The following is a 72,089-nucleotide window of genomic DNA, read 5'->3' as shown; positions in this document are numbered from 1 at the left end:
GGGGAGGGACCGCACGACCCGATGTGCCTGGCGGGACTTGATGGCAGCCGCGACTCTCTCCAGGGCCTCACGGGCATCCGGGGTGAGATGGCGTGGGGATGCCAGGTCGCTGTCGCCTTTCAGCAGTTGGAACAGCGGCGACAGCTCCTCTGTGGTGAGTCCTAGGAGCGGTCGGATCCACGTGATGGTGCCGCAGAGCTGCTGCAAGTCCCGCAGGGTTTGAGGGTTGTCCTTGATGGTGAGGGACTGGGGCGCGACGGTTCCTCCCGTGATTAGGAAGCCCAAATATTTCCAGGGGGATGACAGCTGGATCTTTTCCTCCGCAATTTGGAATCCTGAGTCTTTGATGGTCTTTACTGTCTTTTCCAAGGCCGCTTTCAAGTAGGTCGCGTCAGCGGCGCAAATTAAAATGTCGTCCATGTAGTGCAAAAAGATTGCCTCGGGAAAGAGGCGACGAACCGGGGAAAGGACCTGAGCCACAAAAGTTTGGCAGAGCACAGGGGAATTTTTCAATCCCTGGGGCAGAGTGGTCCACTGATAGCGTTTATATGGCTCTCCTCGGTTGATGGAGGGAACCGAGAAGGCAAATCTGGGAGCATCTCCGGGATACAAAGGGATGTTAAAGAAGCAATCCTTGATATCAAGGATTGCAAGCTGCCAATCCCGGGGCAGCATGGAGGGAGAGGGAAGGCCTGGTTGCAAGGGGCCCATATCTTCGAGGACATCATTAACCCTGCGTAGGTCTTGGAGCAGGCGCCACCTGTCTTTGCCGGGTTTCTTAATCACAAAGACAGGTGTGTTCCAGGGGCTGGTGGAAGGTATTAAATGCCCCAGGCGCACCTGCTCCTCCACAAGTTCATTGAGCGCCTTTAATTTTTCAGATGGCAAGGGCCACTGGTCCACCCACACCGGTGTATCAGTTTTCCAATTGAGCGGTGGGGAGGTGCGCTCTGCAGTGGCCCAGACTAAAAATCCCACGCAGGACTAGGGATGTCAAGTCGGGCACCCCATTGGGACAAAACGTCCCTACCTAACAATTTGATATTGGAAGATACCACAAAAGGCCTAATCGTGGCAACTTGACCCTCCGGCCCCTCCACACATACCAGATGCTTGCTCCGGCGGGAATTGACAGCACCTCCCACGCCGGAGATTGTGCCACAAGGGGACACCAGTTCCCAGTCGCGAGGCCACTCTGCCTGGGGAATGATGGTGACATCCGCGCCGGTGTCTGCCATCAGGTCTAGTGAGATGGACTTTCCCTGTAAAACAAAAGAAGTCTTAATAATAGGTCTCTGTCTGCTTATGTTTTGCATGAAAAAGGCAGAAGAGTCAAGATCCGAAGGAAGGTCCATTAAAAGGTCCATGCCGGTGTCTTCTGTGTGGACATGCAAGATGTAGCAAAGGGCTAAAGGAGACCCCTTAGGCAATGAGAATGGAGGCTGGTAACATACCACGGAGACGGTGAGCTCTGTCCCCGGCTCGAAGTAGACGACCTCTGGGATGATGGTGAGGTCATCCGGCGTGTTGGCGGTGTCTCCTAACAGCAAGACAGTGGTGGGGTAGTCACAGTAGGGCGGTGGCAGGAATCCCGCCGGGACACAAACCAAGTCCTCATCTGGAAACATGACGTGAAGGCTGGTCCGGAGGACTTGGCGACGGGCGCAGTTCAGTTGCCTGGTTCTTCTGAGGAGCCGGAGCCCGTCGTCCTGGCTGCGGACGTCTGGAGAAATGTACCGTTGGGGCCGTGGTTCTCCGGGAGGGATGGCAGCCCCGGGCGCTGGGACGGGCCATTTGGTGTCATGGCGCGGCCCTTCATCGCGCTCTGCCTTCCGTTTCCCGGCCGATGGAAGCGGGGATTCCTGTATGTTGGTCTCGGGGAGGGGTTCTAAGGGTGGTAAGACCTATCTGGCGGCCAGTGTGGGCAGTTCGCTTGGATGTGGCCCAACTGGCCACAGCCGAAACAGCGAGTGTTCATCAGGTCTACCATCGCCTCCCCCACCCCTTTGCTCACCGCAAATGCCACTGTCTGCTCCATCGAAGTCGCCTTGGTGCACGCCTCTACCATCTTAGCGATGGTAGGCTCCGGATCCTGGGGAAGAGCTCTCAGGATCTTCATGGTCTCTGGGTTGGCATTGGTCAGGGCCATCTTTCGCAGGAGTTCTTCTCGGGCCTCGACGTTCTCAATCTGCCTGTCGATGGCCTCCTTTAACCTGTCCACGAACTTGATAAAAGTTTCATCAGGGCCTTGAAGAACCGATGAAAAGTTTTGGTGGGGGGTGGTACCGTCGGGGATTTTCAGCAGTGCCTCCTTCCCAGCGTCCCTTATGTCACTTAACAAATTCTCGGGAAGGAGGATTTGGTCCTCAGGTCTGCTAAATTCCCCCTCCCCTGCCAAAGCTTCAAGGCCCTCCTCGCCGTCTCCTAACACCTCCCTGAGATCATACTTTGTTAGGAGAGGCTTAATCAATTTTTTCCAATGTATCTCCCACAGAAGGAATTCTGTGGGGGACAGCAGGGCCTTCGCTATATAGCGAAGGTCATGTTGTATAAGGGAATTTCCAGAAAAGGTCAGATCTAAAACGTTTTTAAAGAAGGGAGAATTTCTCCCATAATCTTTTGCGGCTCTCCTCAACTCCTTCACTTCCATGTATGGTAACTGTTCCCACCGCGGCTCTTTTCCCCTCTTATGCACAATTGGTGCCGCAAATGGACCTAGATCCCTAGCGAGATCTAGGTCCCCATCCTTAATGGCCTCGGCCCGGATCCGGGCCCAGCCCTCCCCCGGCTTGGTTGTGGGCCGGGGGTTGTCACTGTCCTCATCGTCTTCCGATGATGAGGCAGGACGGGCTAGGGCGCGGAGCCTCTCCCTTGCCGGTGGGTCCCGGTGCCGGGAGACCCTGCAGGCCAAGATGGTCTGCTTCCGGCTGGGCCTACTTTCGGTTCCGGTAGCGTGGGAACCGAGAGCGGCAGGAGAGGGGGCGTGGCCTGACCTACCCACCGGGGCATGGCCTGACCCACCCACTCAGGCGTGGCCTTCCAGCAGTCCTGTCCCACCCACCAGGGGGCCACCCAGGGGCGTGGTCATGAGACAGGATGGGAGGGTCCCGACGTCACCGAAATCGACGCGTGATGGGGGGTGGGACCCGACGCGGGGGCGGCAACCGACGGAGGGGGCGGAGATGTTACAGTGGCGGGAACCCGAGGGGGTGAGGAGGAGGAGGAGGAGGCGCCCTTTTGTGCTGTGTGGCGACCGGCCACAAGGCTGTCGCCATTTTGAGGTATTAAAACAGCATTGGAACAGCCATGACAACTGGGGATACAACTAAGGATATAACTGGGGTCAGGGACTCGTGGAACGAGGGAGTGGGTAGGGCTCGTGCTGGGGTGGCCAGTCCCAACACAAGGAGAGGACAGGGTGGGACGGGAGGCAGCAGGGAGACGGCAGCAACCCTGTGCCTCATTCTGGCAGGATCTGTCTCCCGATCCACCCTTAGGGGAAGTGGGGTTAGGAGCGGGGGGGGCGGAATGAGGGGTAGGAGAACTGGGACCCAAACTTTCCCCTTTCGATTTAACTAAATTAAAAATGGAATCATAAATTGGAAAAAATCTCCCTGAAATGAACAGGGCTAATGCCTTTATTAATGTTCAGCTCTTTATTAAAAAGATCAGCTGGGCAGGGGGCTCGACGCAGAGCTCGCCCCCGCGGTCGTAGCTTTCCCAGGCAGCCGAAAGGAAGGCGGCGTGCAGAGTCGGTCACTGGAGTCCCGAGCAGCAGCTGTCCTTTCTCCTTTCCTTGTGGCACACCGGTGGCCCGAGGATGAGGAGGCGTGGTGTGCAGAGTCTGTTGCTGAAGTCCAGAACAACAGCTGTCCCCGCTCCTTCCATGGTGGCAGCACCAGGGCTCTCTGTCTCTATCTCCCTGCTTCTCAGAGCCTAATATAGTCTGTTCTCTCTTAGGTGATGGCGATGGTTAAAAGCCAGTCAGGGGATGTGTTTCCCTCTTCCTCAGCTAGGGCATTTATCTAGACTCCTCTATTGTGTTCAGTTTTTGATTTATATTCATTTTTATCTCCTAAAAATACTCCCATGATCCTAAGGGGTTTCTATTTGCATGTTAGTCTCAGAGTGGCAGCGTGGAGGGGTGGGGGGCCGGTTGTTCCCGGGTAGTTTAAAGAAAACAAACAGAGCAATTAGCTAATTAGCATTTCAATATCGGTCTTTTAGTGTTGCCATGGGAACTAGGAAAGCCCTGACCACGTTTCTGGGGAATACCTGGAAACTATTCATAACAAATCCCTCCTCTATTTCTTTGATCGGGCTTAAGCCCGCATCAACTTACAGTCCTTGGCTTTTGAGGGCTACCTTCTTTTGGCATTTGTATACTTTCACTCAGGACCGAGGGTAATTCTATTGTTCTTTAGGAACCAAGTTGTAACTCCTTTGGCTAAAGGACACTTAGTCTTATTAAACAATTACCAAGTACTTAAACCTTTTCTATGGTACTTTAACTCAGAAACAGTTCTTAACACCTCACTGTATATCAGTCTCTAGCAAGTCTTCCTTAAAGTTAATTTTAGGTCCTCTGGTTTCTTAATTATTGTCCATGCACAAGAGGAGGCGGGTGACACTGTTGGGTCTGGTCTGGCGTCTGGGGGTGGCACTGGTCCTTTAACTCTGGTGACGTGGGTCCAGCCTTTTTCTTGGGTCCGTACCGCAGTGTGTGTGGTGAGTAGTACCTGGAAAGGTCCTTCGAATTTGGGGTTAATGGAGTGGTAGTGTACCAGGACTTTATCAACACCCAATTCCCAGGACTGATGTGGGCATTGGCGTCCAGAGGGGAAGTTTGGGAGAGATACCCCTTCTTTCGGAGGCCTTCTAGGGATTTTCCTATGACCTCTAAATATTTCTGAGTTGCTGCCTCCCCTTCCAGATAATCTGCTGTACTGAAAGGGGTGATTAAAAAAAGGGAGTCCAAACATTATTTCATAGGGAGAGACCCCTATGTCAGACCGAGGTCTGGTTCTGCTGCACAAGAGAGCGAGAAGTAAACACCTGAGCCAATTCATCTTTGTTTCTTCAATTAATTTAGTTAACACATTTTTAAGAGTTCTATTCATCCTTTCCACTCTTCTAGAGCTTTAAGGATGCCATGGGGTGTGCAATCTCCACCTTACCCCCAGGACTTTTGTTACTTGATGTAAAGTTTGAGTGACAAAATGTGTACCTTGGGCTAAGTCAATGTTATTGACTAGCCCATATCATGGTATGATGTTTTCTAAGATTATTCATGCAACTTCCTGCGCAGTTTCCTTTTTGGTTGGGAAAGCCTCCACCCAGTGAGTGAGGTGATCCACGATCACTAGTAAATGTTTGTACTTTAATTTTCCCATGCAGGATCAACTTTTGGGCTTCTTTTATCAGGATAGCTGCTGCTGCTGCGATTACTTGCAGGCAATTTGGCCATCCTCTGGCTACTGGGTCTAGTAGTTTTGAGAGGTAGGCTATTGGCTTTTTTTTTTTTTTATCTTTCCCACTTAAATACATTCTTAGGGCTTCTTTGAGCAACTCATTCATGTTCTTTTCTTGCCAGTCCTCTATCTTTTCTAGTTTTTGTCTAATATCGGGTCAGGATTTGGTGACAAACTAGACTTTTAAGAGGACTTGGCCCTCTGGGCTATCTGGGTCTATATTTGAATATAACTGGAATTTTCGTTTTTGTTGGTTAAGCCAAATTGCCGGGGTCTCATCCTTCTCCTCAGTACCATCAAAGGCCAATTTCGTGTTGCTTCCTCTAGGGATACTCTTTGATCCCTCTTATCATGAGGGACCTATAGTCTCTTATGTTTTGCCTACCTTCTTGTTGGCTGGGACTCCAGTTGGGGTCCACCAAGGGCATCCCTTGGTTCCCTGGGGGCCCCAATCCACCCTCTCTTTCCCATATCTTCACCCCTGCCGCTCAGATCATCTGGACCTTTCTCAGAAAGAACAGAATGCTTAGAATAGCTCAGGTCTCCCCAGGTACAAATACTCAGCCCTAGAAATTGGTCCAACTGGCTAGATATTCCAACGGGGTCTTCCACTAAATTTCTTAGCTCTTTCCCAAATCCCCGGACTTTGGAAACTGCCAAAGGTGCATCCACAAACCTAACTCCCCCAGCTGCTCTACCCACAGGAACCCCTCTAAGGGGAAAGAGCCCCTCCACCCTTGGTGCTTTGGATTGGGTGCCACAATAGGGCCCTTTTTCTAAGGCACCAAGCAGGGAAATAGTAGTGGAGAGAGACACTGGAGGCCAGGGGGCATGCCAGGTGATGAACCAACCCTGGGCAAAGGTGGCCTCAGCTCCCAAGTGGGAGGAGGCAAGGAAACTCCAGCTGGAGAAGGGGAAGAGGGAGTTGGGGAGATGGTTGAGGAAACTAAGGGAAGGGATGATGAAACAGAGGTGGGAAAATGGGGGAAAGAAATCAGGGACTTAATAGGAGGGGCTGAAGGACCAACTGGGGAAACTGTTGGGGAAGTAACAGGAGCAGAAGGGGACAGGCAATCGAGGGGGTCCCATTCCTTTATTTTTCTAGTCTCCCCCTCTCTATTCCCTTTGTCTTCCTCTCTATTTCTTTGTAACTTGCATATTCTCACAGTCTCATTATTTATAGAATTCAGCCAGCAAGCTGCATGAGATAGTTGTTCTATATCAAGGCCCTCTCTTCTGATTACACATCCACTGATCTTGGGTTCCATACCACGGCCACTCTCCCCGTAATTCTAACTTCGGCCATACTTCCTATACTGTAATGTATCATTTTACTCTTGTCTAGATCCTTCATGATCTCCCGAGAATCCCATTAGTCTAACAGTTGCCCCAAGGGGCTGTTAGGGGGAATTCTCTTTGCTTTGGAAGGATTTGCTCTTTTACTATAACCTCTTCCCATTTTCAGGCCTCAAAAACAAAAAAAATATATACCTTAAATGGTGCTTCTATCTAAAATGGAATATACTGACAGGCAGCTAAAACGCATCTGACCCCTCCCAACTTCGTATTTTGAATCACTTGACTAAACTTAATCACTTTTAACTAAATTCCCCTCGTGGCACTTTACATTGTCTCTTGGCCAGGACAATCACTAGTCATACTCTTATCTATTGTCTTCTGTTCTTTTTCTCTTTGGCCTAAGTTTTGAACTCCTTGATGGACTTTCTAGCCTTGTACCCCTGCTAAGTCCTGCCCAAACTCTTACTTGGCCTTTTGCCTAACCTTCTTACTAGGCTTGGGAAGCTTGGTCTCCCTGCCGAGGTAAGGTCGAACGTCCTGCCGAGCCTTACACTCGAACTCCGGCCAAGCCCCCTTGCCTGACCCTACTAGGCTTGGGAAGCTTGGTCTCCCTGCCGAGGTAAGGTCGAACGTCCTGCCGAGCCTTACACTCGAACTCCGGCCAAGCCCCCTTGCCTGACCCTACTAGGCTTGGGAAGCTTGGTCTCCCTGCCGAGGTAAGGTCGAACGTCCTGCCGAGCCTTACACTCGAACTCCGGCCAAGCCCCCTTGCCTGACCCTACTAGGCTTGGGAAGCTTGGTCTCCCTGCCGAGGTAAGGTCGAACGTCCTGCCGAGCCTTACACTCGAACTCCGGCCAAGCCCCCTTGCCTGACCCTACTAGGCTTGGGAAGCTTGGTCTCCCTGCCGAGGTAAGGTCGAACGTCCTGCCGAACCTTACACTCGAACTCCGGCCAAGCCCCCTTGCCTGACCCTACTAGGCTTGGGAAGCTTGGTCTCCCTGCCGAGGTAAGGTCGAACGTCCTGCCGAGCCTTACACTCGAACTCCGGCCAAGCCCCCTTGCCTGACTCTCCTACTAGGTTTGGGAAGCTTGGTCTCCCTGCCGAGGTAAGGTCGAACGTCCTGCCGAGCCTTACACTCGAACTCCGGCCAAGCCCCCTTGCCTGACCCTACTAGGCTTGGGAAGCTTGGTCTCCCTGCCGAGGTAAGGTCGAACGTCCTGCCGAGCCTTACACTCGAACTCCGGCCAAGCCCCCTTGCCTGACCCTACTAGGCTTGGGAAGCTTGGTCTCCCTGCCGAGGTAAGGTCGAACGTCCTGCCGAGCCTTACACTCGAACTCCGGCCAAGCCCCCTTGCCTGACCCTACTAGGCTTGGGAAGCTTGGTCTCCCTGCCGAGGTAAGGTCGAACGTCCTGCCGAGCCTTACACTCGAACTCCGGCCAAGCCCCCTTGCCTGACTCTCCTACTAGGCTTGGGAAGCTTGGTCTCCCTGCCGAGGTAAGGTCGAACGTCCTGCCGAGCCTTACACTCGAACTCCGGCCAAGCCCCCTTGCCTGACCCTACTAGGCTTGGGAAGCTTGGTCTCCCTGCCGAGGTAAGGTCGAACGTCCTGCCGAGCCTTACACTCGAACTCCGGCCAAGCCCCCTTGCCTGACCCTACTAGGCTTGGGAAGCTTGGTCTCCCTGCCGAGGTAAGGTCGAACGTCCTGCCGAGCCTTACACTCGAACTCCGGCCAAGCCCCCTTGCCTGACCCTACTAGGCTTGGGAAGCTTGGTCTCCCTGCCGAGGTAAGGTCGAACGTCCTGCCGAGCCTTACACTCGAACTCCGGCCAAGCCCCCTTGCCTGACCCTACTAGGCTTGGGAAGCTTGGTCTCCCTGCCGAGGTAAGGTCGAACGTCCTGCCGAGCCTTACACTCGAACTCCGGCCAAGCCCCCTTGCCTGACCCTACTAGGCTTGGGAAGCTTGGTCTCCCTGCCGAGGTAAGGTCGAACGTCCTGCCGAGCCTTACACTCGAACTCCGGCCAAGCTCCCTTGCCTGACTCTCCTACTAGGCTTGGGAAGCTTGGTCTCCCTGCCGAGGTAAGGTCGAACGTCCTGCCGAGCCTTACACTCGAACCCCGGCCAAGCTCCCTTGCCTGACCCTACTAGGCTTGGGAAGCTTGGTCTCCCTGCCGAGGTAAGGTCGAACGTCCTGCCGAGCCTTACACTCGAACTCCGGCCAAGCCCCCTTGCCTTACTCTCCTACTAGACTTAGCTTCCTTGCCTTCCTGCCTTTCTCCTTACTTGGGTTATTGCCTGCTCTGACGGAGACATCCTGCCCTGCCTTCCAGGGCCATTCCCCTATCTGCTCTGACGGGTACCTCCATCCTTGCCTGCCATGGACATCCTACCTGCCCTGTTATCCTGTCCTGCCTGCTGGGGACATGCCCTCTGCCTGGCGGGACTTGCTGCTCCTGCTTGCTAGGACATCCCGCCCTACATGCCCTGTTATCCTCTCCTGCCTGGCGGGGACATGCCCTCTGCCCGGTGGGGACATGACGCTCCTTTCTGCTTGGACATCCCACCTGCCCTGTTTTCCTGTCCTGCCTGGCAGGGACATGCCTTTTGCCTGTCGGGGACATGCTTTCTGTCTGCCAGGTACATGCCCTCTACCTGCCAGGTACATGTCACTCCTGCCTGCTAGGACACCCTGCCCTACCTGCCAGGGACATCCCACCTGCCGCCCTATCCCATCCTGCCGGCGCCGGGGACATGTCCTCTAGGACCTCCACATCCCATCTGCCCTGCTGGGGATATTCCCCTTGCCCTGATTGCCAGGGACTTACTTTGCCCCTAGGGCACCTCCACACGCTCGGAGGAGGGCCTGCTTTACTTCTAAGGAGACGCCTCAGTCGCTCCTCTATTCCACTCGCTTCCCCCCGTTCCCGGCCGGCCCCTTCGCAGGAGTCCGGAAACGCGGGGTACTAGCGGGTCCCTCTCACTTCGGGGGTCCGAGCTGCCGGCCCCCGTCTCATTCACTCACTCATTCGCTCGTCTCCCGGTTTTTCTTACCCATCCGATGCTCCTCTGCGTTGCTCGTCTCACGCAGATCCTAGGGTCCGAAGGTAGCCAGCAACTCCCGAGGGTCCCTCGAAGCAGATGGTTGAGCTGTCCAGCTGTCCGGGGGTCCTCTTCGGGCGTGGCTATCCCGGACGAGCCCCCAAATTGAAATGAACAGGGCTAATGCCTTTATTAATGTTCAGCTCTTTATTAAAAAGATCAGCTGGGCAGGGGGCTCGACGCAGAGCTCGCCCCCGCGGTCGTAGCTTTCCCAGGCAGCCGAAAGGAAGGCGGCGTGCAGAGTCGGTCACTGGAGTCCCGAGCAGCAGCTGTCCTTTCTCCTTTCCTTGTGGCACACCGGTGGCCCGAGGATGAGGAGGCGTGGTGTGCAGAGTCTGTTGCTGAAGTCCAGAACAACAGCTGTCCCCGCTCCTTCCATGGTGGCAGCACCAGGGCTCTCTGTCTCTATCTCCCTGCTTCTCAGAGCCTAATATAGTCTGTTCTCTCTTAGGTGATGGCGATGGTTAAAAGCCAGTCAGGGGATGTGTTTCCCTCTTCCTCAGCTAGGGCATTTATCTAGACTCCTCTATTGTGTTCAGTTTTTGATTTATATTCATTTTTATCTCCTAAAAATACTCCCATGATCCTAAGGGGTTTCTATTTGCATGTTAGTCTCAGAGTGGCAGCGTGGAGGGGTGGGGGGCCGGTTGTTCCCGGGTAGTTTAAAGAAAACAAACAGAGCAATTAGCTAATTAGCATTTCAATATCGGTCTTTTAGTGTTGCCATGGGAACTAGGAAAGCCCTGACCACGTTTCTGGGGAATACCTGGAAACTATTCATAACACTCCCCACTTTAAAATTCCCCGTAACTTGAACATCATAAATGTAACGTCCAACTTTCCCCCAAAACGAAACAGAAAAGACATCGTCCATGGAGACGTCGGGAAAATGGTCAAAAATAAATTTAACAAAAGATTTTAAAACCCCCTTTTTAAAGGAAACATTCCCCAACACAAGGGCGGACTTAACTTGGATATAAAACTCCCGTCGTGCATGGGAAAGGCGGTTGCCCATTTTTCCCGCTGCAAGAGAGATCCCCGGCCGAAGCAAAAAAGGAGAAAAGAAAAGAAAAAGCCTGCGTCGGCTGCTCGCCTCGAGCAGCGAAACTCACCAGCACCGGGACGCGGCGAAAAGAAGAAAGCTGTGGCGGGGCGGTGGAGTGCTGCCGGTCTCGTGAAATCCGGCGCTTCCCCCGAAGCTGCAGGGTCGGATCTCCACGAGTTGTCAGCAGCGCCAGGAGGCAGAAGCTTTCTAACAATCAAAGTAGAGCTGCCTCTGGAAGCGGCGGCGAACGGCGCCTGAAATCCCGGAGCGCGGCGTCGCGGATCCGGACGCTCACGGAAGACGCTCCTCGGTGACCTGGGCAGTGGTCGCCATGTTCGGGACGCCACTTGTATTAAAATACAAGTCCTCCGGGCTTCACCCGGGTGCCCAGCCTGTCCGGGGGAAAACCCTCAGAGGACCGGTCCGCGGGGAGGGTGTGGCGGGACCCGGATAGCTCCACCGTAAGGACGAGAGGGCTCCGAAGTGGCTTTATTCCTAGAGGCTTTATTTCAGGAGCGTCGCAGGAACAGGAGGGTGAAACGAGGAACATGAACTCTCCAGAAGGGAGTGAACTCCGGAAGCCCTGAGGAAAGGCAGGGCTGGGTATTAAGGGCAAAGAAGTGGGCATGGTTAGGGTACAAAACAGCCAATAGGCAACGGGTAAAGGGGGGAGACAGAGTGGGGTGACATACAAAGAACTAATCGGGGTACAGAGGAGGAGTGGTATTCTAACAGGAGCCAATGGGGACAACAGAATAACTGAACTTTCTGGAACTGGGGAGTATGCTAAACATTGATGGACAGCTCTTCTGGGGGGGAGAGCAGCAGCTGATTGGCAACCTTTTCTAAACGGTTGCTGCCTCCCAAGGGAGAGCAGGAACCCCTCCCACAAGGACACAAAGTATTGGTTTTACAAATCCGTATTTTGAAGAGGGAATGGACAAAATATGAGTATAGTGGGGGAATAGCAAGTAAGGAATTTGTCTCTGCAATACCCTCCCTTTGACTGCTAGGAAACACTGTCTAAAGAGGTTCCTGTGGTACAAACAATAACTGGATGGGAAGAGGCACTCTTGAATTTCATAATAGGAAACAGCACCTGAGCACTGCAGTGGTGAAGCACCTTGCTTGCAAACTCACTCGAGGCAAGCGACTGCTGCCATGCTGCAGGGCTACCTGCAGCACAGAGGGAATTATGGCCAAGCCCTCCCTGCAGGCCTGGATAAACCACACAAGGGACCCACAACTTCCTCACAGCTCTCTAACTCACTTAAGAAATAAAACTACAGTAAGCAGAGATCTCCCCCCACTATCTTTTTTATTTGTGTGTCACACACCCACAGTAATGCTGAAAGTAACAAATTAACAGCTTACATTAGAAGATACTGAAACTTTTTTCTTCGTCTAGCTTTGTAGGTTCCCTTTTATATATGTAGCCACCTCCAATTCTGCGTAAAAAAATGAGCCTTATTTTTCAGAAGGGCTATGCATGCACAACTCTAGCTGCTGTTCCAGGTGCACTGCAAGTAATCAGTACTTCCAGAAAAACTAACAAACAAACAAAACAAAAACTAAAAAAGCAAAAACACCTTTGGGTACCTGAAAAAGTATGGCTGGAAGGAAAAATGTTTCTCATTGACCTACTAATTAGCTGGTGTTACTTTTAGTTTAACTTTACACACTGAGAACTACTTGATTGAATAACCTGGCCTCGACTTAAAATAAATTAAAACCAGGTTTTGCTATGTCACAGTTGTAAACTAGTTTTTTTTTCATTTTAGAGTACAGCAAGTTATGTATTTGAAGATGAAAAATCACAATGCAAATTGGAATAAATAGTTTAAACTACTTGTACACAGCAAAGGGAAAAGAATTAGCTGAATCAACAGCTCCATGAAGACATCTGCTCCATATGAAGCATCCTCCCCTATTTCCTTCTCCAGCCCAAACTTCCTTGTTAATTTTTCTTTATCTTCCTGGCTTAATATTAAAACTCTGGCTGTCATTTTCCCATCTTCTGGGATAACCCCTATTCTTAATTTTACTTGTAAATTTCGTCCTAATAAGTTTCTACCCTCCCCTGGGACTAATAAGACATCTTTTATTTAAAATTTAGTTTCTCCCTCAATTTCCACATCTTTGATGACAGGAACAGTGAAACTCTCTCCTTTTGCTCCTGTTACTTTTACAGTATCTTTACTTACACTATAACCTTTTGGAATATTTAACAAACAGGTTCTTTCTGCTCCTGTATCTACTACAAATTCGAATTCTTCTTCTTGGGGACCTATTTTTAAAGTTATCACAGGCTTTAGATGGTATTTGTCCCTTAGAAAAGAGAGCCTTTAACCCCCCTATTCTTCCTCTGTGTTCATCTCTTTGAAGATTTTCAGATCTTTTGCCTGTTTAGGGCAGTCCCTCTTATAATGTCCTTCGCCCTGACAGTAAAAATAGACATTCCTGGAATGCTCCTGAGGTTTGGTTTGTATTGGGGTTTTATTCTTTTCTGTTCCCCTGTCTCTACGACCATCATATTTAGGAGTAGTGCCTGTGTGTTTTTGATTTCTCTTGTAATTGTTTTCTCTCATGGTGACTGCCATTCTAATATCTGGCCAAGTATTTGTAACAAAGTTAATTCTTAACAAAGCTTTTCCCATATCAGTTTCAGGATCTATCCTGGAATATTGTTTTATATTTCTCTTAAGTCTGTCTAACCATTCGGTTGGGGTCTCTTCTTTCTCTTGCTGTGCCTCAAAAGCCTTTTTCTTCGAGGTGCTGCCCCTTTGGGCCGGTCGGGCAGCCGCGAGCAGCGAGGCGGGGGCCGGTACCGAAGCGGCGGGCGGCGAAAGAGAGAGCGGGGGGGGCTGCTGCGGGCAGCGGGGCGGGAACCTGCAGAGCCGCCGCCGCGGGCAGCGAACTCGCGCCTGGGACAGAAACTGGGGCATGAACACGCGGCAAGCCAGGACCTGGGGTAGGCGCTGGGACCGGGACAGGCACCGACACCGGGGCCGGCGGAGCTGAAGGGAGCAGCTCGCTGGGACCTGAAACCGGCGCTGGGGCCGCAGGTGGTGCAGGCGCGAATGGGAAAGGAGGGGGTATAACTTGTAAAGGATCCCATTCTTTTTCTTTTCTGCTTTTTTTTTTCTCTTGTTCCCCTCCCTTCTCTTTGCCTTATTTTCTTTTCTTGTTTTGTTTCGGGGATTTCTGATACCTTAAAGATTTTTATTTTCCTAAAATCCCCTGTCTAACATGTGGCATATTCTCTGTTATAAATTGAGGCGAATAATTTCTTCAGCCTTTCAAGAATCAATCAGAAATTTTTTGATTACAGCAAGCGATGGCAAGCAAACAGCGCTGGGTGCAGCCGGGGAGTCAGCTCTCCGCAAAGGACTCACGCCGTTTCCCCCTTCCCGCAGTCTTTTTATACTCTTTTTCTTCCGTGTCTGCGGCATCTCTGGGTGTACTCTGCGCTTGCGCCCTCTGTTGCTAGGGGGTCTTCTTCTACTCTCTGGTGGTCGTTTGACGAAGGCTCCTCTCTTCTTCTACGGTGAAAGTCCACTGCCTTGTAATGATCTTTTCCATATAAGGTTATATGTTATATGCACCTAAGTTCTAGTTGCACAATCAGCTTAAGTAATCAACATACTAGCTAGTTTCTGTCTGGCGGTTGTCTGTTATCTACACAAGGCTTCTCCTTTGGTTTTCTGTTATCTACACAAGGCTTCTCCTTTCTGTCTTGATGAACAAAGAGTCCTTTCTAACTTATCACATTCTCTTCCTTCTGGATCAAACGGTTCCTTTGAGTTTACAAATATATTTAGAGCCTGACAAATTTATCTTTCAAAAGAACCATATCTAGGCCAATAAACGTGGTCCGATCTTATTTCCTTTGTTGGCCATTCAAGCATACAAAATTGTATCATCTTTACTTTGTCCTTTTTTCTTGTACAAGGGTTTTTTTCTCAGTTGGCTAACATAACTCCCAGGGGACTATCCTGGGGGATCTCTGTTGATAATTTCTTACTCCTTTTTTTCTCTCCTCTATTCTCCTTACTGGATTTCTGTCCCGTTTTTCAAGATTTTATCTCTTCACCCCCTGCCTCTGTTTTTCACTTTCCTCTCACCACCTAAATACCACTTTTCTTTCGGCTATATTCTAAAAAAAAACCCTCCTTTTTCTCGCACTACTTTTCAATACAACACTTTCCTCCGAGGAACTATAATAAAGCTTAAAATAAACAATCTACATTACATATACTTTCGTCCGTCCACATTTTCTCCACTTTATTTTTCACTTACACACAACAAAGCAACCACAACAACAAGGTACCTTTTATTGTTCAACACACCTATTACACCTTTAGGTGTCCCTGGCCAGTCCAGGTGTTCTTGGATACCCCTCAATCTAGCTGTGTTGTTCCCAACCCCAGATCCTCTCAGGCTTATCCTCAAACTGGCAAAATTTTTGTCTTCCACTCATTTCCATTTACTCACCTTTATTTTCCACTCACTCTCGCACACACATTCACACCCTCAGGCCTGTTCATTCACACTTCTACATTTCCCTTTATTTTATTGCACAGAGGAAGGAAACGTTAGCAAACCTCTTAGACTTACAGGAAAGGATTTCTGTTACCAGAGAATTGCAGATCGTGTAAGCCCCACCCTGACCCCTTCCACCTCCCCGAGGTTTGGCTATCCCTCTTCCCTAGAGATAGCCTCAGAGTCAGGGGTTCGGACCTCCGTACCTTGCCCGATCTGGACTCCCCACCCCCCCTCCCCCGGGGGAATGGGTTAGACGACTACTTTACGCAGCCGCGGTGCTAAAAGGTCCTACGATACTGAGCCATCCTTGCTTTGGGGGCAGCCTCTATGGGCTTCAATACCGCCAGGCCTCTGGGAAGTGCCCTGAATTTAGTTGCCTCTGGTGCCAATTCAACTTTGAGGCTGGCTGCATGCGACTTACACTTGGTGCGAGTCACAGCTTCCCCCTCACGCCCGGGGGAACAAGGCTAGGTTTGCGGTGTTTTGCCTCAGCTCCCACCCGCGGGGACTTGTTGGTGTGGGACCCACCCTCGCATACACAACAAGAAAACAAGGTACCTTGCTCTGGCCAGTCCCAGAGCTCTTGGATATCCCTCAATCCAGCTGTGTTTTCCAACCCCAGATTCTCTTGGGCTTATCCCCAAACCGGCAAAATTTTTATTCCATCCTGAGTACTCTCGAATTTTCCCCAATACCTTTTATTTTTCCCCAATAGATTATGCCAAGAAAACCCTCTTTTAACCTTTTATTAATTTAATTTTTTTCCCCAATTAATTACCTTTTTATTTTCCTCCCCTGTGACAAATTGAGGCGAATAATTTGATTCAGCCTTTTTAAGGTCAATTAGAATTTTATTAATTACAGCAAGCAGTAGCAAGCAAAACAGCGCTGGGTGGGTAGGGGTCTCCAAGCCGCCCCTCCTGCAGTGTCCCACACTGCAGTGCCCCACACCCCACCCCCCTTATTCAGTCTCTTTTATAGTTTCTTGGAGGTTTCTTCATTCGCGTCTCTTGCGATAGCGGTGGGCGTAGCTTGAGCATCCCTCTGCATCGTGTCTGCATTGAGTCGAGGCAGGTGATCGTTGGTTTCACAATCGGCTCCGGACAGTGATGGGCGTACCCGGAGCACTCCTACGTTGTCTAGTCCGGTGGCCGTTGCCTGGTGGTCGTTGATTTCATAATCAGCTCCGGCCATCCTCCAACATCCTTAGCCTGTGTCTACAAGAAAAGCTAAAAAAAGCTCCCTATAAGGTGATTAATTATACTTGTGATCTTGCGTTTTGTAATATGTCTATAGCCTTGCAATATGCCTGTAGCCTTGCGGTTTGTACCAGTTGCTTCTTTATCGTCCTTTTTTTTTTTTTAGTAAAACCCACAAGTTGCTGTTTCCCAACTTCACAGATGCTTCCCCTATCTCCTAACAAGCAAGCTAGTCCCTCATACTTTAATTTTAGATTTCCTCCTTTAATATTCCAATTCTTTTGATGAACAAACAAGTTACCACAGTTTATCACATCCCCTACCAAGGGGTTCCACTCTTTCCCTGAGACCCAGTCCCAGTTTCCCGTGGGGGTTTCTCTCACTCTTTTCACCACTCGCTTCGTCTCTTTACTGGCCGCTTTTCTCGCGAAAAAGACGGAAACGCAGCATGGGAGACTACCGCTCTCGCTTAGCAGGTCTGGGATAACCAGCCCGCCTCTCATTCACACACATTCATCCCCCCTTTATCCACCCCGTCCCAACAAATACTTACCTATCCTTTGTCCTTGGGTCTTTGTTCTTCGTGTACACTTTAGTCTTAGGGGCTAATTACCGCGGTTTTAGGGAATCTCTTCCCTTTTCTTTGTTTTATTGCCCCCTTTTGTCCATCGGATCGTAACCTGCGTCTGTCGGCCACACCAGGGGAGTACAGTGAGGCTGCCTAACAGGGCAGGACGCGTCTCCCCCACTCTGACTCGCCTAAGGCACCGGCAGAGAGGTGTTAAGAACCATCCTCTGCTACCATAATTGTGAAAAACACCAATCACTTGGTTTTTAAAATTTTAAAACTTTAATAATAATAAAATGGTTATAAAAATAGTAATACAATAAGAGTAATAAAAATTTAGAGTTAGGACAATTACAAGACAACAAAAAGCAAAGAATTACGGACGTCTGGATGCTCTCGGGCACTTAAGCCACGACAAGCATGCCTTGTGAACAAAGGAATAACCTTAAAAGCAATAGCCTGTTGCATATACAAAACACTTCATGATGATGCACATATTTTATTTAAAACAAGAAATTCGTCTGGTACTTGTCAAAAAGTTTCTGTTAATCCCCAGGCGCGTTTGAGTCTCAGTCAGGCTTGAAGAAGTTCGTTTCTGTTGATAAGGAAAGCCATAAATTCCTCTTCTCTGGAAAATTTAGGGGTTTCTGTAATTGTTATCCTTGTGCGAAGAATTCCTTGATTATCTCATCTCTTTCTTGAGCTAGTTAAAAAGTATCTTACATAGTATAGTTTCTATTTTAACATTGTGTTATAACCTAAAAATACATTCAACACACTACTTGAGAGAATTAATACAGCATAACTTTCCAACATTACACATGTAATATTCATTGTAACTATTGCAAAAAGCCAATCATAAATTATGCATTTTTCACACTTTGTTCACAAGGCATGCTTGTTGTGGCTTAAGTGCCCGAGAGCATCCGGACGTCCGTAATTCTTTGCTTTTTATTGTCTTCTAATTGTCCTAACTCTAAATTTTTATTACTCTAATTGTATTACTATTTTTATAACCATTTTATTATTATTAAACTTTTAAAATTTTAAAAACCAAGTGATTGGCGTTTTTCACAGCGCGGTCCCACGGGAATTCCTCAGAGACCTTTTGTTTCAGCTTTGAGATTGTGCACGGGATCTCTCCTTTTCACAAAATGGCGGCATCCTGCACCCTTCTGCCGTACAGCAAAATGGTGGTGCCTTGCACACCTCTTCCGTACGGCAAAATGGCGGCGCCCTGGGTACTTCCGCAAACAATGCATACGTACTTCCGTCGACGCCATTTCGCGACCAACACGACATTCAACCTGCTGCTTCAGCGCCACCTCCGGCCGGTTCTATTATTGCACCCTCCAATTCAAATAATATACAACAAATGCAACTACCATTCCTTATACAGAAGGAGAAGGAATGAATACAGCTTCGAAGCATGAAGAAGGAGCATCTTTGCAGGACACAAACCCACAAAATGCAGAGAATTAGTCCCATTTCCTCATATTCCAGAAATCATCTCAAATAATAATACAAAAGATCCTTCAAGAAACCCATCAAATTCTACCAAGTGGGCAGAGATTAGAAGAAAAGCATTAAAGGAAGGAGATTTTGACATGGTATCAGCACAATTAATGGCCATGCTGATAAAATATGGCAGACAAAATGCAAATCCCAAATGGATGCCACTGGCACACTCTCCCCCTCCTCTTTGCACCCAAAACACCTCTTTGACAGCCCTGTTCACAGCCCGCCACATGCATTGAAAAAGGCATGGCAAAATGAGCAGAAGAATTACAAGCCCTACTAAAATATAAAAAGCTGTTTTCAAAAGTTCCCTCCACAATGGTGAGAGGTCAAAAAAATCAAACATACCATTCAACCAAGACCCAGTAACTTCTCCGAGTTTGGCTATACCTTCTTGCAATTGCTTTATGTCTTCATGAATCAATTTTGAATGATCAGACAAGTTCATGCAGCACATCCCCTCAAATTCTTCACACCCGTGCCCATGTGTCAGCAATAAATAATCAATTGCTGCTCTGTTTTGAAGAGTTGCTCGTCTTACACTGTTGATGTTTGTTAACGTGTTACTCAGTGCAAGAGAGACAGCACGAGAGTGCTTGCTCAACCCAGACCCCATTTGATCCAATTGAGTCAAGGCTACTTCTGATGCTGTTTGTGGTGAGAATATTGCAGCCACAATTCTCTGAGCCTTGTTCTATGTGTGAACATTATCATCACAACGTGGATCATATTGTTTAACTTCTCTTTTCCCTCTATGTTTTTGTTCTTTCAAAATTGTCAAATCAGGTATTAACAATGAAATTTTTCCGATGCTGCATGGACCACCTTTGGCATTTGCAGGGATAGCAGGCCAAATTCTGTCCCCACAAATGAAAAAAATTCCTCGCGGCAATTGCGCTGGAACTTGGGAGGATGGTTTGTCTGACACCTTGGTGTAATTGCACCAAGAAGATGCATGTCTGTAAATGAAATGGTTTGGGGTGGCATCAATCGTTTTGTTCTCTGTTTGTGTCACTCCTGTAAGGCCGAACTTTATACAAAAATTCATTTCCACCGAACCAAGAATTTCCAATTCCTGAGGCTCAAAAGGAGCCACTGGGAGAAATTGTGTCCAAACATGCCATCCGTCCACAGGATTCAAAATGACCTGCGAAACCTTTGGAGGGATGTCCTTTGGAATTGTCCATTCGTTCACTGGTAAGCCTACCAAACATGTTGAAAATGGTTTTTCGGCCTTGAGTGTGTCAAACAGATGGTGTCTAAACCTGCTGCATTGGCCAAAGTTTCTCAAACATTTTCTTTTGGTTGGATCATGTGCAAATCTGCCAAATTGTCCAAGGCAATTGAATTGCCTAAGGCAATTGATAATAGAATGAAACACAAAACCAACATCTGGACTTTGCAATGCAATGACATCCAAGTCCTGAAGCTCTTGATTGAAGAGATGTTCACGGTCTTGATGTTTGCTCACGTCTGCGTGCTTGCCTCTTTGTTTTCGGATTCAGTGTCTGCTTGCATCTGGGTTTGATATGGCTTCACGTATCTCGCCGAAACCCACTTCGGTCCTCGCCCTGTGGAGACACAAGCGAAACCCTTGCCTCAAGTTATTAATTTGAAAGGGCCTTTAATCTGTCCTGATTCTGGGTTTCTGATCAAAACTAAAGTATTCTCCCTTAGTTTTGCCTGTTTACTGTTTGAAAAATGCCTGAGAATTGGTGGAGTGGGCTCTGAAAAAGAGCTGTTTAGAAAATTCAGCACATACAAAGCCTTGTTCAACCGCATGTGAGGCGTTGCCTCTGCCTCCCCCCTTTTCTGTTTGTCCAAAAGGGATTTCATGGTGTGATGTGTTCTTTCAATGATTGCTTGACCTGTGGGAGAATGGGGAATACCAAAGGTGTGTCTGACACCCTACATTTTCAAAAATTTGTCAGGCACTTTCCCTATATAAGTTGGACCATTGTCTGTTTTAATTTCTTGTGGCACCCCTAATGATGCAAATGCTTGTAAAAAATGTGGACAGGCATGTTGTGAGGTTTCTCCTGTGTGCAATGATGCAAAAATCACTCCCGAAAAAGTGTCAACTGAAGCATGAATGCTTTTGAGTTTTCCAAAAGATGGATATTTTGTGACATCAGCTTGCCACAACTGGAGACTTTGCAATCCTCTTGGATTAACAACTCCTGTGGATGCAGGTGGTTGCACAAGCTGACAGTCTGGACAAGCACTAATGATTTCCCTTGCTTGGCTTCTGGAAATGTGAAAGGATTCCATCAGTGCCTGTGCATTCTGACGAAAAAATGCGTGGCTCAATCTTGCTTGTTCAAAAATGTCTGGCAATGTCTGTGAAATGGGCATGGTTAGTTCGTCTGCATGAGCATTCCCTTCTGCCAAGAATCCTGGAAGAGAGGAATGTGCTCTGATGTGGGCAACAAAGTATTTATGTTTTCTGCCCTCTAATAATGTTCTCATGCACAGTAAGTATGAATATAAAATTTCATTGTTTGTTTCTCTCAGAAGTGACCCTTCCAGTCTTTTGACCACATTTGCAATGTATGTGGAATCTGTGATCAAATTGAAGGGTTGCTGAAACAATTCAAAAGCTCTGGTCACTGCTGCTAATTCCACAATTTGTGGTGAGCCCTGCACAATTTTTATGTCTGACTCCCATTCCCCTGTATTTGAGTTTTGCCATGTGATTACCGATTTGTGAGTTTTTCTCGAACCATCGGTAAACACAGTTATCGCATCCAATGGTTCCTCACTTATTTTTGGCTTTTCCCTAAAGCTTATTTTTGCATTCAGTAATCTATGTTTTGGAAGACGAATTGAACAAACACCAGGGTATTCTAACAAGGCGATTTGTAAACCTTTTGATTTCTGTGATGCCCAATCAAAATACTGTTTCTTCAAGGGTAGATAGACTACTGAAAAATCTTTGCCTGCCATTGTCAGCAACCGTGTCCTTGCTTTTATGATAATTTGAGCTGTCATCTCCCGATCCGTGAGGATTGTTTTTGGGGATCTGTAAGATAGAAAAACCCACTCTATAACCAAGAGAGGATCTCTTTGAGATGAGTCCCACTGAAGAATCAAACCATACAACTGTATTTTTTCCCCCAACACTGCTAGATAAAAAGGCAGTGAAGTCACAAAACAATGCGCTTGTCTTTGTTGAATGATCTTTGCAATTCTCTCAAGGGTTTTCTGTGCCTCGGGTGTGAGAGTTCTGGGATATTTAATGTTGTTGTCCCCTCTCAGAAGGTTGAACAGTGATTCGAGATCGTCATCATCCAGCTGATTTCTCCTAGAAGTTGTTGCAGGTCCTGGAGGTTGTTGATCTCTGAAATGAGTTCTATTTTTTGAGGTCTGATGGTCTGCTCCGTGATCTTCCATCCCAAATATTTCTTGGTGCAATCTCTTGAATTTTTGAAGTGCTGGTTTCCAGTCCTACTTTTTGCACTTCTGCAACCACACAGTCACAAACCTTTTGAAGTTCCTGTTGTGTTGGTGTCTGTTGCAGTGTGCAGCTACGCAAACGGAGCAAAAGGGCTTTGTGAATTTGAGATGGGAGTTTCTGTTTCCTAAACCTAAAGCTGGAGTTTCTATTCTGTATTTTTACGTGTATTCATCCTTCCCCCTGGAGTTATTCCCATTGGATTTTACCTATAATGTATTCACACTGGGCATTGTTCTATTGGTTTCACCTTATCACTTATTTTCCCCTGTATAACCTGTAACTCAACCCCTGATCATGGTCACTTGTATGTGCGGCGATTGAGCAAATACAACCTACTTTGGACTGCACAACAAGTGTCCAATCTCTTGAGTCTCTTTATCCCGGTCTTGATCGCACTCTCTAAACAGCTTTGTCCATATCAAACGAACCCACAAAGGTGTTTGTTGCCTCTCTCTCTCTCCGGCTGCTCCTGGAAGCACCTGGCCAGCGCCCCGGGAAAGTGGAACGGGCGAAAACAAGGAAGTCGGAGAGAGAAGAAAAGAACGAAAAGCAACAAGTGGCGCCCGAATGCGTGGCTTTGATGCGGGAACTGTTTTCATAGCGCGGCAGATAGCGCTCTGGTTTGGGGCTTTTCCAGACGCTGATTTCCACCGCCGTCACTGCGGGAGACACGGCCCCTGGCGCCGCCACCATTGAGTCGCCAGCGCCAGAGTCCGCCCGGTGGGAAAAGCCGCTTGGACCACGTCGAGTCCGAGGGGGCTTCTGCTCCCTCCGCTCAGCCCCGCAGCGCTATCGCCGCTGAGAAACTCTTCTGGCTCCTGCTGGGTTCCGGGTTTCCAGCGGAGCGAAGACGCAGCTTCTGCACACCCCAGAAAACGACTTCAGACCGGGAACCGCTGTTGTTTTTTGTTTTCTAAGGGTCGATGGATCGGTAAGATTCAAAACTAACGCGGGAAGGCCCCGGTTAGTGGATCTGGGTGGAGGTACCCCCGTTCCCGCGGAAGGAAAGGGCACGCAAGCGCGCAGCGTGCGGGGTGCCGCCGTCGGGTTTTAGACTTTTTTAGGTTTTTTTTCTTTGTTTTTTCAGCAGCAGGCGGGTGAGGCTTGCTGGTGGGTAACATGGGTGAGAAGTTGTCCAAACAGCAAAAAGAGATTTATTACCAAGTAAAAGTAACCCTGACAGAGTCGGGAGAAAGTTTTTCTAAAAGTTTTGTGTAAAAGTTTATAAAGTGGTTGATTTTAAAGTTTCCAAACGTCTCAGCTCAGGATGTGAGGCAGAAAGTTTTTTGGAAGGGGGTTGGCACAGTTTTAACGGAAGGCACCAAGAAGGGGGATCCTTCAGTGAAAAAGGGTTTCATGAGGATCTTTTTGTTAGTTTATGACATTATTAAAGAGGGTGCAGACAGTCGGGAAACGCGGGAAACTGAAAAGAGTCCATCTGCTTTAGTTCCCCCATCTCCCCGACTCCCACAGTCTGAAAATGCTAATTGCTCTGTTGAAACTTCTGTTCCTAAACCTTCTTCTGATTCTTTTCACAGTTTTGGCTGTTCCCAAAACTTCTGTACTCCTTCTAACCCCTTCCCTCACCTCCCACGGAACGAACCCCCACAAGATGGTGGCGGCCACGTGGCGGGGGTCTTTGTCTCATCACAAGATGGACAAAGAAGCGCGGCGGGAACTCCTTCTTCCCAGGTACCCCCCCCCCACCAATCCCTGACCCTCCTTCCCTTTGTCCTGGCCCCTCCTCCTCCTCTCTTGCGGCAGACCAAACTCCTCCCAAGTGCTATTGCAGGCCTCCACCCACAGCACCGCCCCTCCAGGTGGTTCCTTCAGCTCCACCCCTCGAGGTTCCATCACCCAATCCCGCCCCGCTCGACATGGCATCACCCACCTCAGCCACTCCCACACAAACCTCCACCCCCGAGCCTCCGGACCCTGCCTCCCCTCCTCCTGTTTCCCAAGGCCCGGCCTCTGGTTCCCATGGTGATGGGAAAGTGGGGATGCTGAAGCTGGGAAACAGAAAGCAGGCAAGGATTCAAACTCCTTGTTTCTCGCGCCAGTGTTGTACAACGCGAGAGGGCAAAACCCCAGATGGGAACCACTTTCATACGAAAGCATAAAGGAACTCTGCAAAACAAAATGTGAATTCGGACAAAAAAGCGAATTTTTTAAGAGCATGTTAAAAGCAACTTTCAATTCTAACACCTTAGTTCCCACTGATTTAAAGCGCTTGTTCAGTTGCTCGCTCCCTCCATCAGAATACAGAATGTGGGAAAGAACTTGGAAAAGGTTTGCAGGAGACCTTCTTCCAGGAATTTTGCAGAGTCCCGATTATGCAACAGATATAGAGGATGATGAGATCACCCTCGAACATCTTGTAGGTGAAGGGGACTGGAATCAAGCCCAAAAGCAGGCAGCAGGGATTCCAAAACCAGTGTTAGATCTCACAAAAGACGCAGCAGAACGGGCATTTCTTAGTATGCCCTCAAAATAACCTATAATACCTTATATTGCTCTCAAGCAACCTGTTTCAGAGCCATTCATGGATTTTGTTGATCGAGTGAGAGACACGGTCGAGAAAAAGGTGGAAGGGCAAGAAGCACGAGATGAAATCACATTTGAAATTGTCACCACAAATGCAAATTATGCCTGTCAGAGAGTCATCATGGCTCTTCCAGCGTCACCTCCACCTACGCTGGATCGGCTCATCGAGGAGTGCACAAGAAAAGCCACACTGATGGCAGAGGACTTGGTGGAAAGTCCTCAGGAAAAAGTGGTTGCTCCAACATCAGCAACCCCAGAAACTCCAACATCGAGTTCTCCTCCTCCCAAACGCATGTGTTATTACTGCAATGAGGAAGGCCATTTCATCAGCCAGTGCCCCTTTCAGGGGACAGCGCCTCCTCATGGCGGGAGGGAGGGGGGGGAGAATTCTCCAACCAGCAAAAAAACTAATTGGGGACCGCAGACCTACCCTGCGTGATGATACAAATGGGGTGGGTCAAGGGGTTGTTGGAGACCCCACAGATGACGCAGTGGCGTCAAACAGGAAACGCCCCAAGGGAGGAGGAGAACCCCAATTCCTGTTTTTCCTTTATACTGGCAGAATTTTTATAGTTAGTTTACCCTGTTGTATGATTTCATTTTTCTTTCAGATTAGCAGGATGTCAATTTCTAAGTTCCTGCTCCTTGTTTGGCTCCAGAAAATGACCTTCTACCTGTCCACAGGGGACGCATGGATCATCCCTCAGCCACGGAAAAATGTGTGGGTCACCCTTGCCCAAGCCGTGAAACAAGAACACCTGTGTTTAGCCACTGCCTCAGCAGAAAATCCAATGTCCACATGCCTGGTAGGGATTCCAAGCAAGGGGCAAGAATTTCCAAATTCTTTGATTCATTTGCAAACTGAGTTGAATGAAAACAATCCCCCGAATATCTGGGCAGAGTTCTACAAGCACAAGGATGTTGTAGAACGTGTTAAAATACCTGTTCAGAATCCCCTGCTCCTGTGGCAAAAGTTTGTTCTAGACTTGCCCGCTGCTGATGGGGAGCCCCAGGAATTAGAACTACTGGGCTCCACAAAAGCTGAATTTTGCGTTCAATTTAATTTTTCACCAGATAAAGAAATAAAACTATATGTACAGGTCAGACAATACAAGATGGAATTCAGAGCGGGCCAATGGTGCACAGCTGTTGCTGTTTTAGAGGTCCCTAGCACCACGGATTTCTATCCCCGCAAGCTGGAAAAGGGAATGTTTTTCATCTGTGGGGATAGAGCATATCCAGGAATCCCTTCTCATCTGGTTGGAGGTCCATGCACTCTGGGGCGTCTTTCCCTTGCTTCCCCCAACATGACTCAAATTCCAATCGGGCAAACGAAAAGTGAAACAAAAATTACCAAACGGAGTGCAAGTCAATTTGATGAACATTGTGACGCTGAAATTTACCATTGGGCAAAATCTAAAAGGGTTGCCGTCTCTGTGTTCCTACCATGGGTAGCGGCAGCCAAAGCATTGAGTGAATTAGGCAATTTGGAATGCTGGGTGACGAAGCAGGCAAGCTTAACATCAGCAGCCTTGAGTGACCTGCTTGCAGACGAGGAAATTACCAGGAAAGCCACCCTGCAAAACAGGGCAGCTATCGATTTCCTGCTGTTGGCACATGGGCATGGATGCAAAGAATTTGAGGGATTGTGTTGCTTTAACTTGTCATCAAAAGGCCAAAGTGTTCAATCGTCCATCCAGGAGATTAGAAACCTCATTGGCAGCGTGAAGCAGGAGAATGAGGACTGGTTCAAGGGCATGTTTAAGGGCTGGGATCTTTCTGGGTGGGTGTTGTCCCTTCTAAAGGACATTTGTTATTTTGTAGTTGCAATTTTTTTAGTTTTGCTATCATTTGGGATTCTCAAGCGAATAATTTTTAGCATTGCTTCCTCCAAGTTTGCAGCCTCCACACCTGTTGTAGTTGCTGCTGCCACCACGGGAGGAGAATGGTGGGAAGACGGAAAACAAGACAACACTGCAGTTTGATAGCCGCAGTTTCTCCTTCCCCCAAAGCTCCGTTCATTTTATTAAACAAAAAAGAGGGAGATGTTGCAGTGTGCAGCTACGCAAACAGAGCAAAAGGGCTTTGTGAATTTGATATGGGAGTTTCTGTTTCCTAAACCTAAAGCTGGAGTTTCTATTCTGTATTTTTATGTGTATTCATCCTTCCCCCTGGAGTTATTCCCATTGGATTTTACCTATAATGTATTCACACTGGGCATTGTTCTATTGGTTTCACCTTATCACTTATTTTCCCCTGTATAACCTGTAACTCAACCCCTGATCATGGTCACTTGTATGTGCGGCGATTGAGCAAATGCAACCTACTTTGGACTGCACAACAAGTGTCCAATCTCTTGAGTCTCTTTATCCCGGTCTTGATCGCACTCTCTAAACAGCTTTGTCCGTATCAAACGAACCCACAATGGTGTTTGTTGCCTCTCTCCGGCTGCTCCCGGAAGCACCTGGCCAGCGCCCCGGGAAAGTGTCACCGGGCGAAAACAAGGAAGTCGGAGAGAGAAAAGAACGAAAAGCAACAGGTGTCTTCGTTTGAAAAGACAGGAGTCTGTGAAGGAAGGCAAGGGCCTCCCGTGAAATGGAAAAGGTAAATCCCCTCTCTTTAAATTACCACAATTTCAAAATAAAAAGGCTCTGAGGCAGAGATATGGGAATGGGAATAACAGTTCTTTACTAGGAAAAAAACTAAATTAAAAAAAATGTAATTAGTACAAGCAAAACTACTGATAGAGTCAGAAACCTGACACCCTGAGGAGTCAGGGTGTTGGTGATAGTCCAGTTAAATGGTGGCTGCTCCTCCTGCTCCTGGAGTGGCAGATGAAATGCTGCTGAAGCGATGATCCAGTAGAAGGGTGTAGTTTTCTCTGAATGTCTGGTGATAGAGTAGATGGGCCTGGTCTTCCTCTGGGAATCTAGTGAAGAGGCTGAGTTGCTGTCTCAAGAAATGCTGATTTTATGCCGGTAGAGATGCTTGGCTCCTCCCTCTGGGTGGAGCATCTTACAATGGGATGATGTAACTTTCTCAGTCATGCAGTGAGCCATTCAATGGCACATTAACAGAAGATATCTCCCCGGAGGGAGACATTGTTTTTGGAAGAGATAAGAAAACTGCTCAGCAGAAGATACCTGTCCCACCTCCGACAGATGGCAAATAGAATATATGCTTATCTAACAAGCCAGGATAGTTGGTGCTGCAATGAGCAAATCATCCATATAATGAATGATTTTTGTTCCCAGATATTTTTCTCGTGCTGGAGACAAAGCTCGAGCCATGTACCATTGACAGATACTTGGCGAGTTCTTGAGGCCTTGTGGAAGAACGGTCCAATGATACCTTTTGCAGAGGCTCCTGTCTGTTGATGCTTGGGATGGAGAATGCAAGTCGAGGAGCATCATCTGGATGAAGTGGAATGCTAAAAAAGCAGTCCTTGAGATCAATGACCACAAGTGGCCAATCTCTCAGAATCATTGAGAGGGAAGGAAGTCCCAGCTGAAGTGGTCCCATGTCCTCAAGGACTTCATTGATTTTCCTGAGGTCATGAAGCAACCTCCATGAACTGGAAAGTTTCTTGCGAATGACAAACACTGGAGAATTCCAGGGGCTGTTCGTCAGCTTGATGTGTCCTTTTTCCAGTTGTTCTTTGGCCAAGTTTTTCAGAGCACTCAATTTCTTTCGTTCAAGGGGCCACTGATCCACCCAGACAGGATTGTCTGTCTTCCAGATTAGTTTCAGAGTGGTGAGCGCCACAGTGGCCCCCACTAAAAATCCACTTCCAATTTCACGCCCCATTGTGCCAAAAGGTCTCTTCCCCATACTGAGATGGGCTTTTGCACAACGAAAGGACAAATGATTGCTGTTTTCCCTCCTGGTCCTGAGGCAACAATTGCATTTGCGCTTTGCAGACATATGGAGCTTCCCCCTATGCCTGAGAGAGAACCCAAGGGTGCGACTAAATCCCATTCCTGGGGCCAAAAGATGTATGATATGACTGTGACATCAACCCCTGTGTCAAGTGTCCCTTGGATGGTGATTGACTTTTTGCCACAGGCCAATTGACAGGCGACGATGGGTCGATGTCGACCTATGTGTTTCACCCAGGAAGCATGAACTTCCACATGGTCGCCAGAAGGAAAGTCCTGATAATCAAACACTGGCATGACTTGTTCCGCTGCATGAGGTGGCAAAGCAAGAGCCTTGGCTATTGGGGTATTTTCTGGAACAATCAATGGTGGTCAAAGAGGTTTAGCTAAAACTGTCAACTCTTTGTTGTGTTTTGCCGAGATGATCGAAGGATAAATGATGAGTCCAAGAATGCTGCTTCTATCTTTACCTATAATTAAAAAGCCTTGTCTTTTTGACGCTGTTCCAGTGACACCTGTGTGTATCACTGCATAATTTTCATCCATGAAACATGTCATTTTGGAAGCTGCCAGGATGCGCTGTGCTCCTGGTGGCAACAACTCTGGATCACTGGGGATCCTGCAAATTGGCCTGCTGAGGGAGTCTGCTCGACGTTCTCCGATATTTGTCCTGTTTGCAGGATTTGATCCTGAGTCATTGCCATCACTTATGTCGTCGCACGCTGGCGATTTGTGCTCTTTTTTGAGTTTCCCGGGACAGGTAGAGGTTTTCTGTCCACATCCGTTAGAGAATGGCATTCACTCGCGAGATGCTTTCCCCTTCTGCATCTTGGACAAATGTTTGTCGACTGCCCAGTCTTTGCGAGTTTTGGACAATTTTTCTTAAAATGTCCATAGGCCCGACATTTGTAGCACTGTCCCTCTGATTTGCTTTTCTTTTGAAGCGTTGAGAGAACCTCTTTGAAGTTCTCATTTTGTGCCTGGATGATTTTCTCCATCTGTTCTCCAACGATGGATGCAACATGTTGAGATGTTCCCACCTTGCTGCACGCTTCCACTATCTCCGCCAGAGAGGGTTGGCCTGGCATTGCGTTGACGACTCGCCCGCATTCTGGGTTGGCATTTGCAAATGTAAGGCTTCAGAGCAAGTGTGGTTTCACTGCCTCCTCAGTAACTTGTCTGTCCACTGCTTGTGTGAGGCGGTCAGTGAATGAAGAAAAAGGTTCAGAAGGACCTTGCTTGATATCTGTATAAATGGTTTCTTGAATTCCTGCTGGTGCAATTTGCATGATTGCTTTTCTTGCAGCCTCTTTGATGTCATTCAGCACCTCTCGTGGAAGTCGCGCTGCTTGTTGAGCTAGATTATCATTTGGAGGATCACCTGCCATCTGCGCCACAGTGATAGCTGTGTTTGGTCCGCCTTGGTATCTGGCTCTCAGCTCACCAAGAGCTCTTCTCCATCTTGAGTCCCACACGAGAGCTTATGTGTCGGTGAGAATCATTGACACAATGGACCTGATATCATATGGTGTCATATCATATATATTAAAAGTGCTTTTTAAAAGTTGTTTGAAATATGAAGATCCGAAGCCATTATCTCTTATTGCTTTGATCAGGTCTTTGACAATATCATGCTCCAATCGTTCCAGTCTTGGATTTTCTCCCTGTGCATCATAATTCACTGGCATGGCAATGTGCCTTGTACCAGTCATGTGGAAATCTTTTCCTTTCAACGCCTTTTTCCTGATTTCTGTCCAATCTGTCATTATAGGTGTCAGTGTTTTAGGTATTTGTAATTCCACGGGTATCTGCTTGTAAAATGGAGTCAATTGTTGTGCTTGCTGCCATGCAGCAGCTTGTCCTATCTTGGGATTCGCTGGCATCAGTGGTATTTCCACGCTTTGCTGAGCTGCAGGCGCTGCATTTCCAAAGAATGTTGGCAGTCCTGGTGTTTCCCTTGGTCCTGGATGAGGAACATTTGCGGCTGAAGAAAAAGCACTGCTGCTTTGCATTGAATGAAAAGTCTGCGTAAATTAAGTCACCAAATCCGGACGAGATTTCAAGGCTGTATCAATATACTGCAAAAGAAATAGTCTCACAATATCCCCTGGTATCAGAATCGATTGTCCCTGCCTATATGAACCAGCAGCTCCTGGCGTTGAAACCATCCAAGCTGGGACACCCTCTGAAGCAGTAATATGCAGCATGTAATCCTGTTGCTGCGCTTCAGTAGGAATGTCCTGAGCCCCATGACGTTCAGGAGCCAACGGTTGTTCTATTTGCTGCACAGGATACGTTTTTCCTGGAGTAGTCTTTCTTTTGTAAGAAATCGGAAAATACTATTGTAATGTTTGTTGTAATGTTGTAATCCCGCCACTGGGTGGCGCTGTTGCCCGCTCGGCTGGGCTTCACATGGTAAAGGGTTGCTGTAACGTTGCAGTCCCGCCACCAGGTGGCGCTGTTGCCCACCAAGGCACCCGTGACAGGGTGGTGCCTTGAGGAACGTCTCCGCCCTGATCACGCCCCGTCTCTGCCTATGATGCCACGGGGATGTGGGAAGGAACGCCCCCATCGTGGCCACGCCCCACCTGCTTTGGCTCTGGCATGGCTGCGCCCTCGGGAACTCCCTCTTCCTCCCCCCGGCCGGCACCCGTGCTGCCCCGATCCCGTCCTGGGTCCGCCCCGCTTCAATCCCCCCCGGGCTCGTCCCTCCGGGCTCCATGGCAACGCCTACACCCGGCGCGAGTGTCCCCCGCTCCGCTAGGGTCCTCTCCGGGGCCCCCGCCACCGCCGTTCCCGCTCCGGCTTCCGGGTTTGACATCATCAGCTTATCGGGTTCCGCCGCCGCCGGCGCTCACCCCGCGGCTGCCGCGCATGCCTCGGGCGGCTGGCCGGCGTCCGCTGCCATGGTGTCCGCCGCGCGGGCTTCCATCGCGGCCGACGAACAGGTGTTTACATTTTATACTAAAAACTACATGTACTATGTTTACAATAACGTGCCAATATCTATCATATATGTTGGACAGTGTGTCTTTATCTTAAACCAATAGAAAAGTGTCACCATCACAGCAAGACATGGAGAGCAAGAAGGAGAAGAGGGTCAGGACACACCCAAATCCCTCCATCTTGTCCCCTCGAACCCCATTTTAAAAAGCCCCAAAATTCTACTTTTTCATCCTGTGTTAATTCAACTACCACATTACTCAAACCCTTCTGGCTTGTAATTCCTCATACAAAGTTGGCAGTTTTTTCCATTGGCTGAAATCGAAGCCACAGGTGTTTTTGACTTTGTGCCAAGGTCTCCAAGCCCCCTGCCAGGGTCTCGAGACAGCCACGGCAGTCAGAGGGATGTCCTGGGTTCCCACAGCACACAACATAATTAAAGGCTTGAGACAGGCAATAAAAGAGAGTGGTTTAAGGTCTCCTTACTTCAAGCAATTATTAAAAGGCACCTTCTGTAATTAGGCTCTGGTTCCTTGTGACTGCAGATACATTGCCACCACAATTTTAACATATTCACAATGCATGCTATGGGAAGTCAAATGGAGAAGAGTTCTCACTGCATTAATAGAGTCTTATGCTGGAGGCCCAAATAGAAACCTCACATTAGCAGAATTGGCAGGAGACGCTCCTCATGGTAAACCTGAGGACCAAGCTGCAGACCTGCCTCAAGATGTGATTGCAGATATCAAGGAAGCAGCTCAGAAAGCCATTCTGCAAATCCACCCTACGGGGATCCCAGAGGACATTTATACAGAAGTAAAGCAAGGAATATCTGAGCTGTTCACCTCCTTCATAGATCACCTTACTCAAGCAGTGGAAAGGCAATGCAGTGATGAAGTGGCACATCCTCATCTACTTTGAAGCTTAGCTTTCGCAAATGCCAATGAAGAATGCAAACGCATAATTAGTGCCTTACCTGATCCACAACCAACCTTGCCTCAAATGATAGAAGCCTACAGCAAGGTAGGCACTCTTCAACATGTAGCAGTGATCCAAGCAAACGTCTTGGGGAAACAATCTGGGAAACTTCTAGAAGCAGCAGATCAAAGACTCAAAAAAACCCTCGCAGCTCTCCATGTAACTCCTCAACAAGATAATTCCATGGAAATAATGGCAGCAGAACTCCTTACACAGGACCATATGCTGCTTTCCCAGCAACCCAGATTATTATCCTCAGGTGTGCAATGCGAATTGGCAACTTCCAAATTAACATACTTAATGAATGAGAGTCATGCAGTGATATCCACAGGAGTCACTGGAACATCATGGAAAAGGCAAGAATTTTTAATTATAGGCAAAGACAGAAGCAGCATTTCAGGGCTCATCATATTTCTGTCAGTCATTTCAGCGAACCATAATGAAGAATTAACAGTTTTGGCCCAAGCCTTACAATCTCCTTTGATTGTTCCGGAAAATACTCCGATAGCCAAGGCCATCACTCTACCATCCAACGCAATAGAGCAATGAGTCATGCCAACAGTGAATCAGCAAGCATTCTCTGAAAGTGAAGGCATAAAGGACAATAGGAGACAAAGATAATAAAGTTTAATGGCCGGGTGCTTGGCATTCAGCCAAGAGCACACTTGCTATTTCACAGACACCCTTTACTATTGCATCAGCCTACTGCATATTCATAAACAATTATGCATATTTAAACTTTTCCCCAAACTAGTTTACATGTTCCAAGAACTGTTTAGCATGGCTCCTCCTCGGGTCTGCCTTTTTAGAGCATGCGCATTTCTTGGCTGTGGTTTTAGTCCGTTCTTATTATCACCTCCAGCTTGGGCTTTGGTCCATACTTTCTACAGATGGTAAGTGCTGATAGTAGCAGGGGTCTTCATCATACGTTCATTGGATGTTTATCCCAACCAAGCAGACAGTTCAATTACCACAAGCATAACTATATCAGCTATTTCATTACGTTTTAGTTAATAGCAAAAATAAAAACTATATCTTTATAGCAAAGTTACTTTAACATTATACTTATGGAATCCATTTTTAATATTTGCGAAAAGCCAATATTATAATATGTATTTATAACAACATAAAGCCTGAATGAATTTTTGTCAAAATTTGCTCATTTAAATTACCAGATACAGCTATTTTGTTATAGAAATAAGAACAATTTTTGGTATATTTTTTTTATAAGTAGTACTGAAGAATGAGTAGCAATTTCATATTATGATTGCTATCAGTTGTAAGCTGTTTAATGCCTTTTTCTTTCCTATTTAGCTAAGATAAATGACAAAGCCTGCTGATTTACAAACCTACACATATTGTTGTATAGCTATTTATAAGACATACATTATTTTTCTAACTACTATTACTAAGAGGTTTTTAAAAAATGTTAAAGAGGCTCTTCCAGTTAAAGGCTGGACCCTGGACAAGTCTTAACCTCAACTAGTGGAGAAATATACCAATAAACCCAAGTGTTTTCTCCACCAAAACTATATTCAAGTGATTCGGACTTGCCAAATTTGGACCTATAAAAACTAAACCTCCTTTTAAAGTGAACTTGGAAAACATACCCAGGAATAGTTCTCCAAGCCCTCACTTTAAAAAGAAGCTTGCCAATTACTACAGACTCTAAGTAATAGTACAATATTTAAGAAATTGATAATGCATTGTTTTAAATCATCATTCTATTTTTCATGTACTACTAATTGTATATACTATCTGATTTATTTTTATTTAGTATAAGTTTATTGTTTTTATTGTTTTGCTTTTATGTTGCCTTCATGTTCATAACGAGAAACACACATGTTATTAAAAAACAAAAAATTAGGGGGGAATATAGCTCCCCCAGAACTTTACACGAATATTTACACAAAAAATTTTCAAAGCAAATCAAATCACATCAAATTTGACCCCTTACCCTCCTGAAGCACCCTTGGAACCCCAAGAATTGGAGCTCCTGAGTTCTGTGAAATTGGATTTTTGTGTTAATTTTAAATACACGGGAAGAAATCAGTCTAAAGCTTGGGATGTTTCTCCCTATAACCCCGTGCAGAAGAATCAAACCTTTTGGTGCAATTACACTTCTGGCAGTCCTTCTAAATCTAGTAATGCTCCCCCTGTGGCTGCCATCAGGAATGTTTTTAGTTTATAAAAATCAAGTCTGACCCTTTAGTGGCTAAGGTTTTCAGCTAAAAGATTCTTTTTAAGATGGGGATGTATGTGATGATTTTGATAATAATTTTATTAATCATGATACCTTGCTTGTTTCAATGTGTGCAGAGATTTATTAATAAGGCCATTAAAGGAGTGTTTTTGGTTGAAAAGAGAAGGGGGAGATATTGGGACACACAAGACAGATTATGGACTTTGGACCTGGTTAGCATAAGAGATTTGATAATCAGGATGCCTTGGCAAGAACAAACAGCTTTGAAGATTGCAAGAAGATTAAATCAGACTGACTTACTGGAAAAGAAAATTACAACAAGACTTCTGCAAGCAAGAGATATTTAAAATACATAAGTTTGTTTATGTGACGATTAACACAATTGTTGTAGTAAAACATTACTAGCCTTCCTAGAATAGTATATAAGCATATGTAGTCCACAATAAATTTGGATTCTGACCATCTCTCAGTCTCCCCATCTCTCTCATCATCGCCGTTAGGCCTACACTCCAAAAGGGAGGGTAGTCATGCCTAGTCATTTAATATGGTCTGTAGTAAGAGAGGAGCATAGGAAGAGGCACTGGGGAGCAGAAGCCCTGTATAAGCACCTAACTCAGGACATCATAGCTCAAAATTTATACACTACAGTAAGACAGGTAACCTGACAGTGTGATCTCTGCCTCCAGACTAATCCCAAAAACACTCCAAAACTGCTAAGGCTTGAGAGGTGGTCAAGGTATTGGTTAAAGAAATAGTACCACGATTCGAGGTTCCAGCTGTTATTCCCTCAGATAGAGGGCTCTATTTTATCTCAAAGTTGGTACAGCAAGTTAGCAATACTCTGGGTATAAATTGGCAATTACATACCCCATATCGTCCCCAATTAAGTGGACAAGTGTAAAAAATGAACCACCTGATCAAACAGCAGATTGTAAAACTAGGACAAGACGTCAATTTGCCTTGGCCTCAGTCTCTTCCTTTAGCTCTCTTATGCATATAGACTAAGCCAAGGGCAAAGGAATGACTGAGTCCTGTTGCATCCCGGGTTTGGGTTCAGATTAGGGGTTCTGATCTTTGTTAGTTTGCCGGTTCTGTGTACCCTCATGCATCCCCCGTGTTCCCCCCCCCCCCCGCGCAGTGGTTAGCTCCAGGCTGCCTGCCATTGGAGCTCGCCCCTGCCACTCCTGTGGCAACTCCCTGCCCACTCCTGAGGATTCTGTGTCCGTCACCCCATTCCCGCGATCCCACTTGCCCCGAAGCCCCGTGCCTGCCCCTGCTGGGTCCCCGTTGGTCACTGTGGTACACGTCATCACCACGGCGTCTGTATTCATTGGGCGGGAGGGCTCCCGTTCTCCCTGTCCCACCCCTATATCATTCCGCAGCTCCCCAGCCCCGGGGCCACTTTCGTCCACGTGAGGTTGGGAGCGGGCTGCAGCTTCTCCATCGTGGCTCTCGCGGCCAATAAAGCATCCAGCCGCCACGCGGACAGATTTGGACATTTTCCCTGCTTCTTCATTTCCTCCCTCGTGCTGACGGCAAAGTGTGGCCAGCCCACCCCAGAGCGTGGCAGCAGAAGCGCCCGGAAATAGCAACAAGCGCCGGCCCTGATGAGAAGCTGAAACGCCCAAGCCAGATGCTCGGGAGCTGACCAGGGCTGAGAAAAGTAACACACTGTCGCTGAGTCCCTTTGAGATCCCGTATGGGCAACCCTATGAGATGCAGAAGGGAACATCAGCACATGTAAGAGAAGAAACTATAACAGAATATATCATGGCCCTAGGGAAACAACTCAATAAAATCAAGAAACATGTACTCGGAACTCGGTGTATGAGATTAGATGGGCCAGTACATGACGTACAACCTAGCAATTATGTCTATGTAAAGTGTCTTGCAGAAAAGACTTTGGAACCACAGTAGGAAGGACCATTCCAAGTGCTCCTCACTTCCTTCATGGCAATTAAGATCAGAGAGCAAGCTGGATGGATACATCACACTAAGATCAAAAAGGCTTCAGTCACCATGGAGAATCAAGCAGATGCAACCTAGAAAGCTGTGGCTGTTGCAATCATAGTCATGGCTGTCACAAATGTCAGTGCAAGACTACCTGTGTATAATGGGACTAGCATGTATGTTTGTCAAGGGAAAGCTTATGACTTTACCTCTCATGAGTCTCTGTGGCAGGTGTTACAAATTACAAATTCAACCATTTGGACAGGGAGAAATCTCCCAAGATGTAAAGCAAAGTTTGTTCAGGATGGAATACACCGAGGACCCATAAAACCCATTTGAATCAGTACTGAATGTTGTGACGAATGCTTAACCAACTGTTCTGAATTCAGTATTGTAGTATCAAGATGCAAAAATACAAATTTCAAGGTTGACTATAATATAACCCAAATTTGTATTCCATCAAATAGAGAGACTAGAACAACTCCACAAACTCTGACACCACGAGAAACCATAGTCACCCAGGCCATGTCCATTCAAACCCCAAAAGAAACAATTCAACCTTTAATCACCAAAATAAGACTTTATGCTATTAAAAAGACAGGCATCCAAAGGCTATTGCTCAATCCAGAGTGGTCCCTGAAGTGAGTAGAGATGGCAATGCAGGTAAATGCTTCTGCCATTCCATCAGAGTGTACTCCATTCCTCAAGATCTCTTTTATGGAATGGATCACTTGGTTGCAAATGCATGCATCTTATACAATCAAACGGAAAAGAGATCTTGCAGGGATATTGGGAAGAGGACTGGGGGTCTTGAACATGATGAATTCAGAGGTGTTAATGAACAAATTGACTGCTACCAGTAATAATATAGTTAAATTGCAACAACCCTTAGTATCATCTTTATTAGCATTAGGTACTAGCCAGTGGAAATTGTCCAAAATATTACCAGAATGGGAAAGCATAGAAGAACAAGATCACAAATTGATAACCAATGCTCTGGAAACAGCTAGTAAAAACATTTCTTTAGCCCTTGGTTGCATACAAGATCAGTTGTGGATGCAATCAGTGGCTGCCTCAATTATTAGGGAAGGTGGGGAAGGTACCTTCCCCACTGAGATTCGCAAAATTGTTTGGGACAATGCTTTGGACTTAGAGAAATCCTGGTAGGTTTTAGTCAATTTCACCTATGACCTTGTAACAAGGGTAGTGACTGCTTTTGTTTTAACTATACACAACACATCAGTAAGTATGATTCACCCAATAGTTGCCTTAAGATTAAACCATGAAGGAGCTGTTCTACATCCTTCTGAACATAGAACATGGGCACGAGAAATTGAAGTGGCATACTGTTAATACAGTCATGTGCTATGAGAAAACAACTAGGGTTCATATGTGAGGGAAATGTAAATGATGACCAAGATATTTGCCTGGATACAGAACAAAGCATTTATCACTTTGAAATTCATTCAATCAACCAGACAACTATGCTCGTGTATATAGGTCAGGGTTGTGTATGTCTCAGAACAGCATGCCCCACTATATTGGTGGATGAGCTCCCTGTGAATGACACACAATCTAATTTGTGCATTTATTACTTTATCAAAATTGAAGGATGTGACTTTTCCTATCGGGCACCTGTTGTATCACATCAATATGTAAAGGCAAATTTGACCACTGTGCAAGACATATCACCTGTGCCCATAAGGACGAATCTCACTTTAGTCAAACAGTTATTAAAACACAAAGACCTTAAAGAAATTCTTAAGGAAATTAAAAACATAGGAAAAAAGACCTTGATTACAATACACCATGACACAGAGACAATAAGGAGAGTCTTTAGAAGGATGAAGGAAGATACATCTCAGCATTGGTGGGATGAACTCTTTAGATGGTCCCCTACTGCAACAGGGATTCTAAACCAATTCTGTCATCATATAATAGTTTTGTTAATTCGAGTTGAATTAAGTTTTGCTTTGTCTTTGGTTATGATTTTTTGGAATTTAAAACTGTCAAGAAGGATGGCCACAATGTCTATTATGTTATCTAATCAACTAGTCAAAGATAGTCATAGAGAATATGATAGGTACCTTAAGAAGCTAAAGAATTTGCGTCACTTAGAAGAAAAGAGGGGAATTGATATGAGAAACATATGTTTATGAAAATTCAAAATTTTAGAAGCATACTGTACTTAGGTGGAGGGAATAGCTTATTTAGCAAGTTTGCAAAAGTACAGAACACAGCTTATAACAGGAATGTTAGGTAGAAACAATTTGCAACAGAACACATAGGAATTTAGTTGCAAAGTAAAAGCTATTAAAAAAAAAGTGTATTGTCTGAACTCAGTAAAGCAAGATTTAGGTATTGTTCGAATCCATAAAGCAGAACCCAAACCAGCAAGAACCAGGCTCCTGGTTTTGGCCAGGACACATTGACCTAGGAGTTAGCCAAACCTCCACAGCACATGCCCAGAGATGAAGGTCAAGCAGCAAACACCTGAGGAAGACTTCTTCATCGAAAGACCCGGGCCCACGACCCCCAGGAGGCCTGGCATCACAGAAGACTAATTATAATATGAAGCGCAAGGAGGTGGAGAGTGGGCGGGGAATGGGCGGGCAGGGAGGTATGGGCTTGTGGGATCAATGTGTACTTAAACCTGAAACCTGTCTCACCAGGTACATATGTATGGTGGAAATATCCCCCATGCATCCCAGCTGGAATAAAACATACCTGCTTTACAATTTTAATTGTAAAGTCCTTATTCACCAACTCACATCCTCAGTACAAACTGCTACTAAGATGCGTGGGGACCCCATGCCTCACACTGCTGCAGTGATTTGGGCATGGGTAGGGCTTGCAAATCTTTATAGTCTCCTGGTCTCACTCTGCCTGCAGTCACTTAGCAGGTTTATTACAAAACATGCTCCATGCTGGCAGATTCAGGGCCACAAGGAAGGAAGAGGGATGAGGAAGGAAGCAGGTGGGAATGGGCACTCCCCTCACTACTCCTTCAAAGACTTCTCCGTTCCTGCCCCCAGGTACAGCCATTGCTCCATGTCCAGATGCAAAGCAGAGACAGAGAGGGATGCCACACCATTACCACCACAGCCTGCGCATAGGCGAGAGTGCAGCAACAGCACTCCTGACTCCTGCCTTGTGTGAGATGAGCTCAGACTCATATCACATGTTGGAGGAGGCAGGGTCATGGGACTGTCTACAATCATACATCCTGCATGTGGGGATGCAGAGGGGATGGAAGGTGCGGCCAGCCCTCCCTGCTCTGTAACTGAGCGCTGCGGTCACAGGGAAGATGTTCTCCAGCCAGCCCACTCCCCGAGACCAGTGGGCAGTCACAAAAGCGGCCACCCCCGGATCTCTACTGAGTCCTCCCGGGTGGTGGTGCTTACAGGGGGCTTGCAGCTCCCTGCAGCAGATGGCTGTGGCATGGATAACAGCAGCAACCCAGTACGAGAAACCAAGGCAAAGGAATAGAGAGGGATCACTTGTTTGAGTTCCAAGGAAATTTTATTTCCCCAGAGGATTCAGGGACAAGTGACAATAACTGAGGCCAAAAAGCTGCTTTTAAGGAGAGGCGGGAATAAAGGGAGGACACAACCTTTTACCAGTAGGAAGGCATTAGGGGAGGAGTGCAGGGTAAGGGCTATGCAAGAGAAGCCACCAAGGGGAAGGAGCAAACCTTGCACCCCAATCTTGCTTCGAGGAAGGGATGAAGGACAGGGAACATTCCAGAAGGGAACAAAGGAGGTACAAGGAAACTGACAGGTGGATTCACATACACTTGGCTGGAAAATCTTGGGGTAAACAACTCAGGACTGAACCATCAGGGAAGCCAAATGGGGTATATGGAATGAACCATTACAAACTTATAACAAGGAATATTTAAAACCTACTACAGAAGAGCAAACTGTAAAATAACAGACTACCACACTGCTCTAGCAGGATCCTTGGCATAGAAGACAATTTGGGACAGGGCTGCTTTTCAGCACCCAAAAATTCCAGCCCTACAGCTGAGATGAGGCAAGGCTGCCATGAAACATTCTGAATTGCCAGCTCCATGGTAGACAGAGTAGGTTTGCACTCCTGCATCCCAAAACACCACTGTTCTGGGTAAGCCAAAATGTTATTTGTATTCCAAAATACAATTTTGTGCTCAAAATTGTAGAAGCAGCCGCCTGAAGCAGCCATCCTGGCTTTAATGAGAGTCCTGTGTAGAAGAGCAACTTGTCACACTTATCTTAATGTCCTGGTTTAGGGCAAATTTGGGAGAAAACTTCTAAAGGGTTTCTTCTAGAAAGCAGATTTAAGCGGCTCTTCCTCTAACTGGTTTAGGAAAATATTTCTTTGGAGAAAAGTGGAAAAAACCTGTTTATTTAACAGGCAAAGCATTCACTAGCATAAAAAATGAACAATATTCAATAATAAAACCTCTCGCCATTTTGAAGAGATGACAAACTTAGAAAGTTCTTTTTGTGGGCTGTAGCTTGGATTACTCCATTTTTTATTAGTGTCTCTGGTGCTGGAAATGCTGCGGCCTAGGCTAGGCCTAGGTGGGCTACAGGTGCGAGCTGCCAGTGCTCTTTTGGGTTTTTAGTCTAGAGTAGGTTTAAATAGTTTTAAGAAAAACCACAGTTTAGGGAACTTTTCTGCCTTAGCTAGCTAAAAACTAACTAAAAAGCAAAGGAGAACTCTCTCCTGCTGTCTACTGCAGAAAACACAGTTTAGGAGATGGATGCAGGAGAGTAAGTGCAGTTTCTGATAACAAACTTTGCACTTCTTCTCTCCCCTCTTTTGCTCTCAGAACTAGTTTTAAAATTGTAAAACTTATTTTTGGGCTAAATAGACAAATGGGGATATAAGCATCATAAAGGTTATCCCAGGACATTCTACTTTTTATCCTCATATTGTCAGTTTACTACTAAAATTAATATATATTCTAACTCGACAAATACATACATTATACATGTGCACATATATGGTATGTAGCTATATGTAGACATTGGCAGTAACATCAAATAGTGATATTTACACATAGTTTTTACTTAACAATTAGATTTCTCTTAGGTACATATTGTGTTGTTCTATCTTTCTGTATTATCTACTATGTGTAACTTGATCTCTGAGTAAAGATAACCTTACAAATGGGATTGTCTATATTTGAGGCAGAATTGATCTAAACAGTCTTTCTTAACAAATCTTTGACATGTGCTGCTAGGACTTTGTTTACTGTATGTAGGGGCTTAGATTGGGCAGGGTTGGCTTGGTTGGTAGAACTTCGGGTCTTAATTAACTAGGTAGCTTCTGTTAGATGTTGCTTTTAATTTTTGAAAGATCCCTTACTCAATGCTTTTAATGTGGTTTTTAACAGTCTATTGTACTTTTCTACTTTGCTTGTAGTTGGTGTATAGTATGGGATATGGTACACTTGCTCAATGCTATGTTCCGTAGCCCAGGTGCTGATAAGGATGTTTTTGAAATGAGTCCTGTTGTCTGATTTAATTTTTTAGGGGTATTATGACTTTAAAGGACTTATTTTTTAAGGGTTAGGATGGTGTTCTGGGCAGTGGCTTGAGGCTCAGGACAGGCTTTTAACCATTGTTCTGGTTTAAAAGCAAAACCAGTGAGAGACTCCAAGTCAGAAATACAATTTATTAGGAAAAGGGAAAAGAAACAAAATACATGCAATAATACAAAAGAAAAACCACTGACAGAGTCAGAATACAACCTGGCACCCCATTGGCCAGCGTGTTGGTAGCAGTCCAAATTGGAATGGCTGCAGTCCTTCTGGAGTGGCAGATGTGGTTCTGTTGGAGCAGTGATACTGTAGAAAAGGGTGTAGTCTTCCTCTGAAGGTCCAGTGGAAAACCCCAGCTGTTCCTCTTGGAAACCTGTGGGAAGGCTGACTCTGATGTCCCCAAAACTCAGATTATATCCAGTTAGGAATGCTTGGCTCCTCCCTCTGGGCGGAGCATCTCACAATGGGATATTATAGTTCTTATCAGTCACGCAGTGTCATTCAATAGCCTACTATCAGAAGATGTCTCCCCTGAGAGAGGATTGGTTGTGAAAGAGATAAGGAAAACTGCTCACTTAACAGAAGACAACTGCTACACAGATCGCAATAGAAAACATCTTGCTTCTCAATCTGGGACAACCATTTAGTGGTGGCTTTTACTGTTGTGAGCATATAGCACATATTTTAGTGTGTTTGGGGGAGCGTAATGTAATTAATTTGACAGGCCTCCTTATATTTATATTTGGACTACTGTCCATTATACTACAGGGGTTTTAACTGTTTGGCTTGCTTGATTGAAGCACACGTTTTAAAGTCATAGATAACTTGAGAAATACTGTTTATGGCTAAATCTACTCTTTGGTCTGGTGTTCACTTATAGATGGCATCTTTGCTCTGATGACCTGAGCCATCATGAGCTTATTTAGCTAGGAACAACTTTTCCTTGTGTTGTTAATCTAAGTTTATCTTTGACACTTCTATCTTTGCAGCTTGATTTACCTGCTTGTTATTTCAGTGCTCTTCATTGGCTCTACTCTTGAGGATATGGGCATTTATATGGTGGACTTGCACAGGTAGTTTCTCTACTCTGGTAGTGATGTCTTTCTACTTTTCAGCAACTCAAATTGGCTTTTTCTTATGTTGCTAATTAGCCTTTTTCTACTTCTCCAGCCATCCCCACAGAGTTTTTGTTGCTATCTATGAATTAATGTAGAGGTAGAGTGTGGATATTCTCAGGTCAGTCAGAGAGAAAGAGAAAGGTTTTCTAACCGGGCAAGAGCCTGGGAAGCAGTTGGGAAAGAATGTAAATAATTCTCTAATCTATCTTGTTGTTCACATTGTTTATAGATATGTTCTGCCAGTGTGCATCATTCACTGCACACCAATGGTGTGAGATGCTTTTACTCTAAGACCAATGAAATTAATCTGCACAATGTTCTCTATATATAGAGCGGTGCATTTGAAATAAAGGAGAGTTCATTTTCTTTGCCTTCTGATCTGGAGTTCTCTGTTCCCATCCTGCTCAACGGCATCAGTAGAGCATTGGCTACTTTTTTTCTTTTAATAATGTCTATGGATAATTAAATGGCTTTGAGTTTAGTGAGTTGGCTTGATTTAGTTTTTTTATTAGTAGCTTTTGTGACCTGTCATGTTGGGCTCTATATGGCTACTTTCTATTTTTGTTTCATTTTTATAATGTGATAGGAACTATTAGTAAAAAGAGCGTAATGTGTTTCTTCTGCTGGCAGTTGGTTGTATGGTGGAGCTTCTTTAAGCATGTATCACTTGTTTTTCCTCTTTATTAGTGAGATCAAAATTTTTACTTTTAGGCTAATTTGTAATTATCTCTAAAATCCTATGGTGATTTGCTTTTCTAATATGGGCGTGCTGTGTGATGAGGGCAATCTACTTGCTTCATGTGGCATTGGTGGGATGCTGGGTAGAGGAAACACTTGCTTTGAACATCACCCCAGCACTGGTAGTTGGGGTGCCAGGAGGAATTGTATTTTAGTGTCTATTACTTCTGAAGTGGTTTGGATTCTTTTATAATCTGCTAAAATTTTCTTTTCTGTTGGAGTGTAGTTGGCTTTTGACTCTGTGTAGCTTTGACTTTAAAATCTTAATGGTTGGCTTCAAGTTTCACTAGGCACCTTTTGCTAAAGGTTTTAGGACAGACTATGGCTCCTGGCTGTAGAGTAGAGCACGTTCTTCACATCTGGTCCTGTCCTGACTGGGCTAAGGGCTACTGCATGAGTGACCTCCTGCTTGGATTGAGTAAAGGTTTGTTGCTGTTTAGGGCCTCACTGGAAAGTGTTCTTCTTGTGGGTGACTAGGTAGAGAGAGTTCATAATCTGATTGCATTTAGGAATATGCATTTTCTAAAAGCCAATGGTACTTAAGAAAGATTGTGTTTTTTCTTGTTGGTGAGTGGAGACATTGCTGTGATTTTGTTGATGACATTGGTGGGAATCTGATGCTGTCTATCTTGCTACTTTATTTTTAGGAATGGGATTTTTTTGGTAGGTTCTTTGACTTTACTCTTCTTGAGGGCGAACCTAGCTTTCATGAGAATTTGGATAATTTTCTTTTATTTTAAAAATATTTCTGCTGCCATGTTTCCCTACACAATGATGTTATTGATGTACTGTAGATGTTTTGGAGCTTCATCCTTTTTTAGTGCAGTCTGAATTAGTCCATGGCAGATGGTAGGACTGTGCTTCCACCCCTGGGGCAATTGGTTCCAGGTGTACTGCACTCTCCTCTACCTGAAGGCAAATTGAGGCTTGCATTCTACTGCCAAAGTAATGGAGAAAAATGCATTGGCAATGTCAATAGTGGCGTATTACTTTGCTGCCTTGGACTCCAGCTTGTACTGGAGCTCCAACATGTCTGGTACAGCAGTGCTTAATGGTGGAGTCACTTTATTTAAGGCATGATAGTCTACAGTCAATTTCTATTTTCTTTCAGATTTGCACACAGGCTAAATGGGGCTGTTGAAGGATGAGTGGGTTTTGCTGACTACCCCTTGGCTCTTTAGCTCACGGATTATCTTATGGATGGGAATTATAGCATTTTGAGTTGTTTTGTACTGTTGGCGGTGTACTCTCGAGGTGGCAACTGGTACTCGTTGTTCTTCCCCATTCAGAAGTTTTATTTCAGATGGGTTCTTTGACAGTCTAGTGTTGTGGTTTGAAATGGGAGGAAATTTAGGGAAGTGATGCAAAAGCTTTTTGTGTAACTGACAGTCTGTTAAACCACTGAGAAGCTGGACACACCTCTTTGAAAGACACATATTAAAGACGAAAAAACCAGGGAACTTCCTCTTTCTTTCCTGGCCAGCAAGAAGGTGTGAAAAAAGCCAGTCACTTGGTTTTTAAATTTTAAAAGTTTAATAATAATAAAATGGTTATAAAAATAGTAATACAATTAGAGTAATAAAATTTTGAGTTAGGACAATTACAAGACAATAAAAAGCAAAGAATTACGGACGTCCGGATGCTCTCGGGCACTTAAGCCATGACAAGCATACCTTGTGAACAAAGGAATCACCCTTAAAACAATACACTGTTGCATATTCATACATGCTTCATGGTTATGCATACATTCAAGTTACCGGCAGGTCAGGTGACTATTTGAAGGGCCCAGGCGACATGTTAACCCTTTCAGTGCTTCAATTCTCCCTCGAGTGAGAGAAAGGAACAAGATGCAAGCATGTAAAGGAACAACATGAAGACATCATGGTCAGTGAGGAAGAAGTTAAGATCCAGATGGGAGGGATGAAGGAGATGCTTTGATTTTGGAGCTGAAATCCTGTTGTAAGCTATGGAGAAAGGACTCTTTTTCCTTATAATGCATGAAACTATGGGGAGATGAAAGTGTTCAAATTGATATTGATCAAAGGCCTCCATGTTAAAGTAAGCAGATGTTAAAGTAGCTGTGATCCCATGAGAAGTTTGAACAGAGAAGGAGAGAAGAATAGTCCGGTGCCCCCTGGAGAAGATCTCTGTTCCCAGGGGTGAAGATGATTTTAGAGATAGATAATAAAAACTTTTGCCTTTGAACAGCTCATCTTTAAAACAATACCCCATAAGTCGACACGGCCCATCAACATGCTGTGGGAAGGCTTGTGGAAAATGGATGGGGCTTCACCATAGCAGATTTTCCCCCAGGCGGCTGCTAGTCGTGAGAGAGCCACGAGAGAACTATTTTTTTCCCCTCTTGTGGAGAATTCTCCATAACCTTAAAAAGAGGGACTTCTCTCCCTAAGTGGAATGAAGAAAGACTTTTAGAGGTGGTAAACCAACTGGAAATTTTAGGTTTTGTTTCTTTACATTGACAGTGGGAAAGAAAAGGTTGTGGGAGGAGAAGTGTTCTGAAGGGTTTGTTTTGATTCTTACTACTTTTTGTGTGTACCTTCACTCCCTATTTGGGGGACATCTGTGTTTGGTACTAGAACTTCTGATCTGTACTGCCAAGATTTGGAGAAATCCCTCTTTCAACTCTTCTCTAACCTCCTCTCTGAGTTTCTTGTGATTCTTTTCTATCTTATCTTTTAATTTCTGCAGACATGTTTCTTCAGTTGCAATTCTTGTATGTGTTGGGCTATGTGCAGCATCTGTATATGTTCGGAGCTTCTTTGCTCCATTAAGCGCGGTGTCCAGTAAGAGCCTGAGACGAGAGATGCGGGACTTCAGGCAGCTCTTCAAAATGCAGTTTATTGTATCCAAGATGTTACAACAGTCCAGGGTTGTGGGTGACAGAGCCACACATACAGCTGTCAGCTCCAGCTGTATGTAAGCCTGAAGACCCTTTAGTTTTGGTTACATTGCATTATATACTTTTCTTTGCTGAGCATATTATACATAACAATCAATCAGCATCATATACAATACCTTTACTATTACCTATAGCCTACCATAACTACTATCATTACCATATTATGGTTAATACTATCCAATCACATGAGTTAGTATGCTACAGTTTAAGCTAGAAGTTGTTTTTCAGTTTTCTTGCAGTGGAAAATTCTGAGACCTTTTTTCTACTTGCCACATCAACATGTCTTGTTTGCCTGTGGTATCTTTCTGCTTGGTAGAAGCATCCTTTTGTTTGTGGTCAGCTTATCCTTTGCTCTAAGTCATCAAATCTCTTTCCAACTCAACGTAACCTTTGCTTTCTTAGTTGTCCAGTAAGACTGGCTCAGCAGTTGTCAATTTAGACATCTATTGTTCTTCTATATCAAAACTTGCTTCCATCTCGATTCCTTTCTCAGGTTATACATGCAAAGAGCTTTCTGCCAAGCATACATATCTGTTAAACTTTCTTGTCAAAGTTTCATCCTTCCCAACAGTCCCCTCTTTGTCATCCCGTTTCATTATTGCTAAAGTAGGAGCATATTCTTGTGGCTTGTCATATAAGTTTTTGCTACATTATCGATGTATGTGGTACTAAGTTTGGATTCTTAGCTGTTAGGTTATCTGAGAAGATAATGTCTGCCTCTGCCATTTCTCTCAAGTGTTGAATTCCTTGTTTTATGATCTTCCACTGGGTTTGCTGCATATAGCGATTGACTGCATATAGATATCTTTGTGCCACACTTCCTAAGACCCGTGCCTAGAGACTGTGAGGATCAGCCATCCTCATAATTCTTTGGTTGACAACTGGGTCATGTGACAGGGATCCTAAATACCTCGCTTTAGTATTGTCTAGAATTGTAGCCTTGCCTGCAGCGACCCAAAGATGGACTAACCATCTAATTATAGATTCATCAGGTCATAGGGTATAATCCTTTCTTAAGCTACGAAAGTCTTTTAGGGAAAAGGACTCAATAGTGACTTTCGATTTTGTGTCAGTTGCTCTGACTTTTGATTTCGTGTCAGTTGCTTTGACTTCTGATTTTGTGTCAGGAGCTTGCTTTGAGGGTCCTTCCCCTGGATTATCATTATTTACTGGCCGATTGGTTTTGTTTGTGTGCTTCTTTCCCATGGCGACTGCCAGTGGCTTAGGCTCGCTTTCTGGTTTAGCTACAACCTGAATAACTGGGGTGTTGGTTGCAGCCTGAGTAACTGGGTTAGCTGCTGATTTATCTCCCTGCCCCTCTGCCTCTATTTGCTGCCCTACAGTATCTAGCAGCGTGCGATAAGTATAGGCCAGGGCGCAGCTTATTGCAATGATCTTTTTCGCTTTAGAGTTATCATGGCACTTTTCTTTCAGGTATTTCTCCTCTTTAGCTGGCTTTTGTATTTGTTTATGTGGAAAGTCCCAGGCTATAGGGTCAGAAAATTCTTTAAGGGTTTGGCCCATATCCTCCCATTCTCCGCACTACTCAGGATTTTCCATGCCTGGGTCTACTTCTGGGTCAGGGGTCACATCAGCTCCTTTGGACATCTCAGCTCCCACTCTAGAGAAGCTGCAAACTATATAGAGGAAGCCTACTAGATTAAATACTAGGAAGGTGGTCTCTTTAACATTCAGGGGAAATTGAACATTCTCAAAAAGTGATGTAACAGACTTAAAGGAGAAGAAGGAAAGGAAAGGCTGAAAAGCCTCATCTCCTGCATTTCTTCTAACAAACTGGGTGCAATTACTAATAAACCCCCAAAACATGATACTGGAACTAGGACTCAGGGCAGGATGAAGAAACCGTAAATCAGACATATCTTGAACAGACTTCAGTACCTTTGTAAACTCCCTATAAATCATTATCACCTGTCCTAGTTGAGACAGTCATAGCTGAGACTGAGACAATACAAAACAACACACTCCATTTTCAGAAGGCTTCAAACACTGTTTTGTTTTAGCATGCATGCTTTTTATACATCCTTGCAAGACTCATAAGTTTACACTTTACTCATTGGTCAGAAGAGACAAAGTGCTTATTGGAATAGACAGTTGCAAGTTTCTCTTATTTATCCTTCTTTCTTTCTTGGTTTATATGTCAACAACCTTGGTAGAAAATTCAGGGGTAAACATGGATCCTCTTATCAAAATTCTCTCTGGCTCACAGAAGTCGCTGTAAAACCTCTTCCACAATTCCTCCTTTTTTTTGTATTTGAACCACAAACACAAGCACTAAGGACTTTTCCAGGGCCCTTGCAAAAATCCAAGCAGACAGGGGACACACAAAACAATGATGACAACCACCAGCAAAATTAAAAACACAACTTCCAACAATACCCCAAACCGTTCAACAATACCCCAACTTGCAAGGAAACCACTCAACAATTTCCATCCTACATTCACCTGCAAATTACTAACTTCTTCCTTCAAATCCAAAACTCCTGTGAACTTGGTCCACTATGATCTAGCAAGCCCATACAACACATACCCTCAAAATCCTGATGTTCATAACCATGCACCAACAATAAAGATGTACCAACAAGGCACATAGAAAATGAATTTTCAAATGCTGTTACAGACCCCGCAGTCCCTTAATGACACATTTATGGCAGGATGTCACTTTCACTTTTAGTTGAATAGATTTTTCTCCACACAGAATTAGAGACCAAGTCATCTGCCTAGTCACCACTTAGATCTAAGTAGCATCCACTTAACTTCACAACTGGTTGCTGCTATCATAATGGGCAGCTAACCTAGTTGTTCAAAGTGTGGAACCTTTGCTAATTCAACACCCCTATGCAAAGGCAACACTTCTCCGCTAGGTACATTAAATTCCCCTATTTTGGGAACGGCAGTGCCATGCAAAGGGAAATGGTACAAAGCACATTACTCAGCACTACCAACCTCTCTGTAGAAAAATAAGAAGAAAAAAAGTAAAGGTAACATCCACCAATTTAAATTCGAGTTTTCAGGGTGAGTCAATATTTCCATTTACTCTGCCTTGAATTATCATCTTCACAGCATGTTCTTTGAGGGTCCATGCTTCAATCCATCTAGTGGCCAGTGTCACCCACTCATTCTACTTCAGCTGTGGAACCACTCATCCTGTTCCTTCCTATATACTCCAGATAAGACTTAGCACAATGAGCAAAAACCCAGTGAGGGCCATTCTCTGTCAGAACACACATGTTCCTTCCTTCACATTATTAATTCCACTGAGCCAGTCCACTTTCCAGTAATCAAATCTTTAACCCATGCCTTAATATTTTTGTGAACATTTGTCTATTTAGAATTCAAAGAAGAAAAATTATAGAATATAGGAGACAGTTGTAAGTCAGGTAAAAGACGTAAAAAGTTTAACACATAAACAGCTTTATCTAATCTCACTTAAGGTAACTCCCTATATATTCCCCCTTTTTATTTTTAAACCTGGCACTTCAAAACACCATGAGTATGTTCAAAAATTGCTTGGCCTATTGAAATATGAGGAATGATCAACACCCCAGGGATGAAAAAACATCTGCAGTTTTTGTGAAACACATGCCAGGCCATTATCTGTCTTTATATGTGATGAAACACCTAAAATAGAAAAGGCATGGTAAAAACGACAAATAACAGCCCAAGCTGTTTCACCTGCTGATGCTAATGCAACCATGGCATTAGCAAAGATGTCAATTGTAGCATAAACAGACTTTAAATGGCCAAACTCAGGCATTTTTATAACATCTGTTTGCTATTCTTACAAAGGAAGTTGGTGTCTAGGATTGGTACCATAATATTATGAAATAAGAGTCATATGCCAATCAGGACAAGAAGAAATAATTGATTTTGCTTCACTTTGTGACATGTTAAATTATTGCCATAGTGCCTAAGCACCTTGGGGAAAAAAATGATGAGATAACACATTAGGTACCATTTTTACTGCCAAAGTAGTCACAAGGGAATCCACATCGACCTATTAAGGAGACCCTTGTTGAATCATAAATTCATATTCCCAAAAATCATCCCTTTTCCAGGCTACAGCTGCTTTTCCAGTTTTCCCTGATCTATGTGCAAAAATTGTTGTACCTTCCACTGGAACAGGAAAACAAATTTGTTTACCCTAAAAAGGAATGTCCCTAGTCAAAGTCAAAATAGGATGAGAAGGTAAATGATACATTACTGTTGTAGGTTTGTGATAAACTGTGGTAACTTGTTTGTTCATCAAAAGAATTAGAATATTAAAGGGGGAAATATAAAATTAAAGTATAAGGGACCAGCTTGCTTGTTAGGAGATAGGGGAAGCATCTGTGAAGTTGGGAAACAGGAAGCAACTGCTACAAACCGCAAGGCTATAGGCATATTGCAAGGCTATAGACATATTACAAAACGCAAGACCACAAGTATGATTAATCACCATTTAGGGAGCTTTTCTTAGCTTCTCTTGCAGACACAGGCTAAGGATGTTGGAGGATGGCCGGAGCTGATTATGAAATCAGCGACCACCAGGCAACGGCCACCGGACTAGACAACGTAGGAGTGCTCCGAGTACGCCCATCACTGTCCGGAGCCGATTGTGAAACCAACGATCACCTGCCTCGACACAACGCAGACACGATGCAGAGGGATGCTCAAGCTACGCCCACCGCTATCGCAAGAGACGCGAATGAAGAAACCTCCAAGAAACTATAAAAGAGACTGAATAAGGGGAGTGGGGTGTGGGGCACTGCAGTGTGGGACACTGCAGGAGGGGCGGCTTGGAGACCCCTACCCACCCAGCGCTGTTTTGCTTGCTACTGCTTGCTGTAATTAATAAAATTCTAATTGACCTTAGAAAGGCTGAATCAAATTATTCGCCTCAATTTATCACAATTTGGTGCCGTGACTCGGATAAAGGAAACCCAGGAGGGAGGCCCCACTAGGGTGAGGCGCCCCACTGCCTTTTTGCGGTGGACCTAAGGGGGGGCTTCCTCCTTGGGCCTTTACCGACGAACCTAAAACTCAGTAGCAAGCAAAGGTACCCCTGTTAATCTTTGTGCACAAAGAACCGCGGAAGAGTGAACACGCAGGAAGCGTAAGTAGCCCCCGGTGGGTGGTGGGCCTCCTTTTTCCAGGGTTGATTAAAACCTGCTGGATTGAGGGATTAATATTCCAAGAGCATCCAGGGTTGATTCAAACCTGCTGGATTGAGGGATTAATATTCCAAGAGCATCCAGGGTTGATTCAAACCTGCTGGATTGAGGGACTAATGTTCCAAGAGCATCCAGGGTTGCTTCAAACCTGCTGGATTGAGGGACTAATGTTCCAAGAGCATCCAGGGTTGGGGGACGTAGGAGGGAGGGAGCTGCACCCCCCTCGGCGTCGAGTTACCCTCGGTGGGGAGGCTCCTGGGTTAGGAGGAGAGCAAGCGGGCCTAACCCAGACGCGGAGGTGGACTGCGTCAAAGTTCCTGGGGCGGAGGATCCCTGGAGAAACTTCCCCAAGTTTCGGCTTACTAATTTAGTATAAGTGTATGTGCTCGGTGGGCCCCGTACAAGCGGGCTCCGGAATGCGTGTGCGTGTGAAAAAGACGGTGGGCCCCGTACAAGCGGGCTCCGGAGTGCATGTGAAAGGGACAAAGCCTCGACCCCGGAAACGGGGTCTTTAAGAGTCGTTTAGGGGTGTGTAGTCCCGGGGTGATTGAGGTGAATAAGAAGACACACAGGGCGAAGCCCCGGTCAAGAAACGGAGGCGCCGGAAAGACGTGAGTAGTCCGGTCCGCCCAGTCGCTCGGTCAGGGGTGGGAGTCCTGGAGTGCAGTGAATGCGAACGTGTGTGTGAGAGGGGAACTGGCAGCTCAGATTCCCCAAGTGAGTGTGGACCCCATAGTAGTGCGTTTCCCATATCCGGCGACGGAGTGGGCCACGAATTGGGGGAAGCGACTGTCGTATTGTTTGTGTTGAGTGTGAGAAGGCACTCTAGAAGATGGGTCAGAGAAAAAGTAAATCTGCTGAACCCATGGGTGGGAGAATTTCGGTAAAACTTCCACTAGGCTTAACGGTAAAGTATTGGGATGCCTTTCCTTCTAGAAAAGGAAAAGATAGAGTTAAAATGATCCATTATTGTATGAAAATTTGGGGGGAGTAAACGGATAGGGGGAGACCAGCTGTATTGGCCCGTGTTTGGGTCGTCTGAGGATTGGATCTGTCAAGCTCTAAATATATATATATATTAACTCCAAAGAGCCCTTTAACCAAGAGGAGAGTGAATATGCAGCTCTTTGGATAGTGGGAGAGATTGAAGAAAGCTTTCCAGTTGTATTCAGGGGTGGACCCCAATACTCCAGAGGGTGAGACACTTTTGAAGGTGCATTTTGTGTTCGATTCTTGGGTGGACATTCGGAAGAAGTTGGAGAGGTTGGAGGGATGGCAGGTGAGAGGATTGGATGAGTTGTTGTGAGAGGCTCAAAAGTTGTGTGTTGGGAGAGAGGATGAGAGTTTTAAAAAGCAGTCTGGAATCGTGTTAGCAGCAGTGGGGGGGGACAGCAGAGTCCCCGGTGGGGGGGAACTGGAGGTCAGTCCAGAGGTCGGACTGACGTCCAGCGAAGTTGGTTTGAAGGGAAGTCGAGAGTTGGTTTGAAGGGAAGTCGAGAGGTGGAGAGAGCATTGTCTGTTTCTATTGTGGGAAGAAGGGACACATGAGGAGAGAGTGTCGGCAGAAGATTGCTGATGAGGAACAGTTCAAAGAAGATTAAGGGGGTCGGGGGCTCTATCTGCTGGGGACAAGGGAAAGAACAGAGCCCCTGGTAAAATTAAAAATAGGTCCCCAGCAACAAGAATATGAGTTCCTTGTGGACTCAGGGGCGGAGAGATCAACCGTCCAGACCCTTCCCCAAGGGTGTAAGGTTTCACCTGAAATAATACAGGTGATTGGGGCCAAAGGGGAACCCTTTGGAGTACCTGTAATTAAGGATGTACTCTTAGAAAGTGATTCTAAATTAGGAATTGGGTCATTTTTACTAGTTCCAGAAGCAGATTATAATCTATTAGGGAGAGATTTGATGGTCGAGTTGGGGATAGGGATAGAGGCAAAAAAGGGAGAACTAACAGTAAAACTATATCCTTTCCAGGCTGAAGACGAAAAAAAAAAGATTAACCCAGAAGTTTGGTATACCCCCGACAGTGTGGGGAAATTAAATATTGAACCCTTTGAGGTAACTATCAGGAACCCAGAAATCCCTGTCAGGATTCGGCAATATCCCATACCCAAGGAGGGGAGGGAAGGACTAAAAACAGAAATAAAGAGACTTTTGAAAAAGGGACTTTTAGAACCCTGTATGTCCCCTTTCAATACCCCCATCCTGCCGGTAAAGAGTAAGGGAAGAAACTATAAAAACTCCTAAATTATTTAAGCCTTAAGGGACTCAAAGTTTCAAAGTCGAAATTACAATTTGTGGAAGAGGAAGTTAAGTACCTCAGACACTGGCTGACTCAGGGGACTAAGAAATTGGATACTGATAGAGTCCAAGGAATACTTTCCCTGGAAGCTCCAAAAACTAAAAGGCAGGTTTGACAGTTACTGGGACTTTTTGGGTATTGCAGACAATGGATTGAAAATTTTAGTGGGAAAGTTAAATTTCTGTATGAAAAATTAACAACAGACGGGCTATTAAAATGGAGCTCCGAGGATGAGACCCGGTTAAAATCATTAAAAACTGAATTGGTCAATGCCCCGGTTCTCAGCCTCCCGGATCTAAAAAGACCATTCTTTTTATTCATTAATGTCAATGAAGGGGTGGCATACGGGGTGTTAGCCCAGGAATGGGCTGGAGGAAAGAAACCAGTGGCATATCTCTCAAGGCTTCTCGATCCTGTTAGTCGAGGGTGGCCTGCCTGTCTGCAATCGATAGTGGCTGCTGCCCTTTTGGTAGAAGAAGCAGGAAAGATAACTTTTGGGAGTGAACTGAAGGTTTTATCTCCTCATAACATCCGTGGAGTACTACAACAAAAAGCGGATAAATGGATAACAGATGCCAGACTCCTAAAGTATGAAGGCATCCTAATTTCTTCTCCTAGGTTAAGTATTGAAACCACAAGCTTACAAAATCCAGCCCAGTTTCTATACGGGGAACCAGTTGTGGGACTAACTCATGATTGTCTTTTGCAAATAGAGGAACAAACAAAAATAAGACCAGATCTCGAAGAGGAGGAATTAGAGGAAGGATATCAATATTATGTAGATGGATCCTCTCGGGTCCTTGAAGGGAAAAGGAAATCTGGGTATGCTATTGTGGATGGGAAGATTTTTAAGAAAATAGAATCTGGTCCTCTTAGCCCCAGCTGGTCAGCACAAGCATGTAAATTGTATGCAGTGCTCAGAGCTTTAGAACTGCTAAGATGAAAGGTTGGGACCATTTATACTGATTCAAAATATGCTTATGGGGTGGTTCATACATTTGGTAAAATCTGGGAAGAAAGGGGACTTATCAATTCACAGGGAAAGGGGTTGATACATGGGGAATTAATTCAGAAAGTGCTCCAGGCCTTGAGAGGTCCGGAAAGAATAGCTATTGTTCATGTAAAAGGACATCAAGTGGGGATGGGAAACTCAGTACGGGGAAATAACTTAGCCGACCAGGAGGCGAAAAAGGCAGCTCTAATGAGTTTAAAACCATATAAGGGGGGGGTCACACAAAGGGAAGATTGCTCCACTTGTGGAGCTGACTTAGAGGAAGAACCATGTTGGGCTTGTTGGGATGCATACGGGATTGATTCGATACAGTGTGCCTGTGATAACCCCCAAGAAAAACATTGCCAGTTCCATGAACCCATTAACCATGTGTTAGCCTTCACGGTACAGGAAAAACAAAAATTAAACCAAATGGGGGTGAAGGAAAAAGAGGGAGGCAAGTGGATACTACCGGATGGGCGAGAGGTACTCCCAAAAGGAATGGCAATGAGGGTCCTGCAAGCAATCCATGAGAAAACCCACTGGGGAACTCAAGCCCTGGTTGACCAATTTGCAATTAAATATATGTGCATAGGGGTCTATAATCTTGCAAAACAGGTAACCCAACAATGTTTAACCTGTCAAAGAATAAATAAACAACAATTAAGAGAAAGACCAATGGGTGGAAGGGAACTGGCACAACGACCCTTTTCACATATACAAATAGATTTTACAGAATTACCAAAAGTGGGGAGGTATAAATATGTATTGGTACTGGTAGACCACTTAACCCATTACGTGGAAGCTTATCCTACGGCCCGAGCTACTTCAAACACTGTGGTAAAAGTATTATTAAAGCAAATTATCCCCCGGTATGGATTAACTGAGTGTTTAGACTCGGACCAGGGACCCCATTTCACCTCTAAAATTGCAAAAGATGTCCTGACAGCTTTGGGAACTCAATGGAAATATCACACCCCATGGCATCCACAGAGCTCGGGGAGGGTGGAAAGGATGAATGGAGAAATAAAAAAACAACTCACAAAGTTAATGCTGGAAACAGAAATGTCATGGGTTAAGTGCCTACCTCTTGCCTTATTGAACATTTGAACTCAACCCCAAACTGATGTGGGAATCTCCCCATTTGAAATGCTATTTGGAATGGCTTATGATATGGAAGCCCCCACAGATCACCCCTGCCTTAAAGATTCTCATATTAAATTTTACATCACCCAAATTATGAGCAGAAGGCAGGAATTGAGGAAGAAAGGAGTGTTGGCACAGAGACCACCTCTGGATATCACAATCCATAAGATAAAACCAGGGGATCAAGTACTTATTAAGTCTTGGAAGGAAGATTCCTTAACTCCATGCTGGGAAGGTCCTTTTCTTGTTTTGCTTACCACAGAAACGGCAGTCAGGACGGCCGAAAAGGGGTGGACTCACGCCAGCCGAGTGAAAGGCCCGGTTGCCACAAATAACCAGTGGAGAGTGACTAGCCAGCCTGGGAACTTGAAAGCGACTCTTAAGAAAAACTAATGAACTCTGTGGACATTATCCAAATCAACCATAGGGGGAAGCAAAGGGATACAATTACAAACTAGCTAAAGACTATATAGTGATTTGTAACAAGGAAGGTTGTGGAGATTGTTATCCTTTTGTGTGCTTTATATGTAAAATTTGCCAAGAACAGTGGTGGGTCCATTGCCAGAGGGGAAGACCACCAATTGGGGTTTGTACTGAGTGCTATAAAACTCAGGGAAAACTAACTGAAACTGTGCTAAGGATAGGAGAATTGGAAAATCGGTGGGTCAGTTTTGGATCTGAGTGGTGGGAAATATTTACCAAGGGAGTATACCCTGAGTATTCTTGTTTTCATACTAACGAGCCCACTCCATTTGCTGCTCAGATAATAAAAGGGTGTTGTCGAAAGGAACTGAAGGGGATTCCTTGCAACCCACCTCTGGTCAAAGATAAGAACTGGGAACAGTACAAGGCTAGGCAGGAGCGGAAAAGGGGACGCTCAGGCAAGTACTGCTGCTGCCGAGAAGATGGTTCACCTCGCGGCTCGAAGCACCCGAGTCGGCGAGCGAGGCAGAGAGGAAAAGGCCAAGCCCCCTCTAAGTGGAACAATGCCGAAATGCTCCAACTATTGCCAGCCGAGTACTAGGATCCCTCAAAGGACCAGTCTAAGTGCCTCTGAAACACCAAGGGAGCAGCAAGCCAAAAAGGGGAAAACAGGATATTACGTAACAAAAACAAGGCTAGGACTCCACCCTTATTGGCAAATTATTAGCTTTCTATTGCTCTGTCCTAGTGGTGTTTCTAGTCAGGACAATGCTGAACACTTTACTTCTAGCCTACGAAGCAGCAAAGCGATTTGATGAACAAAATGGTAAAAGAGAAAATGGGGGATTGTGATAAACTGTGGTAACTTGTTTGTTCATCAAAAGAATTAGAATATTAAAGGGGGAAATATAAAATTAAAGTATAAGGGACCAGCTTGCTTGTTAGGAGATAGGGGAAGCATCTGTGAAGTTGGGAAACAGGAAGCAACTGCTACAAACCGCAAGGCTATAGGCATATTGCAAGGCTATAGACATATTACAAAACGCAAGACCACAAGTATGATTAATCACCATTTAGGGAGCTTTTCTTAGCTTCTCTTGCAGACACAGGCTAAGGATGTTGGAGGATGGCCGGAGCTGATTATGAAATCAGTGACCACCAGGCAACGGCCACCGGACTAGACAACGTAGGAGTGCTCCGAGTACGCCCATCACTGTCCGGAGCCGATTGTGAAACCAACGATCACCTGCCTCGACACAACGCAGACACGATGCAGAGGGATGCTCAAGCTACGCCCACCGCTATCGCAAGAGACGCGAATGAAGAAACCTCCAAGAAACTATAAAAGAGACTGAATAAGGGGAGTGGGGCGTGGGGCACTGCAGTGTGGGACACTGCAGGAGGGGCGGTTAGGAGACCCCTACCCACCCAGCGCTGTTTTGCTTGCTACTGCTTGCTGTAATTAATAAAATTCTAATTGACCTTAGAAAGGCTGAATCAAATTATTCGCCTCAATTTATCACAGGTTGATAAGGAAGTGAGTTTTTTCAGGAAATTATAGTCAAACGAATCAGTGGTCAGATTGAATATTGACACCTGGTATAACTACTGAAGTTATGGATATGCTTTTGAGAACACAAGGGGTTAAAAGTAGAGAACTCCCAGAGGAACTCTCTCTTTTGTTCCGGTCAGAGAAGAGTTCAGACCTCTCCTGCCCAGCCACAGGCTGGGTGGGGAAGGGGAACCCATGCAGCTTAGGCTGAGGTAGGCTAGGAGCCCTGGAGAGAGAAAGGGGATGAAGGGAATGGAACTGAGTCAACCCCTGCAAGAGAGAAGGGTAGCGAAACACTAAGATGGTTTTTGTTCCCCCCGCCCAGAGAGAGAGCGAGAGAGAGAGCCTGTACTACTTGGAAATTTGATATCATGTGCCGGCAGTACGCCGCAGAGGAAAAAGAGAAGGGGGGGGAAAGGTGCTCAGCCGTGGGAGTCTTAAGCAGCCTGCTGTGAGATTTCAGCCATCCTTGGGGGCAGCGGAGGCTGAGACTTTAACCCCTTCTTAGACAAAGAAAGCTTTGTGAAACATTAATCTTCTTTAATATAAAAGAGAAGACAGACAGCCTGGGGCTTGAGATGTCAGAAGAAGATAGGAAAGAATCTTAAGTGGGAAGAGGTGATGGAGTGGCTTTTGGCTGAACTTTTTCTTGTATAGCCATAGACTAAACCAATTTCTCTGGCAACACAGAGACTGCATTTAGGGGGATGCAATGGTTTGAGCCAAGAGAGTGACCTGCTGCAGTGACTGCCAGGGCAGGAGTGGAGTGAACAGAGAAAGATGAGGAGGCTGTGGTGGTGCCCTCTGTCTTTAGGGAAGAGGAAGATTTCTGTTCTCAAGATCCCCAGCCTCAGGAGAGGAGAAAATAGGTGGGACTGTTGCCCCAAAATAAGAAATTGTTGTGTTTTGGTACTTGGCAAAGCATCCTTAAAGGGAACCCTATAAGCAGTTATAGTCCATAGACAGTAGTGAGAGCACTGTACATAGAAAAAAGATATCACAATGGCAGATTTTCTCTGGGCAGTGCCATGTGTGACATAGAAACATAAAAAGTTTCAACTGTGTTTCCTGTAAAAGACTATAGTACAAGAAGGACTCCTCTCTCCCCTGATAAACTGAAAATTGATTATCTGAGAAGTAGTAACTTAATCAAGAGTCCAAAGTTTTGTCTCACTGTACTTTAGTAGAAATTGAGTGAGAAGAAATGTTTTAGAAGGTTTTCATTCTGAATCTTATGTTTCTTTTATTATAGTATAAGTTAATAAAGTTTTTTCCTTTATTTCTAAGCTTAAGCCTGGTCTACTCTGACTTTAGTCACATCTCACAATAGCCATTTGAAAAAAATATATTTTCATGAGTGCCCTGACACTGTGCCAACGCCAACCCATGACAGTTACTTAACCTGTAAAATAAGATAAAGCACATTGCAATTCATTATTATTTTGAAAACACCATTCAAAATACTATTATTATACAAATATCACAATAGTTACAAGATCATGTGTTATGGTTGGACACTGGCGCAATGCCAGCGTCTCTATGAAAATGCACTTTTTCTAAATAAATGCTGTGAGATGTTATTAGGAACAGAGTAGAGCAGGCCTAAGCTTAATAATAAAGGAAAAAAAAAATTATTAAACTACTACTAATACAGAAAACATATAAACTAAATCTAGGATGAAGACTTTTTAAAACACCCTTCTTCTTCCTAATTTCTAAAAATACTTAGCTATGAAACATCACTCGGGTTTCTTGATCAAATTACTACCTTTTAGGTAATCTATACTCAAACTATTAAGGGAGAGAGAAGTCTCTCTTGCACCACAGACCCCCCAGGAAACACAGCTGCCCCCCCTGTGTTTCTCTGTCACACATGGCAACTGCCTGGAGAAAAAAAATTTGCCAGTGTGACACTCTCCTTTCTATGTCACAGTGCTCTCACTACTGTGCATGGACAGACTGCTCATAGGGCTCCTTTAAAGATGCTTTGCCACAGACCTAAAAATACAACAGTTTAGTTTCTCATCTTGAGACTACAATCCCCCTCATTTTCCCCTGAAGCTGAAAAGTCTAAAAACAAGACTCATCTTCTTCCCGAAGACAAAAAGTATCACCATTCCCTCTTCAGCTTTCTTCGTTTTTCGCTATTCTTGTGCTGTTCGAAACTAAAACAAGTCTCCCTAGGTTACCACTGCATCCCCCTAAAATACAGTCTCTATTACAAGAGATTTTAGTTCAGTCCATGGCTAACAAGAAAAGTCTAGCTAAAAGCTACTTCATCATCTCCTCCTACTTAAATATTTCTTCTTCTAACATCTCAAGTCCCAGACTATCTCTCTTCCACTACAAATCAAAGAAAAGTAATACTTTTAAAAAGCCTTCATTTCCTAGAAAAAGTTAAACGTTCAGACTCCTTAGACAGCTGATATCTCAGTCCAGTGTTCCGCTGCCTCCCACGCTAGCCATCCCCCCTCGCCTTCTCCTTCTCCTCTGCTAGCAAATTTCCAAGTGCCACCAAGCTCTCTGTCTCTTTCCCTCTTAGGGAAGAGAAGCAAAAGTATCTCCACTTCTCTCCACCCTTCCGTCCACAAGAGCTAGCTAGGTTCCAGACCCTCAGCCCCTCGGCCTACCTAAACAAGGCCGCGTGGCTTCCCCTCCCCCACCCAGGCCGTGGCTGGGCAGGGGAGAGCCTGCACTCTCTAACAACCAGAACCAAAAGAAAAAGTTCTCCTAAGAGTTCTTACTTTTAACCCCCTGTATTCTCAGAAGCATGTCCATACTTTCAGTAGTCACTCCAAGTACCAATATCCAAACCTAACCACTAATTAGTTTGACCCAACTTCCTAAAAAAATTCACTTCCATGTCAAACCACAACATCATGGCCTAAGATTTTATGACAACATCTACGACCCTTGATAATGATATCTGCAAAAAACTCAGAAAGTCCTGAAGCTGTTTTTCGGGATCTGAAAGATAAATATATCCATTCCAAAATATACAATTTATCTTCCCAATCATCATTCCATTGACACAATATTCCACATGGTATTTTTGTTCTTTAAAAATATATAATTACACACCAACAAAAGTGTTTATCCTGTTAACAAGTTTGCATGTCAAAGCTAATTCAACTTCTTCCCATTACCTTTTTTTACTACATCAATCAAATATCTCTCATCAGTAGAAGTAATCCCTGACAATAATTCAAATAAAGGTTGCATTTGATGATTAGTTATCCCTAAATATGACCTAATCCAACCTATTGCATCAACCAATTTTTATACATGAGTAACAGTTTTAACTTCAATATCTAATTTTACAGGTTGAGGCGTAATCTGTGTATTGGTTATTATCAATCCCAAATATTTCCAAGGCATCTATTTTCATGCTTTCTCTGGGGAAATAACTAAACCCAAAAGTTTTCAAATTTGTTACAGCACATAGTTCGAGATCTGACAACTGTTGTTTATTATCAGAAGCCAACAAGATATCATCCAGACAATGATAGCAATAGCAATTACTGAATTGCTCTCACACCTTTGATAAGGCCTGTGCCACAAACCATTGACAAAGAGTGGGAGAATTTCTCATTCCTTGAAGAAGAACTCTCTACTAATATCTTTTATTAGGTTCATCATGATTTAAAGACGGCACAGTAAAAGCAATTTTTTCCTTATCTTGTTCAGCCAATAGAATGGCAAAAAAAAGCAATCTTTTAAATCAATGGTAATTATCTCCCATCCCTGTGGAATCATTGTAGGTGTTGGAAGACCTGGTTGTAAAGGTCCCATTGTAGCCATTTGTCCAGATTGAGAAGCAAGATGTTTTCTATTACCATCTGTGTAGCAGTTTTCTTCTGGGCAGTTTTCCTTATCTCCTGTTAATGGGCCCATCAATGTCTTGCCACATGACTCAGAGATAACTCCCTCCAGGAGCCATTTCTGTTTAATGGGTAATCAAGGACCCACCGAATGACTCAGAATGACATCAGCCCATTGTGAGATGCTCCCCCCAGGGGGGAGGAACTAAGCATCCCCACCTAGATATATTCAGGGGTTTTGAGACAGAGCAGTCAGCCTTTCCACAGGTTTCCAAGAGGAACAGCTGGGGTTTTCCACTGGACCTTCAGAGGAAGACTACACCCTTTTCTACAGTATCACTGCTCCAACAGAACCACATCTGCCACTCCAGGAGGACTGCAGCCATTCCAATTTGGACTGCTACCAACACGCTGGCCAAAGGGGTGCCAGGTTGTATTCTGACTTTGTCAGTGGTTTTTCTTTTGTATTATTACATGGTTTTGGTTTTTTTCCCTTTTCCTAATAAATTGTATTTCTGACTTGGAGTCTCTCACTGGTTTTGCTTTCAAACCAGAACACCATTACAGCATTTATCTGCCGTAGATCATGCAAAAGCCTCCTGATTTCTTTTTATAACAAAAACAGGGGTATTCCATGAGCTAAATGACTCTTCAATATGTCCAGCTTATAGCTGTTCTGCTCCTAATGCTTGCAGGGCAGAAAGCTTTTCAATAGGAAGGAGGCACAGGTCAATCCAGACAAGTTTATCTGTCAACCATGTCTAGGTTGCAACTGGACATTTAAGGCCTTGCATCACAGTGGTCCCTACTAAAATTCCGTAGTAATTTTAACATCCCATTGGGATAAACAATCTCATCCCCATAAATTACATGGGGCATTGGCAACATAAGGCCTGATGTTAGCTTGTTGGCCATCAGCATTTTTTACATTAATCACAATAGCAGACAGACCACGTGTAGTAGAGCCACCCAACCCCATGATTCCAAAACCTGCTTGAGTGAGAGGCCATGACTGAGGCCAAAAAAGTTGTGAAGTTATAGTTACATCTGCTCCCATGTTAATCAAACCTGTTATTATTATGGTCTCTGGATGATGTCCCTTGGCTGTAATGATGCATTCCTTTACCAGGCATTGATCTGTCACTTTTTGAGTCCAAAATACTTGAGGTGGTCCTGTAGATCCAAGGCCTCCTGTACCACGACTCCGATTCACTGCAATTGGAACATAACTCACTAAAAGAACAAGTTGAACAATACAAATTCCTTTTTGAATAGTAACAGGGGGTTCACTAACAGATACCATAGCATCAATTTGTCCCACATAATCAGAATCAATAATGCCTAAATGTACATTAATACCTTAAATAATATACAAATATCAAATACTGCCACCGTGCCTGCCTGAAGCTCCCTGGCTTCGCCTGCCTGGCCGAGGCATGGTCAGCAGCAGGGGACACTCCTCTGTTTCTCGATGAGATTTGGGGAGCGGCTAAGACAAAGTGCTTCGCTGTTTGCCTTGTAAGGAGGAGGGAGTTGACTCAAGGCCAGGGAAAAAGTCTCAGGTTTAATGCAAGCTCCGGGGAGCTCCAAATGCCATTGTCCCGGTGGCCGAAAGTGCCCTTGAGGCTCTCGCAATCGTCTTAAATACCGGGGCAGTAACCAGGGACGCCCACCACCCAATGGGGGGATTCGGGGGAGTGGAAGACGGAGGGACAGACAGACACACAAACCAATGGGGGAAGTTCAAGGAAGGGATCCCTGGCCCTCGTCCACTCACTCGATGCCCAAGGTGAAAGATTCTGGGAGAGCGGGATGGGGAGCCAAGTGATGGACAGGGTACCAGGGAGGGGTCAGGGGAATGACTGAGCATTTTCAGGGAGATTGGCATTGAGGGAAAGGCAGGAAAGCTCAGGGTGGAACCATTGGGAGAAAATGGGTGCTGAAGGGGCAAACCATTGCAGAACTGTTACAGAGATATAAAAACACAATACAACAAAGTACATCACATACACTGATGATATTGGTTTTTAAACTAAGCATTTCATTGTTACAATATTTAGCAATGTTCCCTTTAGATTTTTTCTATTGTTTTTTATCAGACTCTAGAATCTAAAGATTGTTTCTTATTAAATTTCTAAAGTTTTCAACACATCAAAACTTGCTGACAGTAGACTAAGTACTGATTTTAAGCAAATATCTCTAGCTATAGGAAAGTCCTGTCTGTAATTTCAGGCTGTTTAGTTCTTTAAGTTAGGTATTACTGTTGAGGCAAGCTTACAGCTTTCATCAATTGCTCTTATTTTAACCTTTACTATGCTATTTAAAAGGTCTTCATTGCTTGTTTGTCTCACATGTTCTGTCTGCCTTTTTTCTCCTTATTCTCTTCCTTACTACTATAGCTTACATTGATTGAACACTCACAATAATAAAGCATTCTAACCCTGTCCTATGGGACCATAGGCATTGGCATCAAGAAGCACTTTACATATATATCCTGTCAAAATAATTACTATGTCAACTATATGTGAAAAACGCCATTCACTTGTGTTAAAATTTTAGACGTTTAATAGTAATAAAGTAGTAATGAAAATAGTAATAAAAATTAGGATAATAAGAGACAATAAAAAGCAAAGAATTACAGACGTCTGTGTGCCTGGCATTCTGCCAAAAGGCACATCTTGCTAACAAAGGATTACCTCTTAAAAGCAATAGCCTATTGCATATTCATATATCTCATACATAATTCAAACATTCCTTTCAAACTAGGGTGTTTCTGCTTAATTTCAGCTTCCCCCTCTCATCTTGTAAATCAATATTTTTGGTTCCTCGAAATCTGGGCCTTCCCGATAAGGAGGCAATGATTCTTTTCTTGAGATCTTGGTGTCTGTTGCTGTTTTCTCTATCCAGATAGGATAATGCGAAGAATTTCTTGACTATCTTTTCCATTCTTTGTGCTAGTTACAAGAAGTATCTTAGATCACATAGTTTCTATTTAATATTATGCTATAGCCAAAAAACTATATTTACCACACAACTTAAAAGAGATTAATACAGCATTACTTAAAAGAGATTAATACAGCATAACTTTCCAACATAACACATATAGTATTCATTTTAATATTTGCAAAGAGCTGTTAATATTAAACTCAGCACTTCTACATACTTTGGCTCATTCATTTCCAGAGTAACCTCCCCATTTTTAAATGAAATGGTTGCCTGTAATTTCTCCAGTAAGTGTCTCCTTAAGACTGACTCCGGAGAGTTGGGCATATATAGAAACTTATGGATGCCCCATTGTTTTCCATATTTATATTTCAGTGGCTTGCAAAAATATGCTATTTCAGATTGGCCAGTTTCCCTCCTCACCCTAATATAATCATTCCCCACTGGTACCAAAGCTTTATTTAAAACTGAAAATGTTGCTCTGGTGTCTACCATAAGTTCCACCTCTTTCGCCTCCTTCCCCAGTTCCATTTTTATAACCAGTGGATCTCCTGGGGTAAGATCCTCCAGTCCCTCTCAGACATTTTTCACGTTAGTGACCACCACCTCCCTTCCTCGGTTCCCTTTCCCATTTCCTCTCTGTTCAGGGCATTCATTCTTCCACTGTCCAAATTTTCTGCAAATCGCACACTGATTCTTGTCCAGTCGTGGTGGTCCCTGCCTAGATGGTTCCCGTCCATGTTTTCCTTTCCCTTCCTATTTTACAACTGCTACTAACTTTCTCATCCCTCACTTGTATCCTTCTTCTCAGTTGCTAAAACCCCTCTATGCCTCATCTAACAAGGCCTCTAAATTCCTTCCTTCTGGTCCCCAGAGCTTCTGAAGTTTTCTTCTGATGTCTCCCGTAGACTGCCCTAAAAATAAACTTACTAGCTGCTGTATCCTTATATTGGATCTGAGATCTAATGGTGTATGGTGGCGCATCACATCTCTCAGGTGATCTAAAAATGCAGGAGTTTCGGAGGGGGTCTGCTTAATTGCATACAAAGCTGACCAATTTATAGTTTTGGGGATGGCCTGTTCCATCCCCTTTGCTACCCATTCTTGGTAGTTTTGTATTTTTACCAGTTGCCCGGGTTCATTTGGATTCCAGTTTGGATCCCGGAGAGGGAAAACATCCTTAACAGTCTCTTGTGTCGTTCTACAAAAATTCTCTGCTAAGTCCCCTGCTGTTTTCAGAATTGTTTTTCTGTCTCTGTTAACGCCTCCAACAATTACTGCAGATCAGACCAGTCAGGTTTATGTTGCTTCATCATCTATCTTAACCTTTTGGCTGTTCCTATCAGATCACTTCTGTAGTTCTTGGTAATTCTTTCCCAGGCCTCTAAGTCAATTGTAGAAAAAGGAATTTTAACTAATATCCTTTGGTTCCCAGATCCTACTGCCTCTCGTAAAGGGGCTTGTATTTTTTCCCTTGTTTGCTTTCTAGTCCAGGATGCTATGGGACTGCTTCTGGAAGGTTCCTCATCATCACTATCACTATCAGGCAATAGGGGATACAATGTTTTTTGTAATTCGGAAGTAAGTGGAGGATCAGATGGCCCAACTTGTCTCCCTTCCAAGGGAGCTGAAGCTGCTCCTCCCCTTAGTCCCTCTTGCTCCTCAGGGGGTAGCCCAAACAGGTCCAGTGACCCTTGCTTTTGTGTCTCTGCTTGATAAACCTTGTCACGATGCACACAGCACTGGTCGATTGAGCATGTAGTGCAGCATCACTTAGGTGTCCCTCTATTAGCTTTGTTTTCCTTTTCAAGAGCTAATACCAGGGGATTGGCGGGGGGGGCTCTAATTCAGGATGATTTTGGAGGGAGAAGAACATGTCCGCATATGAAACCTCATTCTATTTCTCCTCACGCCTGAGTCACAGCATAAGCTTCAACAAGGTGTTATATTCTAAGGTCCCAGTCTGTGGCCATTTTGCTCCACTTTCCAGTCTGTATAAGGGCCACCACTGCATGCAGTACTTCATGAGGGTGCGTTTGGATTCTGTGCCTCCCTGGCCTGCAATTTCCTTCTAGTGGGTTAAAATACAGCCCAGAGGGCTTGCCCTAGGGATTTCTTTACCCTCTCCTGATACCATTATTATTTCCTCCTTGTCCTGTTTTGCTTCCACCCAAATCTCTTCTCACACTCTCGCAGTCTTTTCCCAATCCTCTTCCCTTACACTCCAAATCTCCGGGACTAAATGCGATCTTCCACAGAAATGCTCTAAAATTTCTGGTTCAGGTTCTCCCTGACCCTGCAGCCAACACTGTGGACATGCAATGTGTCTTCTACCAGAGGAACAGTACCAACACTTTCCTCAGGACCTGCACTTAACCAACACCCACACATGATGTTGCCCTTACCTGCAGAAACAGGTGATTCCACCTTTCCTGTTAATCTGGATATTCAGTCCTTTGGTGCTGGTTGTTCTTAGCCTAGTGCAACTAATTTCCCTGCAGATGTCCCATATAGTCCCTCTAAATAAACCCGTTTGTTTCCCTTATCACCCAATTACTCTTGGGAGTTAAGAATTCCCAGGAATCGAGTCCAACCCACTGGGAGAGAGGGACTCCTTCCACTCGTCTCGCCACAGTTGGGACAACCGCAACTCCACAACCCTCTCATACGCCTTTGCTCTTTCCTTAAAACACACCTCACGGCAAACCCAAAAAAAAATACAGCAAGCAAAGCCAAACAAACCCTATAGACAGCACTTTGCCAAAGTAAAGCGCAAAACCCTTAAAGAAATAGTAGTCTCGGCAAGCAACACCAAACAAGCCCTAAAGACAGCACACGGTAAAAGGGAATCTGCAAGGTAAAACACAAAGGGCTCAGTTGCAACCCCTACCCCTTTACCAGTGCACACGGTAAGAGACTGTCTAGACGGCAGTTTGCTGCAATTATGACTTTTGACACAAGATGGCAGTATTACATAAAAAAATACATCACAGCTCCAAAAACCACGGTCTCCCGTGGCTAACTCCACAGCTTCACGTTGCACCAAAGGTGTGTCTCAGGCACGCACACAACCAAACACAACACACATCTAAAATTTTAAAACCCACACACATCCAAAATAGCAGCAATAAAACAGGAATTCACTCGGTCCACCCCTAGAACCACTAGCGGCCTCTCCACCGGTCAGCGAACCCCTTCCCCTGCTGGCTGCACACGGTTGCTTGCAAGCCCAAACCTACCAGGACCCTTTCTGTGCACTCAGACGTCTCTGAGCGGCTTATCAGTGGTCCCTACGGGGGGTCCATTTTTAAGAGAAATACATACAGTTTCTCTGCTGCTCAGGAGGTCATTGTCTGTCCTCACAGTGAGTGATGTGAGAAGTGGAATCCCTTCCAGGGAAAATCCTGGGGAGCACCTTAGGAAGTCTGCCGCTCAGCCGGTCCTATGGCTTGGGCAGAGTCACCAGAAATGATACGCAGAAGGACTCTAAAACTCAAAGTGAATTATAAAGTAGGTATATGTTTTTTCGGCCGGGCGCATGCAGAATACTTCTGCAAAGGCATGCGCATCTACCCGCTCTCAGTGTTCTTTTTTATCCTCTAAAATGCTACATATACATTAGGTTTTGCAATACATCTATGCATATTCATTTCCTGGCTCCACCTTCTCCCGCTTTGTATGCTAATTAATTTATCAATCCCTTGCACCTGCATACTTGTCTCTGGTAGTCGTCTTGGGGGTCGTATGGGATAAAGTAAATGGCCTTCATCAAAGTTGACCTTCTCACCCCATCTTCTTGTGCATGCTTACTGATCCTTTGGTCACAGTCCAAACCATGAGGTTGGTCTAATCTGGTCTGGGAGTCCGAGAAGCCTTGTTATCTTGGTAGCCTTGTAACTTTGTCCTGTTTTGGTGACCATCATCCTTCCCTTATTACACATCCTTGCATTCTTTCATATTGCTCTCACACATACACCCTGTCTCTCACGTACACCCTGTCTTCCCTTTACAGGCAGTTAGCACAGTAAAATGCAGCAAATATTAAGCAATATATCATCTAAATATCTATTTCTAATCAATACTCCTCTAATTCCTAACCCCGTGTCTCAGTAGCATAATAGACTGTGAAATGTTGAAATGCTTTTTCATGCAACTAACTCAGAAAATGCTGTAAAATAATTAGGTGATTTCCCATGTTCAGGGACGATCTTATGCAAAAGACAAGAAAACGGAAACAGAAACCAGCTTATTTTTAGCAGGGCCATGTCTGGTGCCTGGGGCAAATGGAGCTGGGCTCGGTCCTACCCTGCCAGGGTGTCCTCGATCCCTACAGACTTGGGATGCACATCCTCCCCTCAGGCTGCTGCCCTTGCTGTGCTTGGGTCAGTGTTACAGGATGGACAAGACCTTCTGCAGGACACCGTCACACCAGGCACAAGGAAGAGCAGGGGAGCACTGTCTTGGGTCAGTTGGCCAAACTGGCCATGGTGGCACAAATCCGTGCTTGCCACTTCTGCAGAGTCTGTCCTCTCTGAGTATTAAGAAGCTTTGCAGAGTGTGCCCCCTGCAAGCATGCACCCAGCAGATTGGTGCAAGACCCAAGCAAATACCCATCTCATACCAGACCTGCCACGTCCCTGGAGGGGGCCTGCAAGTTCAACCAGACAGGAGCCTCAGAGGTTGCATCCATATCACCCACTCTCATGAGGAAGAAGGCCCTCTAGGCACTGAGGTCTCTGCTTAGATGTGTGGTGGCAAAGCCCCTTGAGGCATGGAGCAGCTTTACCTGTGGACACCCATGTATCGAGGCCTGGAGTCCCGGGGGTCCGTCTGGCCCCTGGGGCAGCAGCTGCCGTAGGTGTCCCGGATAGCACTGTGCCGATGAGGCGCAGCCTGTCTGGGCCCCCCGGCTAGCTCCGAGCCGCTGGCTACTTTAGTGAGCACTTGTGGAGTGATTTCAGCTCTTAGTGATTTCAGCTCATTGCTCGCAAAGTGCCTCGGCAGACGCAGGGATGGAGAGAGGTGAAGGCTGTGTGGAGTTCTGCGGAGATGTCTTTATTGGCAGCTTCTGCAAAGGGTTCCAGTGACAGCTCTTCCGCTGAACAGGGCCAAGGTATGGGTTTAAGTACACTGTTGAGGGATCAGGAATTGTCCAATGGCTGGGGTTGAGGAGAATACGACCTATAGCCTTACAGAGAGATAACAGGGGTCTGATTGCAGAAGATGGGCAGCTCTGGTCCAGTCATCATGACTCTGCATTTCTTATCTTAGGCTAGTGACCGCCATGGAGGCCTTGCAGGGCCTCTGACTGCTACACCCATGGGTTACACCTCAGTTGTCCAAGTTCCAATGTACCTTGCCTCTGTGAGGGGATGTGGGAACAAGGGACATGCTGGTGGGCTCCAGCCGTGAAGATCCTGGGCTAGAGAGATCTCAGGGTGAAGGCATACTAGGTACATGGTTACTACCAGGACCTTCTCTCTGGGCCTTTCTGAGCAAGAAGGGACAATGCAAGTATGGAGGAAATGAACCAGCACAATGATGGGAAAAAATGGGCTCTTCTCTGTCCCTCATGGGGAGCAGGGACACCCTAGAGACTGCAATAACCAGCCCAAGGTGGGGATGTTAGGATGTTGTCATGGTTTAAGAATGGTATTCCGCAATGTAGTGTTCCCACTGAAACATCCCAGACCATGCGCCACTCACTGACTTCCTCCCCTCTTCCTGCTCATTCCCACTCTTTCCCTGCAGTGGGATGGAGAGGAGAATTGGAGACATGAAAAGGTAAAGATCATGGGTTGAGATAAGAACAGTTTACTGGAAATAGCAATCAAAAAAGAAAAATGAACAGTAACAACATGATGTGGTTTGACCCTGGCAGGATGCTAGGCACACACCAAAGCCACTTGCTCACCCCCCTCTGCAGCTGGACAGAGGAGAGAAAAATTTAATGAAGGGTTCTTGAGCTGAGGTAAGGACTCTGAGAAAACACTCATCAATTACCATCAAGGGCAAAACAGGCTCGACTTAGAGATATTAAGCGAATGAATTACTAACAAAATCAGAGCAGGATATTGAGAAGTAAAATAAGCCCTTAAAAACACCCTTTCCCCCGCCCCCCACCCCTCCCTCCTTCCCACCGACAGTGCAGGGAGATAGGGAGTGGGGGTTTTGGTCAGTTCATCACCCCTGGTTTCTTTCATTGATCAGGAAGACGGAGTTGTTCCCTTGCTGCATTGTGGGCTCCCTCCCATGGGAGACAGTTCTCTCCAAACTTCTCCAAGGTGAGTTCATCTCACATGCAACAGCTCTCTGAGAATTGCTGCAACATGAATCCATCCCATGGACAACAGTACCCCTCAAATTGCTGCAGCGTGGCTCACTCTTTCAAAGAGTGCAGTCCTTCAAGGACAGGCTGGTCCAGCGTGGGAGCAGGGCCCCTCTCTCTACAGGTCTCCCACAGGATCACTGCCTCCTCCAGGCATCCACCCGCTCTGGCATGGGCACCTCCCCCACAGGCTGCAGGTGGATCTCTGCTTCCCCATGGACCTCCATGGGCTGCAGGGGCACAGCCTGCTTCACCATAGTCTTTACCACGGCCTGCAGAGAAATTTTGGCTCCAGTGCCTGTGATACCTTAAGTTTTAGCTTTTATATTTTTCAAATCAGTACTGCTTTAGTGTATAACTCTAAAACTCCATAGCCTGTCAGCTACTGTTGTCCCATTTTATT

The 72,089-nt window shown here is 45.3% G+C and overlaps 1 long non-coding RNA gene across 1 annotated transcript; it reads left to right on the top strand.

The window, feature by feature from the left end:
* Nucleotides 1-13,843: 13,843 nt before the first annotated feature.
* Nucleotides 13,844-58,127, top strand: LOC128822739 (uncharacterized). The gene is made up of 3 exons (XR_008441576.1): nucleotides 13,844-13,889; nucleotides 51,485-52,120; nucleotides 56,882-58,127. It is a non-coding gene; the product is annotated as an uncharacterized LOC128822739 (long non-coding RNA).
* Nucleotides 58,128-72,089: the final 13,962 nt, after the last annotated feature.

Source organism: Vidua macroura (genome assembly GCF_024509145.1).
Source record: "Vidua macroura isolate BioBank_ID:100142 chromosome W unlocalized genomic scaffold, ASM2450914v1 whyW_random_scaffold_38, whole genome shotgun sequence".
Classification (NCBI taxonomy): Eukaryota; Metazoa; Chordata; class Aves; order Passeriformes; family Viduidae; genus Vidua; species Vidua macroura.
The sequence above is the reverse complement of the archived record's forward strand: the minus strand, read 5'-3'. Positions and strand labels throughout refer to the sequence as shown.